Genomic DNA, 72,089 nt, shown 5'->3' on the forward strand with positions numbered 1-72,089 from the left:
TTGGACCTTGCCTGACTCTGGAATCGATTGTTTCAGAATCCTTCTTTGAAGAGCTCTTTAGGCTAGTAGAATTGGCCTCTGATTCGTTGACTGTTTTCGATCTCTTTGCTCATGTCGACAGAGTGGAGGCGGCTGGTTGTCTAGATAGGGTAACAGATTTTCCACCTGTCTATTGGCTAGAAGCACCTGAAGGCGATTCTTTAAGGTTCTTCATTCTGACCAGGGTGTTGGCGACTATGAAAACAATATACACCCTGTTCGAGTTGAATGGTTCAGGTTCACCTATCGGAACCCCCAAATGCTCCAACAAACGACTTAATTGTGCAGCAAAGGTTATACTTTCCTTGTTCTCCTAGTTGGTATAGAAGTAGAGATTCTGAAATAATGTTAAAGCCCAGTTGACCTGGATCCCTTTTGAAATAGCGCACATATAATCAAATCGATCTTGACTATAGAGATTGAACGATCCAGCCTTCCCTTGAAGCGCTTTTGCCACAACATCATTTAGCAAAATGAACTGTGGTTTAAGGACTTTCTTACTTCCATTCAGTCAAATCGCCGAGCCATCGGCAGATAAAACCTTCTTCATTTCTTCCATTACTTCTAATGACAGATGCCTGTTGAAAGTATGACCCTCCGACGGAAGTTCAAAGAACTCTGCGTAAGATGCTTCATCGAAAGAGATTTCCGTACCGTTAACAGTTGTTATAATGGAATCACCCACCATTGTTGCAGTTTGAAAGAACTCCCGAACTTTATTCTCATGAAAGATGAACGGACCGCCAAGATATTTTTCGAGACCGGAATACTCGAGGGTTCTGAACATATCGACCACCTCTTGCTGATCGAAAGAATAAATCGATGGGAAATCAACCTGCAAAGTACAGTGACACAACGTGATTCTCTTATTTCCCATTTTTAATAGAATATGAACAAACACAAGATTAACACAGATTTTTGAGAGAGAAAGGCAAAGAAATCTAGGGTTCTTGGAAATTTTAAGTGAGAAAAAGCTTTCAATCTCATGCAAGAATGTCCTTATATAGACTATCAAGAGTCATATAGGATAACCGTCGTTTTTCCTAGGGGTATGGCCCATCATTTAAAATTAGACATCCTTTCCAAAGAGTCATCATTATAATGAGGGTATATCAGTCATTCTCTTTTAACTTGAAAGAAATGTGTCTTCATGTTATTATGAGATGACTATTTTAATGTTTGAGCGGGAAAATCAGATATCTCCTCACGTGGACAGCTGTCCTTGATCAGTCTAATGAGCACGTAGTTAGACGTTTTTCTTACTGCACATATCTATAAAAATAAACGTCTATTAGACGCATGAGTCCATTAGATGCATACGTCTAATTACGTATCTTAAAATATACGTCTAATGTCTATTAGACGTGTACGTCTAATTACGCATGAACACCACGTATTAGACGTGTGTTTGGTTAGACGTGAGCATCTTCTTACTCATGACGTAAAAATGTCTAACGTCTATTAGATGTGTGCGTCTAACCGCGCATGTTTTAAACCACAACATATAGACTTAGATGTATAGATTGTGAGCAAAAATACGTCTAAGTACAGACCTCTTCCTTTTAGACAACCTTGTCTAATAGACCGATTAAGACCATCCGTTTGAGAGTATCTTTACTTTCAAAGTAATTTTTCCCTCTCATTTTGTGCATGTACAAAAATGAATAACCAAATGTTTTGAGATCCTTCAGACCAAAAGTATTTTAATACAAAAACATAGAAAAACATTTATTCTTCTGGAATGGCAACAGTCATTGTTGATCCTCTGAAATGTATACTCAAAAGAGTATTCTCCATGCTTCCTTCATGTAGTCCTCCTGCATCACCTACATAAGAAACTATTTACAAACTTGGTATCCATATTCAATTGGGTCCTCGATCAATTAGTCCCTTAGGAATCCATATTTGACACATTCTAATGGATTTCCCATGTTGAATTGTGATTAATGCGTATGATTTTGATTTAGCAGACGACTTTCTGCCAGCCACTGATCCCTTAGCTTTTGAATAAGACATTCTTTTAAAACTCCTTGACTTTGAGTCATGTTTTAGATTGCCAGACTTGCTAGTTGCTTCTAATTTATTCTTTAGCCAGCTAATAGTCGGCAGAACATAAATAATTTCATTCTTAAAAGCTATTTCTTCACGAATGGGATCAAATTCACTGTCAGTTAGACCACCTTTAACAAAACTTATTGTCTTAAGCTTGTCATTTGCTGAGTTTGACTTTTTTCAAGACATGTTAGGGTCATTGCCATCAAATCCTAGACCGGATCTAGATTCAACATGTCTTAACATGCTGATCTGATATTTGACATCTTCTCTAGACCTTGTCCATGCACTGACAACATAGTTTAACCTCTTGTTTTCAGTTGAAATAGTTTGAATCTGTTCTTTCAGCATCTCATTCTCAGATGAGATCTCTGTAACTTTATTTTCAAAAACATTTGATTCAAGAGTTTGAGGTAAAAATGGTTGAGATACTTCAGGTGATGATTTAGTTTCATTTAGGGATTTTGCTAGCTTTCTGTACTCAATGACCATGTCATTTAGTGCAGCTACCAGTTGTTCCCTTGAAAATCTTTCAGAAGAGAAGTCAAATACCTCAGTTTCCTGAGTTTGTTCTTCATCTTCTCTTGCCATGAATCAAGTCACTTCTTCGTCATCACTATCACTGGATGAGAAGTAAGAGTCACAAATGCTTCTTCTGTTCTTTCCATCTCCTTCCATAAGAGCCTTAAGCTCCTTTTCATCATCCTTCTTATCTTCAAGCTTAGGTTTCCTGTACTCCGATTGGTAATGACCTGCAATACCACATTTATAACATTTAACATTAGCCTTTGATTTCTTATTATCATTTTAATTTGAAGAGCTTGAGTTAGGCTTGCTCTTCTTCATGAAGTCGCCAAACTTCTTCACGAAGAGAGACATGGCATCGCTGCTCAGTTTCTGTGCCGCCATCTTCACATCAGTAGCTACAGGTGGATCTTCAGCAGTCACCAGAGCTTTGACAATGATAATGGATGTGGATTGATCTTTTTCAATCCTACAGTTCAGCTTGAACTCATAAGCCTTGAGATCAACAAACAGGTCGAAGAGAGAGATCTTGTTGAGATCTTTGGATTCCCTCATAACCATCGTCTTTATGTCTCATTCGGAAGAGCACGCATGACCTTAATAGCAAGCTCCCTGTTGCTATAGGTCTTGCCAAGGATAGATAAGGAGGAGACAATCTTGCTGAATCTGGTATCAAACTCGTTTATTGTTTCACCAGGGTGCATCTTGAAACTGTCAAACTGTTGAGTAGCAACCATGATCTTGTTTTCCTTGGTTTTCTCGTTGCCCTCACATAGTTGGGTGAGTCTGTCCCAGACCTCTTTAGCAGTATCGCATTCGATAATGTAGTTGAACATGCTATCATCGAGAGATCTGTACAAAACATTAAAAGCCATGTTGTTAAGGTTGTTCTTCCTCTTTTCTTCACTGGTCCATTCGGATTTCTCCTTGTCGATCTTGATGGGACCATCTGTGATAACACTCCACATATCGTCATGAAAAGAAGAGAGATGAGCACGAACTCTTTTCTTCCATACGATGTAGTTTTCTCGAGAGAAAGTTGGAATGGAGGTTGCACTGACATCTTTGGTTATGGTATCATTCTTCAGGAAAAGCTTGAGAATAGAAACAGAGCTCTGATACCAATTGATAGGATCGGCTTTATCAATAGAGACGGGGGTCTGGCGATTGATGAAGGCTTAAGAAAAAAGGTTTGAAAGAAATCTTGTTAGGGATTTAATTCACTTTCTATTCTACGCAAACCCTTGTAAACACTTAAAACATAATCAAGTGCGGAAATGTTTACTTGGGTTTGAAGTTTAAGATCAAGAATGAGAAGATGACAGAAATGAACAACACAGCAGTTTGTTTATGGATGTTCGGAGTAAACTCTCCTACGTCAGACATTCTTCCAACCACCGGAAGGATTCACTATAATATTCTTTGAATCAAATACAGTTTGCACGAATAGCTCACTGTTGAACAGAACAGACTCTATTCAACTTACAATATGATGAAGAATATCACTCAGTTAAAACGATGATTTGATTCTAACTCTCTCTTGATAAACACATAGTAAAGCAAGAAAGCAGCTAACGGTTTCAATAATCTGAGTATCAAAATGATCGATTGATTGTACAGCTTGCTCACTCAAAGTTTTGATTGTTCGTCTGTTGTCCTTGAGATTCTTTAAATAAGGAACAGGTACCAACGGTCGAATCTTCATAATGATACGTGGCGAGCTTCCATTGGAACGCCTCCATAGTACACAACAGACTCTGAATACAAGGATCGTGGTTGTACACAACAGGTAGTGCGCCGAATATTCTTCAGAAATGTACCTGCAAAACAAGTAGTGTGAAGGATATTTGTTTACGTGCCATTGGTTGATTGGTTGTAGCTGGTTGTCATACAGATCTTCACTAGAAAGTGGAGCAGGAGTAGCGTACAGCTAAAGCACGTGGGTAGGCGGGTGCTAGCTTCAAGCAACTGCTTAAACAAGGCATTAGACGTATTTCAATTAGACGACCTCGTCTAATGAAATCAGACGTCCCCGTCTAATAATAGAATCCATTAGACCAGGTGGTCTAATGGGATTAGACTTCACATCTAATTACAATCACTTCAGACTAATCTGAAGGAGTTAGACTGCACATCTAACTTTCACCAGTTAGACTGCACGTCTAACTTTCACATTCCATTAGATTGAACGTCTAATTACGGTTCCACTTCAGACTAGTCTGAAGGAGTTAGACTGCACGTCTAACCTTCACTAGTTAGATTTGCACGTGTAAATTTTTCCATTAGACTGCACGTCTAACTCCACGAGTTAGATTACACATCTAATTACGAATCCCTTCAGACTAATCTGAAGGAGTTAGACTGCACGTCTAACCTTCACCAGTTAGACTGCACGTCTAACTCTTTCCATTAGACTGCACGTTTAACTCCATGAGTTAGACTGCACGTCTAACTTTCACTTTTCATTAGACTGCACGTCTAACTCCACGAGTTAGACTGCACGTCTAATTACACTAGTTAGACTGCACGTCTAACACCGCTTAGTTAGACTACACGTCTAACTTCGCTAGTTAGACTGCACATCTAACTTTCTCCAGTTAGACTGCACGTCTAACACCGCTTAGTTAGACTACACGTCTAACTTCGCTTAGTTAGACTACACGTCTAACTTCGTGCATTTAAATCCAAAATCTTTCTAATGAACCTCATTAGAACCAAGTCTAATAAAGCCTGATTTCGATACACCTGCATCAAAATCAATTAGACGCAGAGATAATCCATTCATCATTAAAATTACTATAGTCAAACTTATTTTAACACTTAGTCAAAATAATTTGACCCAACACATGTTAAAGAATACCTAGTGTGCTCAAAAATTAGTATAAGTCTTTTGTGTTATATATTAGACTAGGATTGTCAAGAGATTTATTCAGATTCGAAAATGAAAGAATTTTTTTCCGAAATCCATAGTTACGTTGATTGGAAGAACAACCTAGGAAGACACTACCCGATCGTGTTTTCTCGGCCAACCAACCAAGAAAACAAGGGTTTGACCTTGTTTCTAAGTCAGGTCGACCGAGAAAGCAAGTTTTGAACAAGGGATCTCCCCTCGCCATGTGGCTCTACGCTCAAGCCTTGGACCGAACACACCTTCTTTGTTAACATTTACCTCGCTTAATAATAAGTCTTCGCCATTTACTAGAAATTAAAAGAAAATGTGTCTATGGTCCAGACCAGCTGAACTAGAGCTCCACATGTGTCTAGATCAGAACACCTACCCGTGCCATGACCCGAGCTCAGGCCTGCATCCAAACTGACCCGCCAACAAGACTAATGGCCTATTTGTCTTTCTAGTTTTACCCAAAAAATATTATTGCTAACAAAAACAAAAACAAATATATAAGGGTATGTTTGGATTTTATTTCTTTATGTAAGCTAACAATTTATTTCTTTTATACATACTACTTTCGAGCATCGCTACTCGCCTATAAGTACTAACAATGTTTGTAATATTTTAGGTTTAGGACCATGACAATAACATTGACGCATGTTTTTAAGAAGAAATTGATACCAAAATTAGACACATGCATAGTTTATGATGAAATAAATAAATAAGGTGTAAAATAATATTTTTTAATTGCCAAAATTTAAAATAAATATCAAATTATGTGACGGGCACGTACGACATAATATTGATACTCTTTCTCACGTGTAACAAACACTGAAACAAGAAAGAATCTCTAAAAATGCGTTTGAGCACACAAGCTATTTTTCTTTTCTAATTTCTCGAGAAGTAATTAGGTGTCGACTCTACAAAATTAAAATTAGTCTAAATCGATAATTTTATGAGTACTATAGTCACGTCTATAATTTTAGTTCATTGTCTCACTCGAGACTCGAGAAAAATTTAAGTTATGGGACACGATTATATAGTTTAAAAAAACTCTTTTTAAAAGAGTCAATTTTTGGCGTTAGAAGAGTCAGCTAACCACCCCGATTATAAATATGGATCACAATAAAATGAGATGTAATCAACATATTCCTTCTTTTTACCTCAACTTTTTATCCACCAAAATAAAAATGATGTGATTTAGATATACATTTTCTCGAGTTTGGATATTGTTTAGAATTTATTTGATGATAAATTATTTGAGATTTGTATTGCTTTTTAAACAATTATATAGTTTACAAAAAAAATTAAGTTTTTAATCAATTAAATTGTTATATTTAAATTTTATAAAAGAATATAAAAATATTTTAATTGATAAATTAAATAGTTAAATAAATAAAAGAAAAGACGGTTATATTTAAACTTATATTTGGTAAAAGTAAATTCACCTACAATTATATATTTAAATAAGTCCTATAAATCAACACTCAGATGGTAGGCCATTGGTTTTGAAACAAGTCATTTTGTCGGGTGAGTTTGGACTAGATGAGAAATAAAGAAAATGTCAGACATTAATCATTGTTTTCTCTTAATTTTTTATTTCCTTTTTCATGTTATTTGATTTTCTCCATAAACGTTACGTACCAACTAGAAACATGTTTGTTTTGATTTGGGATAAACTATACAACTTTATATTTATTTTATTAGAAAAAGGTCAAATATTTTTTTTATTAATCCATTAAATCGCATAAACACAATCAAATATTAAACTCATAAGAAAAACAAAAAAACTTTACTATTTAAAGTCCAATCCTTATTTAATGTATCATTTTCTTTCAATTAATTAAACACATTTATAATAAAATAAATATTTGCTCCATTCAAATATTCCTAATCATTCAAGCACATCACACCATTTTTATCACATCCAAACCAACATTAGTCGGTTTGAAACACATAAATCAATAAAAAAAAATACTTAATTTTTAAACATATACTTCCAAAACAATATATCATACAAAAAGAAATTATGACATTCCTATCTTTTGTAAAAAATAAATACAAATTTATCTCTTTTCGAATTTTACTATAATTCTCCTTATATCATTTAATCATCAAAATCACTTTTCGAAATGCGTAAATTTTGAAAAAATACTTAATTAAAAAAAATATATGTACAAACATTCTGTAAATATCAGTTCATTTATAAACGTGAAAATTAATTAAAAATAAAATAATATTTCAAAATAAGATAAGGTCAATTTATGACAATTTATGACCAAATTTTGAATTACTAATAATTTATGACCAATTTATAAAATAATACTTCAAATTCTGATATTTAATGAACTATTCAAATTGAATTTCAACTAACAATTCAACCTTAAGTTATTGCATGACCTTATATAAATTATAAAAAATAAATTAATATTCATAGCCTTCTCTACCTCCAGATCAATTTATTTGAATATAGGATCAATTAGTTGTTAATTTGTATACTCGTATACAATTTTTTACAAAATAAAAATACTCTAAGCAAAAAAGTAAAAAATAAAAACTTTTTCATAATAAAAGTGATGATAATAAGTTAAGTAACATTTATTTCTTAGGTGTAGAGCTGTCTGTGCCTAGTAAGATCTCAATGCTCTTGGGTAGCCAAATCTTTAGAAACAATTTTTTTTCTTCATTTTTTTAGTGTAAAAAATCTTATTTAAAAAATCAGAAATTTCAGATTGAGCACTTTAGTTAGACGTCGTGAGAATAAATCCGAATCATTAAAAAATATATTTTAAATATTTGGTGAGAATCACAAATAAAAACAAATCAAGGTTTGTTTTTGGTCGCATTAAAATAGGCAAATCAATTGGTAGCTATTGGAATCAAACAACAGTTGAAAGACAACACCTGATTTTACACTGACAAAGAGACAAGTGCTTGCTGTCATCTTATTGGAAATCATTAACCTCTCACATGCTTTAACAATGGAATTATCCACTAAGGTTAGGTTCTATTTGTTTTTTTTTTAAATTATTTAAAATTAATTTTTCAATCAATTACTTATTAACCATCACATCACTTATTTTATTAAACAAAATACTAAAATATTCTTTATTTAAAATTATTATTTTTATTTTATTCATATATATCAATACGCTTCAAATCTTTTTACCAAAAATAATCATCACCTCCTTAAAATCATCACCAATCATTATTTTTTATTTTTTTTAAATCCATTAAGCACGATTTATTTGTTTTATTTACAAATATATAAGTTTACTTTAAACTAAAATGCCAATAATTTATAATTGTGTAATGAGTTATTATTAATAAATTTTAATGGATAAATTAAAACAAATAAATTACTATAAACTAAATCAAACTAGTTCATGTTTAGGAAACTTATTTGGATTAATTACTTAAAAAATAAATTGTTTGAAAACTGTAATTTATAATAATCAGTTATGTTGATAAAGTGCTAGAGAAAAATATATTCATAGTAAAATACTTAGTTTTGTAGTTGTGGCTTATTTTTCTTTTCAAAGTTAAATTAAGAAACCTTTCAAAGGTTGGTTTCAGTTCAATGATATGATCAATGAAAATAGATGTTTTAAATAAGAAGTTAATAACGGTAAACCTTTTTTTTACGACTATATTACCTTATTTAGTATATTATTTTACTATTTAGTCAAGTTGTATTTTTATATTTTAATGTAAATATGCTTTACAAAATCAGATTTAATATTATTTTAACTAATTTGTTTTTTTTAATAAATTACTTATTATTAATTTAAATAAGGAGATAAATATAATTTTTTTTATAGAATTAAATGTTAATTAATATAAAAAATTTAAAAGAATTAAAATTATAGTGAAAGAAAGCAATGATTTTATAATATTTATAAAGTGAACTAAAGATTTTGTAACCATAAGGTATTAAATAGAATAAGTCGAAAAATCAATCAAACTGTAAAAAATAAATTCTCTACTAAATATTCTAAAGGTTTACAAAGGCTTAAATGCCAAAAAATAAAAAGTTAGACTCCGTAATAACCCACTATTTACGTATATCATAAATAAAAAAAAAAAAAAAAAAAGTGAGAATCCATAAAAATAATGTAAGAATACCCATAAAAGGGTCTTTAATTGAAAGAGCTTTCATCAACTCTTTATTAAAAAAAAAAAAAAAAAAAAAACTTCGAGTGTGGGAAGAGGATTTACTGTCGGATGTCCCAGGATGTCCCAAAGGTTGAACCATCCTTCAAAATTAATGTATTTTCTACATAAAAAATGTATGTGAACTTCACAAAAAATTTAAAATACACTAATTTTGAAAGATAACCCAACCTTTGTTGCATTTGGAACAACAGATCCTCACCCCAAATGTGACTTGATAAATGATCACCAAAACAATTGAAATGTATAAATAGCAAAAAAATCTCACCAACAACCGTAAATATTATTCAGATTATAAAAATTATAAATGCAAAATCCAATTTGCTAAACAAGATGTAGCAACTAAAATCAGATTGGTAAAAAGAAAAATAAGACATTCTCCAATGCTATGATGTATTGGGGACAGCTAAATAAATAGTCACATGACTTCTTTCCTTCTTCGACAAAAGGTCGCAAGAAGCAAATGGTTTTTTCTAGCGAAATTCTTTCAAGAACCCTAAATATCATTATTATTTTCTTTTCCCTTTTCTCCCAAGGAAATACAGATATTATAGGTCAACAAGACCACACAACAATAACAACTTTGCACAATCAGGTAATTATTTCATCGATGGGGAAAAACAGGTGCAGTGCTTAAGATTCAAGGTTTGGAATTCGAGATAATCTTTCGATTTCTTTAATAATCATCTCCTTTTCCTCTTCAAATTGGTCATCGTCATTACCTGCAAAATCACCAAGGACATAAATAATCCACTACAATGAGAAAAAGAAAGAAATGAATGAAGAGGTTACCTTTTCCACCAGACAGATTTTGAAGCAGGGCCACTAACTTTTCATGGTTCTTTGCCAGAATAATTTTTATATCTCTAGGCTTGTGTGGGTTGGCAACAAAAACCTACAAATGAAATTACCAACCATATAAAATATCAAATGCAATTCTACTACTCTATAATCAATCACATGAGATTATATTATTATTAAGTACAATAATTATGTTGGTGGATTACCATTAGTAACTAGATATGTATTTATTATTTCATGTTTAACACTTATAAATATTGTTACTCTTATTTTCTAGATACGACATTATTGATAATCAGTTTGATTGGATTTTATTGGCTTCTCACCTCAATTTAGATATCAATTGAACCCTAAGAATTGGTGTCTATCATTAAACTTTGAATCTCAAAATATGGCATTCAAATATATGCATGCTATGAATGATCAATCTCTGAGAATACATATTATCATTATTTTCCTCATTTTTCCATCAAAACAGAAAATTCAGCACCTTAAAAATATGGAAAGCAGAAATCTGGATGTTCTTGCTTGAATCCTGCAAAGAAAAACCGACATCAAAAGAAGAATCTTCCAAGAGCTTTCAGTCAGATCTATTATATGAGCAGAAAATGCAATACTGAGAAATTAGAGGACTTGATAACTAACAGAACAGAAAGAAAAAAAACTCCTTGGAAAGTGAATACCAATGTTGATCAATCAAGTAGGTCCGAATAAATATGTAAAAGTGCTGCTTTCTTGAGTAATCAATTTTTATGTTTATTTTTATACCAGTTAATTGACATTTTGCATAAGAAACATGAATTTCTACTAGATATGCAATAAATGATTCCAACATTAAATTTCAATATTGGCTTCAGTAGGCTTTTGTAATTTATTTGGTATTACTCCTAAAGTAATTAATCACAAAAATGTGGAACTAAGTTCCTGTGTCAAAGAAAAAAATATCACAAATGCATGTCCGGTAGTGTCCAACATTCAAGTCCATTGTAGTGATTTCCTTATCTGTTTTTTCCAGTATTGTCATATGGCCAGCCTGTTCTGGAAAACCAAATGGATAGGCTAATACTTGAGAAAGAAAATATTAGCACCTTTAGTAAAGTCATCATAACTTTAAGGTACCGAACTTCTACAATGTACCGCTTCATTATCTGAGAGTTTGGAGCCTCTAAGAGAAACTCCGAGAGAAGCTACAAACAAAACCATTGTTAGTGAAGAGAACCTGATTCCTAAGGCAGTGATAAGATTTATCAAATAGTGTGGCAGCTAACCTTCAAAGACTGTCTTCTTGTGACATAATTGGATGAGGCAAGGAGTATTTCATAGCTTTCAAAGAACTGAAATAACAGTCATTAGTCAGACGATACCAAGAACAAAGAGACCATTTGGGAGAATTAGGAAATCGAGTATGATATTTTATATTTTTCACAACCACGATCTCATTAGAAAATCGCCAAACTTAAAATTGAAAGTGATATTATTTTTTACAAGATTTTTCTAGATCAATATCAGATTAGATCAGGATCCAAATTATAGTATGATTTTTGCTGATTCATTTGGTATGCAATTAAAAATTTTTGATCGACATCTAAAAGTTTTTGCTTCATTTGGTATTGAGATTTTTTTTACAATAATCAGGATGTTTTTTGGATCATGATCAAATTATTTTTATATCGTAACATGATTTTTCACAAACATAATAAGTGTCAATTTTTCTGATCATGATAAATGTGAAAAAAAAAAGTTGATAACAAAACAGACCACAATGTCAAGCTACTGGTATAACGGGGACCATATAAGTGGTCATCCACAAATGAAAGGGATGACGAAAAAAACCTCCTCATAATGAACAGACAGGAACTGAGACACGGCAGTTTCATGTTTTGTCAGCAAATCCTGGAAACGTACAAATAGCTCAAGTAAGTAGTCTCAAGTAAGTGGCTATAAGAAATAGAAGAAAAACTAACAAGGATTATGAAATCATGGATCTAACCTTAAAAGTAGAAAAAGCATCACTTGCAACATCAAAATTAGGCAGTTCCACATATTTGAAGAACAGCATAAAACTTGGAGACTCCAATATATATCTGAAAAAAAATTAAAACTGTGAAACTTGGAGCTTACAGAACAGATCCATCTAAAATAAGTAAGGACCAAAAAAGTGAATGGACAATATACAGCTGCAACAAATATAAAAGTCACAAATTCTACTAGTATCTCATCATCCAATTTTTTAAGGTAACCATGAGGGTGAATCAATATTCGCAAAGAAGGAAATATGTATTGATGCACAATAACAATTGAAGCTTTCTTCCTTGGGCTCATTCTAGGCAAATTGTTTAGAGGTTCTTCTCTCATCCTTAGGACACTTGTCCTTTCTTTTACAATTGGATTGTGATTTGCATGTAAGGAAGTTGCTTAAGCAAAGTCACATTTTGCAACATTTCATTTGTACAAGCTTTAACTTTTCTAAAAGAAAGAAAGAAAAGAAATTAAGCTTTCATCAGTATACACCTCTATATCTATAATGATATTCTTTATATATCAAATTAAGGGAAACTCTTAGTAACCATGGGACTAAACATCTAATGACCGTACTATATAAACATAGAAGGCACGCTTTTTATCTAATGAGACTCCTATATAATTTTTACGATCCAGTTAATAGGAAATAGAAAGAAAGAAAAAAAAGCACCACATCGGATCCCAAAAGAAGCCACATCAAGAATTTTCATCTGAATTTGAAACTCACAGCTAGTCATATGTGACTTGTTTGATGTGGTTAATATCCCCATCATCAATCACTTCCATAAAACGATTTCATCAACTAAATATACCCTTACTTTATTCTCTATAACATTTTAAAATATAAAATGCTATAGGATTTTCATCAAACTAGAATTTCTTTCAAACCAGATTAATTGGAAATAAACCCCTATCCAACAAGCTTGTGATCTTCAGCTGAATGAATTTAAACAGCTAATATTCTTCTCATTATTGTTGAATTCAAGTGAAATGAAAATCAATGGCTACAAGTATAAAATACGAAATACAAAAAGTTACATCTTACTTGGCCAAAGACGCCACTTTGATGCATTCTCTCAACATATTTCCACTATTTATCGCGATTTCCTTGTTATCATAGCTGTACCAAGAAAACAATTGCACTCTAAATTAATAAAGCATTAACACACAGAGTTCTGTTAAAACAAGAAACCTTTTGATAATAATGAATTTGAACATGGAAGCATTTAAAATAGAGAATCTTTCAAACAGTGATTTTTAACCCACTGGTACTCCAATCTTTATCTTCCAATTTCTCAAATGTTTGGGATTGGAGGAACGGGGCAAGGATAAAATGCCCTGATCACATCAAACAAGTGATGAAATGTTGTGGACGATAGAGATGATGCTTGAAGTAGAGGATTATTCTGGTATCTTTGGTGAGATTCGATCCATTTCATATAATCTTACATGCTTTGATGGAATTTTGGAGAGAAAAGTTTTTCTATATAGCTATATGTATTCAAGGTAGATCTGGTCGACGGTTACAACAAATTGTTGAACCGCTCGATGTCACTGTTACGTTTGCTTTATAGCTTCTTCAATCGTTACGGAACTGAGAGGCTGCCAACAAACGCACCAAATAAATCCGTGAGAGCTCAACCACATAGATCACAACTCGATGGGTTCCTTGAAAACTTGTTGTAAAGCATCCTAGAAATATTGAGGTGGGGGGAGTCCATATGCTCAACCTACTATTTGAGGCACATGAGAATGACTCCCAAGAACATGTTAGAGTTCAAACTCTTGGGTTTAAAAAGCCCAATAAATAAATCTTAGACGGAATTTTTAGAACAATTCATAATTCCATTCAATAATATTAAGTTATAACTTAAATATGTTTTTAAAATGGTCTAACCCTAAACTCGAAAGGTAACTACTATTCTACTCATTTGAAAAGAAAAATACTATCCTAATAAATAATAAACTAGAAAGGTAACTACTACCACAATAAATTGGAAAGATACTACTATTATAATAACTAACTAAATAACTAACAATAATTAAATATAATAACTCTAATACTATTCGTTGTCGGCCACTTGTCATGTGATTGGCCATTCGAAAACCTAGTCTTCCTTCCTTCTGTCAATACTTCCCCGTAAAAAACACTCACCTCAAGTGTTGGAAAGAAAAACACAATCTTTCTTGATCAAAGATAATTTTGAAAATTCCCTTCGTCTTTGTGCATCATCGTCCAAAAAAAGAAAGAAGAATTAGTCAAAATATCTGGTTAATCTCTCGTCTTCCACAAAATGAAGCTTTTCCAACAATTTGCTCAAATGTATGAGAAACATCTATATAATCTGGACAATTTAGCACAAAAGAACTTGGTTGCTCTTTTGCTTTCCATGTGAATTGGTGAGCTCTTGGACATGTTGTAATGGTCAAAAAAGATGATCAGAAGTTTGTCAATAACTGTAGTGACTCCAACGAAATCAATAATAGTAACAAGAATAGGGTTTGGTTCTATCTCTAAGTAGTCATCTTGTGGAATAATACAAGAATCTGGAGCCAACAATTTATTTGATTCAACACATGCATCTTCATCTCGGGCATCCTCCTATACGTCAAAACTAGCTCTTATTGCTTTAGTATCAAACTTGATTTCGTCCATTAGCTGTTCCACGTTACCAAGAATAGTATGTATATGTGAAGTCCATTGTGCTAATGAAATCGTTGATGGACCAACCTTTTTAATTCAGTTCTAGAACTAACTTAATCCCCTCTTCTAGCCTAATGGCAATAAAAGGTGGATATCCTAAGCCTCCTTAAGAGGTCCTGGGTTCGAGCCCGTCAGGCGGCAAGTTCTGGGTTCGAGCCCGTCAGGCGGCAAGTTCTGCGCCTGTTTAAATGTGTTTGCGGGCTATGTGCTTAACCCCCTTGTGGCCACATTTTTTAGAACTAACCTAATAAACAATAAATTGGAAAGGTAACTGCTACTAAAATAAGTTGGAAAGATAAATACTCTTTTAATAACTAAAAGGTGACTACTACCATAATATAAACGAAGGGAATTTTTAAAATTGTTTTTGATCGAGGAAGATGGTGTTTTCATTCAACACTCCAGATCAAGTAATTTTGATTGGGGGTGTATTGATACATAAGGAAGACTAGGGGTTCAAAAGGCCAATCACACGACAATAAATGACTGACAAATTAATAGCATTAGGGTTATTATATTTAATTATTTTGAAAAAAATTATAGTTTTTTATTAAAGTGTAAACTTTTCATTATTGAGAAAATTGTTGTGAATGTGAGAAGCATTCAAAAGAAACAAAAAGAACATGAAAAACAAATGGAACACAATTACAGAAAATTAGATTTCAATAAACTCAAAGAAGTCGCATCCGTTGCATATTCTTTTCTTCTTGATAGTTGCGAGATGAAGAAGAATGAAGTCTTTGATCTTAGCAATGCCATTCTTTTTCCCTTGAAAGATTCTACGATTTCTTTCTTTCCAAATAGACCACCACATAATCGGGACAATTGGCTTCTAACTTGAACCAATATTGTTTGGAGTGCTTCGGTCATTCCATTTTTTCCAACATTCCTCCACAGTTAATGGCATCTCCCATTGAACCATTAAAGATTAAGGAGATTTTGGATAAGGGACCAAATTTCCTTTGCCATATAACAATGCAAGAGAAGATGGTTGACTGTCTCCTCGGAACTTTCACAAATAACACATCTATTTGTCAAATGAAATCCCTTATTCTTGAGTTTGTCTTGTGTAAGGATGTCACCGTGAATGACCTCCCATGCGAAGAACGAGATTCTCGACGGTAACTTGATTTTCAATAAGTCCTTCCAAGGGAAAGAAGATGGACTGATGTTGAGGGAAGTGTAATATGACTAATCTCGAATTTTGGAGAGCCGATGAGATTTAAGGAGTCGTGGATCAACGGATCAATAGTAACTTCAGAGAGAAGACCTCTAAGTAAGTCAGCACTCAGACTATCGATCGTTGAGAGACGAGATGGAATCCTTCAAGTGCTTTGATCGCCGGATGAAGTGTATAAATCTGCAATCTTGGGCCGACGACACCCTTTGTACTAGACTAACCCTAAACTAGAAAGGTAACTACTATCAAACTAATTTGGAAATATTAAGACTATCCTAATAAACTAGAAATGCAATTACTACTAGCAAAGATGAATACTATAATAAGAACTAATTAAAATAAATAACATTAAATATTATTAACTAGTCTCTTTTTCGTATCAAAACCGTCGGAACCGGGTATTGAGCTTGCATCACATTTAAAACACACAACACTGCTTTTCTTCGACCCTTCACGTTAACACTGAGAATAAGACACGGGAGGTGCCATAATCGGGACTTTGCAGTGCACTAAGAGGATGAAGCTCTACACATGATGTGGAGGATACATCCATCAACGATGATGCGGACATTTACTGGACATGGGAGAGAGAGGATGTGAGTATGGATATTGTTGAAAACAACTATCAACAACCCCTACTACTCATTCAGCCTCTACGATCCATTTACGGATTTACGGACATGAGGTTGATGACGATAGGGTGGAGAGATATATGGATGAGAACCTAAGTAGCACTATACTCTGGGAAGAAAAAATTGGAGTATCCGAAACCGATAAGATACGGCAAAACGGGTATCGTACACGGCAAAATAGGTATCGTTGACTTTTTGCAGGGTTGACCAATCCGATACGGTTTGGATACGACTTGGATACGTTTTGGTGGAATTTTCAAAAAATAAAAATTCAAAAATCAAACTAAAATTATTAAAATTTGAGAGACTAAACTAAATTACAAAATTAACCCTTCTTTCCCCTAATACTTTACTATTTCTCTTACCCCTTACTCTTTGCCTTCATTTTTTTTCTTACTGCTTTACTATCTTTTTTTACTGCCTTTTCCCCCAACTACCCAAGCTCGACAGCCGTCGAGTTTCTATCACTATTTATATTAATATTAAATTTATTTAAATATTATATATATAATATTTTTATAGTTAGTTTTTGTAATTAACGTATCCTAATTGTATTGCATCCTATATTTTCAAAATTTTCCATATCGCCGTATCCGTATCGTATTTGATACGATATCCGTATCCGTGCAACTTAGATGTGAACACTAGTGATGTAACTTTGCAACTTGAATGGAAGAGACGAATGCACACTGAAGGGAAGTTCATTCCAGTGAGAAGCTTTAAGACGGCTTAAAATGGAATGATGGTGAGGAATGCACACTGAAGGGAAGTTCATTCCAGTGAGAAGCTTTATGACGGCTTAAAATGGAATGATGGTGAGGAAGCCATAAGAAGAGTTGAAAACTCTTTGTGAACACTACCGGGGTGAAGAAATATCCAAATAAAAAATACATTGGTACCCATTAGCATGCCTATTTGGTTGGATCAAATAAACATCCAAATGTTTGATTCAAAAACAAGTAAAAGAAGCAAACCATAGTGGGGAAAAACAAGTAAAAGAAGCAAACCATAGTGGGTCTTATATAGCATGAGCTAAAAGGATAGTATCAATGTGCACAAAACAATGTATTGGTTTTGAAGTTGGGTTCCTTTCCAGCTAACAAGTATGATATGGATAGATTTTAAACGAAATAACAAGAAATCTTACCAGGCAACAAGAAAGTCTAACAAATCTATATGGTTTTCCAAGTATTCCACACAGCAACAAGTTGAGTCAACCTTTTGCTTCAACAGTATGGACCAACAATGAACTAAATCTTTTCTAGCCTGTATTCAATTAAAAACATTACTTGACATGTAGAAGTAACTTTTTAAGCTAAAAGGAACCTAAAGGATGACAACAGAGAAAAGGGAGAGAGATTACCTCCCATCCTAGCGTAGGTAGTTCCTGAACAAAGAGTGTAAGAACATCTTCTTTACATATTTCTAGTGCAAGCTGAGAAACCTGATCCATGTTTGGTTCAATCTCCCCATCTCCAGAAAGCATAATTCTCATTGTGACAAAGTTCTTTTCAACTTCTTCCAAAGCCTGTGAAGATGCAACGCAAATCCAATTAAACTAACATTTTTTTCCTGAAAAGGTGATTATCAATTAACCGTGTAGCTATCAATCTATAAGCTATTGAACCTATGATAATTGGAATTTATGAATCTTCTGTGTACATATATTACATGAGTCTTCAGTTGACATGTGGGTAAATAAAGCATGATGGTTCCAAACTTCCAACTTCCAAAGTAATCATTTTGTTACATTTAAAAATCTTCATTTCTAATCATCCTTTTATGTTGAGCTGTATATGAACAGCTCACCGCTTCATCTTCTACAATTGTTTCCTCTACATTGAACTTGCATTGATATGTCTTCTCTTAGATCTCAACATTTAGATGTCGTATATATTTGTTTTTAAAAGGAGAATTTTTCATTAACTATGGCAATGTTGCATATACCGGAGAGGAAACTGAAACCAGATTAAATACAAATCATGACATGCATTACCATGAATTAACTCCTCGAAACAAAAAAGATGTAAAAGAAGCATCAAAACATAGAAAATGAAGTCAAATATCTATCAATCGGTCCAGTCCAAGAAGCTCAAAGTTCAAGGTCAATGTTAGTAAAAGTACTTAGATTGACTTGAAGGAGAAAATGTCGTATAGATCATTGTATCGTTGGTAAAAGCACAAGGTGTCTAGGCTGTTAGTGAAACAGTTGCAAATTTCTAACTTACTGACAATTTACATTGCTACTACTCATATGGCAGGAGGGATTCTGTAAGCACCATATTGTTTGAAGCAATCATTCGTTTTTGACTTTGAGTTGTTTAAGATGATTAGATCTATATTTTTTTTGCCAGAATTATAAAAATACGAACTCAATTTGGAAGAAACAAGGGGTTTCTTTGACAGACGGTTGATTGAACTAATAGAGTAGATATGGCTTCCCTTACATGTGTTCATATTCAACATGTCTTCCATTACTCATGTACCTGAACCTATGAAATAAATCTAAAGCAATTATAATATTGCTAGCATACAAATCCTTGTTGTTGCACTTGATCTAAAGTTTCCTAATATTAAATTCCAGATTTTAAACATATGCACATCCTTCCGTTCTATAGAGACAAACATCTCCTTATCAAAACCACCAAAATAGTAAAGAGGTTGTCAGTTTTGGGGTAGTTTTTGAGATTGAAATTTACTTATAAATATTAAATAAAACTGAAAAGAACAAAGATGACTAGTATTATTTGACAACTAATATCATAATGAAACAAGTTTGGGGTCAAAATAACATATTTGATCAAAGTGACTTTTTGAGAGAAGTTTAATACACAGAAAACAAGTCCGAAGAACAGGGAGAGAAAGCAAGCTAAAACTATGAGGAACGTATAAAAGGACAAGTTTTACAAGATAATTTGAAGGATCAAGTAAAGTTAATACAAACATATACATTTAGTAGTAGCAATTGTTGATCGGAATTCATCCATTTGTTTTGTTTTCCATTAAAGAATATAAATAAGAATGCTAATTAATTAGCATATATAATTCAAAATATCAACAGAATCCACACTCATGTTAAAGATGATACATGGCACCACATTGGATTCAACTAGTATTTCAATAGAAAAAAATATGCAAACAACATTACACATGAAGTTAAATAATTGCTAGCAGTTCTGAAAAGGATCCTGAAACCCAATACTTGAAACCAACCATTAACAAAGAAGAGGATAGAAATGGGAGTTCAAGCAAATAGAATTTCAATAAAATTACAGTAAAATTAAATATAAGCAACAGAAAATAAATGTATTGCTAAGAAGAAAGGAGCTAACGGGAATTTACAAATTCTATGACACCTTTAGGCTTTAGCAATAAAAGGATCATTCAATTGAGATAAGAAACCAACCAAACTCATTAACAAATAGGTAAAATTTGCTCGGGGCGAAGGTCATTAATAGAAACATAATTGAGCACAAAATGAAGTCATCCAAGTTGATCAAACTCAGAATTCCCACTGATGCAATGTTATTGAATTCTCTAAAAAGATACATACGTATCTAGAGGGTTAGAAAAGGGATTTAAAGAAGATACCTTTTCTAGGGCTTTAACTTCTGCGACAGTTTTGGAATCGAGGGCCGTGAGGCTTTCTTTGATTGCTTTTGCAAGGTCTTGTGGAGTTTTAGGCTTCGAGGGCTTGAAGAATGAGAACGACATTATCAATCAACCTGAATTGTAGCCAGAAAAACATAAAGACCTTCAGACCACTTTCTACACAGCCTCACAACAAATCGCAAGATAAATCAATAGGACATTCAATTACCATCAGTTTTTCTTATGCTATCCCATCCTCATGGAATATTAAAAAAAATGATCTCAAACAGAAACGAAACAGAGTAAAAGAGATACTAGACTGAGATCTCAACCGAAGATATAACTTATCGAGCTGATCAATAATCGAGACAGATAAATCGGAATTGAAATCTGAATATCAGTTGTATTACGAATTAACAAACGATTAAGACTTGATTACATGGACTCAAAGAAATACCCGATGATTGAAGACTCTCTTCACCGGAGGTCCGATCTGATCTCTTATTTGCTCGGTCCGATCAAAATCAAAAACCTAACTCCAGACTTCAGCCCCTAAATCTTCTCCTCTCAAAAAATCAAAACCACTTCTTAGCGTTATTTCTTCAGTCTCCGTTGGGAAATTCCGTTAGAGCTCCTCGTCTTCAAGATCGCACGGGATGAAAACGACGTGAACTTCGACTCTGGTCCCCTGCGCCTGTGAATTCTGCCCTTTCATTTTGATCATCCGGTTTCTGTTTCTTCTTTCTTAATTAACAACTAACATTGGCCCTTCAAAATATCTCATTGATCCAAATTAACCCTCCAGCTTTTTTTATTTTTCCTTATCTTTAAACTTATTGGACTTGAGCGGTTTAGTTGGTTCATTCATATATTTGTATAAGTTTTTTTTAATATTAAGAAAATTTGTTAAAGTATAAGAAATATAGTGTTCACCCTTGGAGAATTAAATAGGCTTAATAATTAGTATTTAATTGGACTGGTTTCATGTATTATTTATAAATGGAACAGTAGTTAATGGCCTTTTTGAAATAATCCATTCTAAGTATTATGGGACAATTGCTCACGTATAAAATGACTTTAATAAGCATGTAACTATTAAAATAGAAAAAATATATCATTTAGATTTGAACAATTTATTTAGAGACGTAAGAACTAATAAAAGTAACTATAAAATTAGTTTATTTAGTCTCTAAATAAAATTATTATTTTTTAAAAATTTATATATTTATTAATTAAATATTATTTTTTCTATTTTTTTTTATTTATTAATTATTTAATCAACTTTTTCTTATTTATTAATTTATCTCCTTTTATTCTTTTTCTTTCTTTTATTTTTTTTCTTTGTAATATTCTTTAGAATTTTTTTTATTTTATTTAATATAAACAAAAATAAAATTAATAATCTTTTATTTACTTTTTATTCAGATTTATAATAATAGTAAATAAAATCATATAGTTATTATTTTTATAATCTTGATTATTACTCTTTTGGTGGTGTTGAATAGATTAATATATATTATTATCCAAATTTAATAGTTTTTTATTTGCTGAAAGGATAAGTCATTGTATTATTTAAGTATTAGTTTTTTAAAAAGAACAAACAATTTTAAAATAATCAATGTAATATAGGAAGAACACAAAAATAATAGAAATAGACTTATGAAGAAAAGTAAATAAATAAAGATAAATTAATTAATAAATAAATAAAAATATAGAGAAATTGATAATTAATTAATAAAATTATAGAGAAAAAAATATTTATTTAATAAATATATACATTTAAAAAAAATAACTTTGTTTATTAATAAAGACTAAATATGCCAATTTTTTATAATATATGTTTAAATGAACTTTTATTAGTTCGTACGACTAACATTAACTGTATAAATATAATCATCTAAATGAGCTTTTTTTTTCCATTAAAATAACTTATTTTGTTTCAATTTAAGGTTGCTTACAATTTGATGAATTATTCGATTAATCCAAACCAAACACCCTTAAAATTCAATTAAAATCTCTAAAGAGGCTAGTACAGGTTAAGATGTAAACGAGTCAAGTTACTCGTGAGACTCAAAGTAGCTCCACCTGATCTCAATTTGACCGTGCTCGAATCGAAAACAAGCTCGACCTTTACATTTTTTGTTCGAGTAGCTCGCTTTTATTAATATTATTAACATATATATTATAATATATCCTTCATATAAAAATATATAAAATAATATATATAAAAAATAAAATAAAAAATATAAACATTTCTCCTAGAATTACCGAAACTCTCCATCTTTCTCTTGGTGAACATCTTTATTCAATTTCATCAAAGGGCGATAAATTGTCGATATTTTTGATATATCGAAAATACCGTATCACAAAATATCAAAAATATTGATTTTTGAGTATATCGAAAAAAATGATAAATTATGTATCGATATTGAAATTATTGATACTATAAATATATGAGATTTTTAAAATTTAGATATATTGTGTTAGATTAAGTTAAATAAAGAAAAAGGAAATTAATTAAAAACAATTAATTAATTAATTAATTAAGGAAAATGCGTTGAACTTAGGTGAATAAGTTTAATCAATACGACATAGTTTTAATGATATGTTCTAAACAAAACTAAGTTGTATAAATTGTCTATGCGCAGGTACGTCTGAAGAAGCGCGAGAAAACGTTTTGCTTCAACAGACGTTTTAGTCTGAAGAAGCGCAAGAAGATGTCTTGCTTCAACAGACGTCTCACTTCAACAGACGCTCTGGTCTGAAGAAGTGCGCGAGTAGACGTCTCACTTCAACAGACGCTCTGGTCTGAAGAGGTGCGTGAGCAGACGTCTCACTTCAACAGACGCTTTGGTCTGAAGAAGTGCGCGAGCAGACGTCTCATTTCAAGAGACGTTCTGGTCTGAAGAAGTGCGCGAGCATACATCTCTCTTCAATAGACGCTCTGGTCTAAAGAAGTGCGCGAACATATGTCTCACTTCAACAGACGCTCTGGTCTGAAGAAGTGCGCGAGCAGACGTTTCACTTCAACAGACACTCTAGTCTGAAGAGGTGCGCGAGCAGACGTCTCACTTCAACAAACGCTCTAGTCTAAAGAAGTGCGCGAGTAAACGTATCACTTCAGTAGATGCTCTGGTTTGAAGAAGTGTGTGTTAAGATCGGTGTAATCAATAGAGATGGGGTCTAACTATTGATAACAATTTCTGTAAACGGTTTGATAGAAATCCTGTTAGGGATTAGTATCACTTTCTATTCTTCACAAACCCTTGCAAACTCTTGAAGCGATTCAAGTGCGGAACTGTGTTGCTCAGGTTTGAGGCTATGAACCAATGAGAGAAGGAAAGACAGAATGTAAATAACACAGCAATTTGTTTATGGATGTTCGGAGAAAACTCTCTTACGTCACCCCTTCTTCCACAGTTGGAAGGATTTCACTATACTTCTTTGAATCAAATACAGTTTACTGGCTAGTTAAATGTTGAAAAAAACATGCTCTATTCAACTTACAATATGATTAAGAGTATTTCTCAGCTAGACAAATTTTGATTCTCTCTTGAACTTGAAGATGTACAAATCAGTAAGTGCAAGAGTATGAGATTGATAGTAGATAAGGCTGGTAAGCTCGTTGTAAGGCGTGTACAAACTTGTTGTACCTCGACCGTTGTCCTTGAGGATCTATATATAGAATCATGACACCAACGGTCAAATCTTCTAGATGGACACGTGGCAAGCGCCCATTGGAAAATCTCCATAGTACAAGAGTACAACAAGCTCTGTGCACAAGGATCGTGGTCGTACCGAACTAGTAGTGCGCTAAATATTCTTCTGGAACTGTCCTTTACTAAACAAGTAGTGGGAGGAATATTCGCGTACGTGGCGTTCATTCATTGGATACAAATAGCTGGCGTACCGGTCTGCACAAATGAGTGGAGCAAAAGTAGCGTACAACTAGTTGATCGTGGTTAGACGTATGCTAACATCAAATAGCTGCTAAAGCGAGGTATTAGACGTGCTCCATTAAACACCAAGTCTAATGGAGTTAGACTGCATGTCTAACTACGTCTGTTAGACTGCACGTCTAATTACGTAATTGTTAGAGTGCACGTCTAACTACGCATCTGTTAGATTGCACGTCTAACTACGTATCTGTTAGACTGCATGTCTAACTACGTCTGTTAAACTACCCGTCTAACTACGTATCTGTTATACTACATGTCTAACTACGCATTTGTTAGACTGCACGTTTAACTACGTATTTGTTAGACTGCACGTCTAACTACGTATCTATTAGACTACACGTCTAACTACGTATATGTTAGATTGCACGTCTAACTACGCATCTGTTAGACTACACGTCTAACTACATATCTGTTAGACTACACGTCTAACTACGCATCTATTAGACTACACGTCTAACTACGTCTGTTAGACTACACATTTAACTACGTATCTGTTAGACTGCACGTCTAACTACGTATCTATTAGACTACACGTCTAACTACGTATCTGTTAGACTGCACGTCTAACTAAGTATCTATTAGACTACACGTCTAACTACATATTTGTTAGACCGCACGTCTAACTACGCATCTGTTAGACTGCACGTTTAACTACGTATTTGTTAGACTGCACATCTAACTACGTCTGTTAGACTGCACGTCTAACTACGTATATGTTAGACTGCACGTCTAACTACGTATTTGTTAGACTACACGTCTAACTACGCATCTGTTAGATTGCACGTCTAACTACGCATTTGTTAGACTGCATGTCTAACTACGTCTGTTAGACTGCACGTCTTACTACGTCTGTCAGACTGCACGTCTAACTACGTATCTGTTAGACTGCACGTCTAACTATGCATCTATTAGACTGCATGTCTAACTACGTATCTGTTAGATTGCACGTCTAACTACGTATAATGTCTGTTTTAGTTCATGTCTAATTTAAAATATTTTTGTTGCACCTGCACAAAAACAATTAGACGACTTAGCTTCATTCTTAATCAAAGTTTTACTAATACATCATTAAAATAACGTTAGTCAAACTAATTTAACCCAACAATATACGAGTAGACACTTTGCTTCAGCAGTCGTATGAAGAAGCACGAGCAGACGCCTTACTTTAGAAGCCGTCTAAAGAAGTGTTCGCTTATCTACTCTTTTCATCAGCATAGAGAACAGTCAATTTCGTTATCAGTCGTCTGCCAAATCAGCTTTATACGCTTAACTGTCAAGTACTCAACTATTTCTTTAGCCCGCGTTGTACCTTTTGGTACACCACGTTCTACCGAATATTTGTAGTACAATCTAGTACACCACGATCCAACAGATATATTCTTATGTATGTTCCTGTACACATGGCGTACGTCTAACAAAAAGCTGACACGTATCCAAGAGAAAGATTCGACTATTGCTACTCTTCAATATAAAAGGTGATCCAAGTATAACGACGAGTTCTTTTTGACGCTCTTGACTCTTGATCTTTGAGCTCGCTTCCTTGAACAATCGAACGAATTAAGAATTGATAAGTGTTGTGATTACTCTCGCTTTAAGATCATTCTGTAATTCATTTATTGTTTTACCTAAGTGTATTTTCAGTACTGTAAGTTGAACATGACGTTGTCTGTTCAACAGAGTGTTAGCTAGGAGTTCAGAAATAGACAAATGTTAAATCATGTGTTTCTGACTGAGTTTGTGTAGTTTCTATACGAATTAAAGTTTTCTAGTAAAAAACCTTATGGAAACAGAAGAAGGGGTGACATATGAGTTTTATCTCCAAACATCCATAAAACTTCTTGTGTTATTTCATTTATGCATCTTCCAATCGTATATTGCCGCTTCAAATCGAGCAAGCATTTCCGGACATTAATCCGTTCAAGAGGTTGCGAAGATTTGTGAAGAATTGAAACATATTTTCATCTCTAACAAGATTAAAATCGAATTAAAGTTATAATTAACATAACAATACTCAACCCCCACTATTATTGTTGTACCTAATCCTAACGAGTGGTATTAGAGCCAAGTTTTCTATTCTCAAGTAAAGCAGATATCAAAACAATGTCTATCCAAAGCAAAATCCCTATGTTCTCGAAGGAAGACAACATGTGGTATGTCATCACCGATGGTCCAATGAAAATCATGAAGGCCAGTACAACCACTACATTAACGACGGTGCTCCTGAGATGAAGGAGAAACCAAGATCTGAAGTGTTGAAGAGAAGAGGAAGGCCAACCTCGATAATATGGCCAAAGAAATTCTTTACAAGATGCTGGACAAGAATATGTTCAGCAAGATCAAGTCATTCTCATCTACCAATGAAATTTGGGAGAAGCTGACTCAATTTTGTGAGGGCAACGACCAAACCAAAGAAAACAAGCTGATGGTTGCCACGCAGAAGTTTGATAGTATCAAGATGCGTCCTGAAGAGACAATGACTGAGTTTGATGAAAGACTCGGTAACATTGTCATTGAACTCTCCACTTTGGGAAAGAAATACAACAATAGAGAGGTTGCAATCAAAGTTATGAGAGCTTTGCCCGGAGAATGGGACATAAAGACGATGGCGATGAGGGAGTCCAAAGATCTCAACAAGCTTAAGCTGCATGACCTGTTCGCCGATTTAAAAGCCTATGAGTTTAAAATAAACTCGATGAATGAAGAAGAGCCATCCTCATTCGTCTCAACTAAGGCGTTGATGAATGTTGAAGAGCCACCTGACGCGACTGCTGCGAAGTCTACTGAGCAGATCAGTAGTAATTTTATGGTCCTCTTCGTCAAGAAATTTGGCAAATTTATGAAGAAGACTCATTCTAACTCAAACTTTTCAAATTATAACAACTCTAAGAGTGATTATAAAGCTAACTTGAAGTGTTTTAACTGTGATAAACTAGGTCACTTCAAGTAATAATGCAGAAAGCAAAAGAGGGATGATAAGAAGTCTCATGATAAGAAGAACATGAAGGAACAAAAAGCTCTCCTAGTTGAGGAAAGCAAAGGCAAGTGGGCAGATAGTGATTCATACGACATCTCTTCAAGCGAGAGTGAGGATGTAGGCATTAAATGCTTCATGGATAACGATGATGAGGTATTTGACTTCTCCTCAAACGAGTTCACAAGAGATGACTTAACCACTGTACTCAATGCTATGGTCATTGAGTACAAGAAGCTATCAGACTCTTTTAATGAACTAAATTTGAAAAATAAATCTAATAGAACTTCTTCATCTCAAACCATTAAATCGGAAGCTTTTGAAAACAAATTAACTGAGTTATCATCTGAGAATAAGAAGCTCAAGGAAACTATTCAAACTCTTTTTACTGAAAACTAGAGGTTAAACTACGTGATTAGTTCTTGGACGAAATTTAGGGATGCCGTCAGACAGTTGATCAGTTAGTTAAGGCCTACCGGATGCAAAACTGGTTTAGTATTTGATAGTGGCAACCTAGATAAGTTCAACAAAAAGTTGAACCTAGTAAAATGCGAGCTTAAGCACATAAACTTTGTCAAGGGACATTTAACTGAAAGTAGAATTAATCATGACTGTGATGATTTAACTCTAAAAGATGAGATTAAATATGTTAAGCCAACTTTAAGCTAGCCTAAGCCCAAGAAGAAGGAAGCCAGCAAGTCTGACAATCAAAAACTTGATAGAAAGTCAAGAAGTTCTTCTCAAAACTCATCTTCTAAAGTCAAAAGATCAACTACAGGGAGAAAGAAGTTTGTCAAACCTAAATCATTTGATTTTATTGACTACACAAAGCGGAAGATCCATAAAGATAACTCAAATATGGATCCTCAAGAGACTGATTAACCAAAGACCCAAGTGAATATGGGTACCAAAGCTGTAAATATATTTATTTATAGGTAAATCAGGTCAGTTGCTTGGAGGAATCTATTTGGTATCTAGACAGTGGCTCCTCCAAACACGTGATAGGTGACAAACGACTTATGATTGACGTAACAAAATGCACAAGACCTAAGATCACGTTTGGTGATAACAACAAACGTAAAATTGTGGGTAAGGGTAAGATTATCCATGGTAACCTTATTGTTAACAATGTGTTGCTGGTAGAAAATCTATGTTATAACTTTATCAGTATTAGTCAAATGTATGATAATGGCTATACTGTAGATTTTCAAAAACATGCTTATCTTGTTAAGGATCAGTAGGGTAACACTCTGCTGATAGAAAGTAGAATAGGAAATTCTTATAAGATGAACTGAAAAAATAAAATGTTTGATCCTTTATGCATGATAGCCAAGAATGATCAAAACTGGTTATGGCGTAAAAGATTAAACCATCTTAATTTTAAAACCATTAACAACATCTGTTCAAAAATTTTGTTTTTGGGATACCTAAATTGAAGTTTTCTAAAGACAATGTCTACACTGCTTGTGAGATGGGAAAACATGTCAGATCAACTTTTAAAAACAAAGGGAATATCCAATTCGACAGGTGTAAGGAATTATTGCACATGGATCTGTTTAGTCCAATACCAGTCTCTAGTTTAGGAGGAATTAGATATATCATTGTCATAAATGATGATTATTCTAGATTTAATTGAGTTATATTCTTGGTTTCTAATCATCAAACTACTGAAAATTTGATTAAGATCCTTAGAAGACTTCAAAATAAAAAATCTTTAAGTGTCATAAAGGTAAGAAGTGATAGAGGAACGAAGTTCACCAACAGACATCTGTCTTCTTTCCTTTAGGAATACAGTAATAGACACGAGTTGTCTAGTGCTAGGACTTCACAGAAAAATGGTGTTGCTGAAAGGAGGAATAAAATACTAAAAGAAGCAACGAGATCTATGCTATCTGATTTTGGTGTTTCTCAAAATATTTGGGTAGAAGTCATTAACACAGCATGCTATACTCAAAATAAGTCAATGATTAATAAATATTTTAATAAAACACCTTAAGAAATCTTTTATGGTAAAGTTCCTAAAATTTCATATTTTAGAATATTTGGATGTAAGTGTTTTATTCATAACAATAGGAAAAATCATCTGATTGCTTTTGATGATAAATCAAATGTTGGAACTATGTTAGGCTATTCTTCAGTTAGTAAAGCATATAAAGTGTTTAATAAACAAACTTTAACTATTGAAAAATTTACCCATATTGTTTTTGATGAACCTGTTGAAAATAATTCTAACGAAATCATTGAAGTTGTTAATAGATTGGAAGTTGTTAATCTTCAATCTAATAGCAATGATGAAGTTCCAATAAACAGAAATAGAACGTCTGATTAGACGATTGATCTGGTTGATATTCAACCAGACGACTAGACTATAAGTCAGCAAACTGCTGACAGTCCGATGTCGCGGAGCCAACTGACTTCTAACTCTCTGGGACCGGACTTCAAATAGAACATAAATCATTCACCTAAACAAATAATATATAATCCTAATGCACCTCTTAGAACAAGAAAATAATTAATGGATGAATTTGCAAACTCTACTTTTATCTCTCAAATTGAGCCTAAGAAAAATCAATGAAGCATTGTTTGATCCGGATTGGATCAATGTTATGCAAGAGGATTTAAATCAGTTTGAAATAAATAAAGTTTGTCATCTAATTTCAAGATCGAATGATCAATCGGTTATTGGAACTAGATGGGTTTTTAGAAACAAGCATAGTAAAGATGTGTAGTTGTGAGAAACAAAGCCCAATTTGTAGCTCAAGGATATAGACATGAGGAAGGAATTGACTTTAAGGAGTCATTCGCCCATGTAGCTAGACTTGAAGCTATCAGAATCTTCCTAGTTTATGCATATTTTAAAACTTTAAAGTTTATCAAATGGATGTTAAAAGTGTTTTTCTTAATGGTCTTTTGAATGAGGATATTTATGTTGAACAACCTCCTAGTTTTCAAAATCATTCTCTACCTAATCATATTTTTAAATTGGATAAAGCTTTATATGGTCTTAATCAAGCTCTTAGAGATTGGTATGATACTTTGACTAACTTTCTGTTTGAGAATGATTATATTATTGGCACAGTAGATAAAACACTCTTTAGATTTGTTAAAGATTTACATATATTTTTTGTTCAAATTTATGTGGATGACATCATATTTGAGTCAACTAACCCCAAATTATGTGAGAAATTCTTTAAGTTGATGCAGGACAAATTTGAGATGACAATGATGGGTGAGATGATGTTCTTCCTTGGTCTTCAAGTTCGTCAACTTGAAGATGACATCTTTATCAATCAAGTGAAGTATACTGGGGAGTTGTTGAAGAAATTCGAAATGAAAAGTTACTCAGCTACCTCAACACTCATGAACTCATCTAGCAAGCTGGATAAGGATGAAGATGGTCAGTCTATCGACATCACATCCTATCGAGGAATCATCGGTTCATTGTTATATCTAACAACCAACTGGCCAAACATCTTGTTTATTATCGGCGTTTGTGGAAGATTCCAGACTAATCCTAAACAATCTCATTATATTTCTACTAAGCGTATTTTGAAATATTTAATGGGAACTCAAAATGTCAGACTATAGTATCAGAAGGATTCCTTAGTTATTTTAATTTAGACTATGCAGGTTATAAAATTGATCAGAATAGCACTAGTGGAACTTGTCAGCTCCTTGGTGATCGTCTGATCTCATGGTTTAGCAAGAAGAAAAGGTCTATCGCCACGTCTACAGTAGAAGCATAATATCTTGTCGTAGGCAGCTGTTGTGCTCAATTGTTTTGGGTCCAACAACAGTTGAGAGACTTTGGCATCCAGGCAGACGAGTCTCTGATCTTTTGCGACAACACCAGCACTATCGCGATAATATATAATCCAGTGTTGCACTCTCAGGAGACGGATATAGACATCCGTCATCATTTCATCTGGGATCATGTTGCTCAGAAACATGTTCGGCTAGAATATGTGCCAACGGATCAATAAGTGGCCGACATCTTCACGAAGTCACTCCCTGAGACTAAGTTTTTTTACTTTAGAAATATTTTGGGTCTTTTAGATCTAAATTAATTTAATTTAGTATGAACAAATTGAGAGAGAAATTGTTGATAAGCTGATATGTTAGACGTGTTAAGACAGATGCCTCAATTCGTGCTGAACAAAATAGTTGTTTGACGATATTATGTATCAGACGGGTTGTGCTTAAGCAACTTGCAATTTAAGCATAATCAAATATTAAGATGTTAGGCAGACGTTTGCTGAAACAACTGTTGTTATAAGTCAACAGACGCCTTCTGAACAGACGTCTTACTTAGCTTAAATGCAAGGTATGCGGACAGCACAGACAGACGTCTGTCCACAAGTGCTCTTCAAACGTCTCGTCTCAAGCCGAGTGGGACAACTGTCTTAATGTTATCACTGCGCTGTCATTTTAATTTTACCCTCAGATAGTAAACGGTCACATTTCAAAATACTTGTAGGGAAAATATTTATGAGATAAGATAAATATCTTATAAATATCTTCAAGAACGAATATCATGAAGACACGTGTCTTTCATGATTAAAAATGTGATATACAGGCGTGACGACCCATTACCACACGCACATTTTCTTTTAATGATGTCTTTTATGTTAATCATGTCTTTTGTTAATGATGTATTTTAAGACACGTGTCAGTTAGATTCTATAAAAGGGTGTCGTGCACGCCTAAGATGTCTCACCTTCCATAAATCAATTGACCAGGATGAAGACCACTTTGCTCAGGAACAACTTCGACCTCCACAATGAAACAAGGTCAATAATGGGTATGTTCAGCCTTCAGTTGCTCGAAATATCTAAATCCCTCAAGATAGAAGAAGCTAAGAGAATCGAAGATACTAACGCAGTCGCTCAACGCTTCCAAGCTGAATAAGATGCTATTGCTGAAGCTACTAAAGCTGCTAACCTCGCTCTTAATAATGTTAAAAATGGGGAAGGTAGCAATCGAGGGGGAACTTGTGGTCGGGGCACTCGTTCCAGGAGGAAGTCAGACCGTGGAGGTGGCCGAGGTGCAAGTCGAGGAAGAAAAAGTAGATGGCAAAATATTCTCTTCGGTGAAAGAAAAAACAATTAGAATGAAGGCTGAAGCTTCAAGAATTAAAAGGGGGATCTCAAACCTTACATATTTTATATGTTTCATATTTATATAAATATATTTATTACCTTTTAATCTCGTGTTTTGAACTCAATTTTAACTTAGTTTTAACATCATCAAAAAGGGGGAAATTGTTAGATTAAGTTAAATAAAGAAAAAGGAAAATTAATTAAAAGAGAAATAATTAATTAAAGAAAAATGTATTTAAACTTAGGTGAATAAGTTTAATCAATCCAACATAGTTTTAATGATGTGTTCTGAACAAAACTAAGTTGTGTAAATTGTCTATGCATAGGTACGTCTGAAGTGACGAGCAGATGTTTCACTTCAATAGACGCTCTAGTCTGAAGAAATGCGCGAATAGACGTCTCACTTTAAAAAACGTTCTGGTCTAAAGAAGTACGCGAGCATACGTCTCACTTCAATAGACGCTCTGGTCAAAAAAGGTGCGCGAGCAGACATCTCACTTCAATAGACGCTCAGGTCTAAAATAGTGTGCGAGCAAACGTCTCATTTCAATAGATGCTCTGGTTTGAAGAAGTGTGCGAGTAGACGCTTTGCTTCAGCAGCCGTATAAAGAAGCACGAGCAGACGTCTTGCTTCAGCAACCGTCTGAAGAAGCATTCGTTTATCTACTCTTCTCATTAGCATAGCGAACAGTCGAGTTTGTTATCAGTCGTCTGCCAAGTCAGCTTTATATGCTTAACTGCCAAGTACTCAACTATTTCTTTAGCCCGCATTGTACCTTTTAGTACACCACGTTCTACCGAATATTTTGTAATACAATCTGGTACGCCACGATCCATCGAATATATTCTTATGTATGTTCATGTACACATGGCGTGCGTCTAACGGAAATATGACACGTATACAAGAAAAAGATTCGATTGTTGTTACTCTTCAATATAAAAGGTGATCCAAGTACAACGACGAGTTCTTTCTTGTCGCTCTTGACTCTTGATCTTTGAGCTCGCTTCCTTGAACAATTGCACGAATTAAGAACAGATAAGCGTTCTGATTACTCTCACTCTAAGATCAATGTGTAATTCATTTATTTTTTTATCTGAGTGTATTTTCAGTACTGTAAGTTGAAAAAGGCGTTGTTTGGTTAACAGAGTGTTAGCTTGGAGTTCGGAAACAGTCAACTGTTAAGTCCTGTATTTCTAAATATATTGATTACCTTTTAATCTCGTGTTCTGAACTCAATTTTAACTTAGTTTTAACATCATCAAAAAGGGGAAATTGTTAGATTAAGTTAAATAAAGAAAAAAGAAAATTAATTAAAAGAGAAATAATTAATTAAGGGAAAATGCGATTAAACTTAGGTGAATAAGTTTAATCAATACGACATAGTTTTAATGACGTGTTCTGAACAAAACTAAGTTGTGTAAATTGTCTATGCGAAGGTACGTCTGAAGTGGCGAGCAAACGTCTCACTTCAATAGACGCTTTAATCTGAAAAAGTGCGCGAGAAGATGTCTCACTTCAACATATGCTCTGGTCTGAAGAAGTGCGCAAGTAGACGTCTCACTTCAACAAACGCTTTGGTCTAAAAAGGTGCGCGAGAAGACGTCTTACTTTAAAAGACGCTCTAGTCTAAAGAAATGTGCGAGCAAACGTCTCACTTCAGCATATACTCTGGTTTGAAGAAGTGTGCGAGTAGACGCTTTGCTTAATCAGCCGTATGAAGAAGCACAAGTAGACGCCTTGCTTCAGCAGCCGTATGAAGAAGCGTCCGCTTATCTACTCTTCTAATCAGTATAGCGAACAATCGAGTTTATTATTAGTCGTCTTCCATATCATCTTTATACGCTTAACTGTCAAGTACTCAACTATTCATGTAGCCCACATTGTACCTTTTAGTACACCACGTTCTAACGAATATCCTGTAGTACAATCCGGTACGCCACGATCCAACGGATATATTCTTATGTACGTTTATGTACACATGGCATACGTCTAATGGAAAGCTGAAACGTATCCAAGGGAAAGATTCAACCGTTGCTATTCTTCAATATAAAAAGTGATCCAAGTACAACGATGAGTTCTTTCTTGATGCTCTAGACTCTTGATCTCTGAGCCCGCTTCCTTGAACAATCGCACAAATTAAGAATTGATAAGCGTTGTGATTACTCTCGCTCTAAGATCATTCTGTAATTCATTTATTGTTTTACATGAGTGTATTTTTAGTATTGTAAGTTGAACAGGACATTGTCCGTTCAACAGAGTGTTAACTAGGAGTTCAAAAATAGTCAGCTGTTAATTCTTGTGTTTTTAAATATATTGATTACCTTTTAATCTCGTGTTCTGAACTCAATTTTAACTTAGTTTTAACATCATAAAAAAGGGGAAATTGTTGAATTAAGTTAAATAAATAAAAAAGGAAAATTAATTAAAAGAGAAATAATTAATTAAGGAAAAATGTGTTTAAACTTAGGTGAATAAGTTTAATCAATACAACATAGTTTTAATGATGTGTTTTAAACAAAACTAAGTTGTGTAAATTGTCTATGTGTAGGTACGTCTGAAGTGACGAGCAAATGTTTCACTTCAATAAATGCTCTAGTCAGAAGAAGTGCATGAGCAGACGTCTCACTTTAACAGACGCTCTGGTCTGAAGAAGTGCGCGAGCAGACGTCTCACTTGAACATACGCTCTGGTTTGAAGAGGTGCGCGAGCAGACGTCTCACTTCAACAGACGCTCTAGTCTAAAGAAGTGCGCGAACAAACGTCTCACTTCAGTAGATGCTCTGGTTTGAAGAAGTGTGCGAGTAGACGCTTTGCTTTAGTAGCCGTATGAAGAAGCGCGAGAAGACGCCTTGCTTTAGCATCCGTTTAAAAAAGCGTCCGCTTATCTACTCTTCTCATCAACATAACGAACAATTTTTTTCGTTATTAGTCGTCTGTCAAGTTAGCTTTATACGCTTAACTGCCAAGTACTCAACTATTCCTTTAGCCCGCGTTGTACCTTTTAGTACACCACGTTCTACTGAATATTTGTAGTACAATCTGGTACACCACGATCCAACGAATATATTCTTATGTACGTTCCTGTACACATGGCGTACGTATAACGGAAAGCTGACACGTATCCAAGAGAAAGATTCGACTGTTGCTACTCTTCAATATAAAAGGTGATCCAAGTACAATGACGAGTTCTTTCTTGACGCTCTTGACTCTTGATCTTTGAGCTCGCTTCCTTGAACAATCGCACGAATTAAGAATTGATAAGCGTTGTGATTACTCTCGCCCTAAGATCATTCTGCAGTTCATTTATTGTTTTACTTGAGTGTATTTTTAGTACTGTAAGTTGAATAGGACGTTGTTTGTTCAACAGAGTGTTAGCTAGAAGTTTAGAAACAATCAGTTGTTAAGTCCTGTGTTTCTGACTGGTTTGTGTAGTTGCTATATTAATCAAAGTCTTTTAGTGAAAAACTTTCTGGAATCAAAAGAAGGGGTGATGCAGGGGTTTTATCTCCAAACATCCATAAAACTCCTTGTGTTATTTCATTTCTGCATCTTCCAATTGTATATATGCCGCTTCAAATCGAGCAAGCATTTCCGCACTTGAATCCATTCAAGAGAGCTTACAAAGATTTGTGAAGAATAAAAACATATTTTTGTCTCTGATATGATTACAATCGAATTGAAAGTTATAATTAACACAACAATACTCAACCTCCTACTATTGTTGTATCCGATCCTAACATATCTGTATATAATATATACCAAAATAATATTTATAAATTAAATATATTTATATATATATATATTATACTTACATATAATTAAGTTTTAATTTTCATTTTAATTTTAAGAATTAAATTCACGAAATCAATATAAAATTTTCTTCAGCAAATTTAAACGACCATTATTGAATCACCCAAGTTTAATAAATTTATTTCTTTCTCAAAAACATATTTGAAAGCTCAATTATAAATTATATGTATCTATTTTTTTCTAACTTTAATAAATTTATTTAATTTTCTAAACATATTTTATGTTAATTTAATAATAAAAATATAATTTTTGAAAATCAAATCAAAATATAATTAAATTTTAATATTATTCGTTATTAACAATATAATATTGAAATCGTACTGAAATTGCGGTATAGTCAATATTCTATATGATTGGTATGTTGTTCGAATTGTCAACAAACCGAATTCAAGTATAAATTTTGATAATCAACTGAGTTCGAGTATACATAATTCAAATCGAGTAGAGTGCTATATTACTCAGTTCAACTCGTTTACACCTACTAACTTCAAATTTTAGTGAAATATAACTATTCATTTAGGATGTGTTTGATGAGGGGGAATTGAAATTGGAATTGGCCTTGGAATTCTAATTCCAATTCCATGAGAATTGGCATTGAATTACAATTCAATTCCTATGTTTGGAAAAATTATAGAATTGTAATTCAATTCTAATTCCTATGTTTGGGAAAATGATAGAATTGTAATTAAATTCTAATTTTTATGTTCGAAAAATAAAATATCGGTTCAAAATATTAACTTTTTAAATATGTTTTCACGTTTTTTGCACGTTTAACACGTTTTTGACATGTTTAACACATTTTTACACATTTTTGGCACGTTTAAACACGTTTTTGACATGTTTAACACATTTCACACTTAAAACATATTTTCACACGTTTAACATGTTTTTCACATTTTTGGTATGCTTAACACATTTTTGACACGTTTTCACACGTTTTTCACGTTTAACACGTTTTTTACATTTAACACGTTTTTCACACGTTAAACATGTTTTTCACGTTTTTGGCACGTTAAACACATTTTTGGCTGTCTAACACGTTTTTTACACGTTTTACACATTTTTGACACGTTTAACATGTTTTTCATGTTTTGGCACGTTTAACATGTTTTTCATGCTTTGGCATGTTTAACATGTTTTTCACATTTTCACACGTTTTTTACACGTTTTCACATGTTTTAACATGTTTTTCACGTTTTTCACATGTTTTAACACATACTTCACGTTTTATACATGTTTTTCACGGTTTTCACACGTTTTTCACGGTTTTCACACGTTTTCACGGTTTTCACACGTTTTAACAAGTTTAACACGTTTTTCACGTTTTTCAACCGTTTTCAAGTTTTTCACACATTTTTCATGTTTTTCACACGTTTTAACAAGTTTAACACGTTTTCACACATTTTTCACACAATATAACAAGTTTAACATGTTTTTCACGTTTAATACGTTTTTCACACGTTTAACATGTTTTTTTTTACGTTTTTCACACGTTTAACTCGTTTTTGGCATGTCTAACACGTTTTATACATTTTTGACACGTTCAACACGTTTTTTCACGTTTTGGCACATTTAACACATTTTACACGTTTTTCACGTTTTTCACGTTTAACACGTTTTTCACATTTAACAAGTTCTTCACACGTTAAAATGTTTTTCACATTTTTGGCACGTTAAACACATTTTTGGCATGTCTAACACGTTTTGCAGATTAATCCCATTTCATTTCAATCAATACCAATTACCAAATATATATATATAGAAAAATGGAAATTGAAAAAAAGTATGAATTCCTTACCTGTAAATGTATATATCTTTGCTGTGAAGTTTCTTCTTGCATAGATTACACAAACGTGGGAAATCAGACGCCGGTTGAGAATCATCGGAATATCTCGCTGGAGAAATGTCAAATATGCTATAGAAAACAAATTTCTTTTCCGATGATTTGGGTTTCTTCTTCTTCTGTTCAATCCCATCGTAGTAAACTCTTGTGCTGCATAGATTGTTTGGTCCATTACAACGAGTAACGTAAGTGTACTCTTCATCTTCTTCATCATCATCTTCATCATCATCTTCATCTTCTTCTTCCTCCGATGAAGATGAAGAAGATGAATAGTCAAAATGAGAAGTTGTCATTTTTTTATTTGGGTTTGTTGTAAAATAGTTTTTATTAACTGGGATTGGATCAGATCGCCATATGTTTTGAAGAAACAGAGGTTTTGTTGCCAGAATCTGGCCGGATTTGTCTAGGGCGGCGACAATTCCTAAACCGACGCCATGTAAATCGTAATTCTTCTTCATGGGTAGGCGTTTTGTAGGTTGGATTTTCATGTCCAAAGGACTCCTAGGGCTAGTGGGCATAGGTTTTTGAGTCGCCCGAGTGAGATAATATTGTATCGTGTCGTTCCGTACAAATATCGTGTTGAATCGTGTCGGTTCGTATTTAGCTAACCCATTGCCCATCTCTAGGCGAGAGCGAAGCTGGTTGGAATCCTATACTTTTTTAGTTTTATTATTATTTTGAATCCTATACTTATACTTACACCCTTAGACCTCAGACTTTCAAAATTAATGACTTCAAATTCCATTTGTAGTTGAAGCTTCTTAATAAATAGATATACTTAATCTCTCATGTTCTCACTTTCAAACAGAAAAAGAAAAGAACATGAGGGGGTATTAACAACGTGTAGGTAGTAGGCAGAATATTAGGGTGTGTTTGATGAGGGGGAATTGGAATTGGGTTTGGGTTTTTTTGATATATTAAACCCAAATATTCTCCCTACTGCCTAGTACTTTCAAATTGCATGTTTCTCTCTATAATTAATAAACCCAAACCCTAATATTCTACCTACTGCCTACACGTTGTTAATACGTTTAACATGTTTTTCACACGTTTTGATAGGTTTAAAATATGTTAAACGTGTCAAAAATGTAAAAACGTGTTAAACATATCAAAAATGTGTTAAACGTGCCAAATAAGTGAAAACTTGTTAAACGTGCGAAAACGTGTTAAACGTTTCAAAAACATAAAAAACATGTGAAACGTGTCAACAACGTGTTTAATGTGTTAAAAACATTTTAAACGTATTAAAAGCGTTTTAAACGTGTTAAACGTTCCAAACATGTGAAAAACTTGTTAAACGTGCCAAAACGTGAAAACATGTTAAACGTGTCAAAAATAAGGTAAATGTGTCAAAAGTGTAAAAAATGTGTTAAAGGTGTCAAAAACGTGAAAACGTGTTAAACGTGTCAAAAACGAAAAAATGTGAAAACGTGTTAAACGTGTCAAAAACGAAAAAAAAACGTGTTAAATGGTAAAAAAACATGAAAACGTGTTAAACGTGTCAAAATGAGGTAAATGCGTCAAAAACGTAAAAAAATGTGTCAAATATGTCAAAAACGTAAACAAATGTGTTAAATGTGTAAAAAACGTAAAAAAACGTGTTATATTTGTCAAAACCGTGAAAACATGATAAACGTGTCAAAAACATGTTAAATATGTGAAAAACTTGTTAAACGTGCCAAAATGTGCCAAAATATAAAAAACATGAAAACTTGTCAAAAACGTGTTAAACGTTCCAAATATGTGAAAAACTTGGTAAACGTGTCAAAACGTGAAAAATGTGTTATACGTATTAAACGTGTCAAAAATGTGGTAAACGTGTCAAAAACGTAAACAAATGTGTTAAATGTGTCAAAAACATGAAAACATGTTAAACGTATCAAAAACGCAAAAAAACGTGTTAAATGTGTTAAAAACGTGAAAACGTGTTAAACATGTCAAAAACGTGTTAAATATGTGAAAAACTTGTTAAACGTGTCAAAACATACAAAATGTGTCGGAATGTAAACAAATGTATTAAATGTGTCAAAACGTGTTAAACGTGTCAAAAACGTGTTAAACGTGCCAAAAACGGGTTAAACGTGTCAAAAACGTGTTAAACGTGTTAAAACGTGAAAATAATGTTAAACGTGTTAAAAACGTGTTAAACATGTTAAAAATGTGAAAATCATGTTAAACGTGTCAAAAACGTGTTCAACGTGTCAAGGACGTGTTAAACGTGTCAAGGACGTGAAAAACGTGTTAAATGTGTCAAAAACATGTTAAACGTGTCAAGGACGTGAAAAACGTGTTAAATGTGTTAAACGTGTCAAAAACGTGTTAAACGTGTCAAAAGCGTGTTAAACGTGTTAAAAACGTGAAAATCATGTTAAACGTGTCAAAAACGTGTTTAACATGTCAAGGACGTGTTAAACGTGTCATGGACGTGAAAAACGTGTTAAATGTGTCAAAAACGTGTTAAACGTGTCAAGGACGTGAAAAAACGTGTTAAATGTGTCAAATATGTTAAAAACATGTTAAACGTGTTAAACGTGTTAAAAACGTGAAAATCATGTTAAACGTGTCAAAAACGTATTTAACATGTCAAGGACGTGTTAAACGTGTCAAGGACGTGAAAAACGTGTTAAATGTGTCAAAAACGTGTTAAACGTGTCAAGGACGTGAAAAACGTATTAAATGTGTCAAAATGTGTCAAAAACGTGTTAAACGTGTCAAAATATGAAAATATATTAAACGTGTGAAAAACGTGTTAAAAACATGTTAAACGTGTTTAATGTGTGAAAAACGTGTTAAACATGTCAAAAACATGAAAAATATGTTAATTTGGAATTACAATTCCGACCTAAAAATATTGGAATTGAAAACTATCAAATTACACTATATTAATATCCATTGGAATTCTAATTCCAATTCCAATTCTTAATATTAAAGTGTCTAACAAACATAAGAATTGGAATTGGACCCTCCAATTCCAATTCCAATGCCAATTCCAGGGTTATCAAACATACCCTTAAGGTTTTTTACTAAGTTACCTAAAATAGATGCACATAATTATTATATTTTATTGATAATGATTGGAAATTGCATAAAAGGTGTTAAATTTTCATCATATATCAAGTCATAAGGGTCAAAATATTGGAATAACTATCGAATTGTGATTGGTTGATTGGGGTTTAGGCAATGTGTTTATTGTTATAGTTGATAATGCAAGTTCTAATGATGTTGCAATAGAATATTTGAAAAAAAATATGCTAGTTGGGAGACTTTGTGTTTTACAAGGCAAATGGTTGCATGTTAGATGTATTGCCCATATCATAAATTTAATTATGCAAGATGACTTAAAAGAGTTAATGACTCCGTTGAAAGATGTAGGCAACAATTAAAAATGTGATGCAATCACCATTTAGACTGAAAATTTTTATGAGATTTTCAGATTTAAAAAAATGTGATTGCAACAAATTATTTTGTTCGGATATCCCAACAAGATGAAATTCTACTTATTTGATGTTGAGTGTGGGGTTAATGTATGAGAAAGCTTATGAGAGGTTATTTTTGAAGGATGGTTATTATAGAGATGATCTTGTAGAACATGGTCCTGGGGTTCCAACTAGTTACGATTGAAAATATGTTAAAAGTCTCTTTATTTTCTTTCGAAATTTTTATCTTTTTACTTTAAAGGTTTCTGGTTCAAAATATATTACTGTCAGTACATACTTGGATGATATTTTTGGGATTTATGGAGTATTGAAAGAATACTTGTCACATGAAGATGATGACTTTAGACATGTGACAGTAAATATGAAGAAAAAAATTGATAAATATTTGGAGAATATAGAGAAGTTTAAATGCTGGTTTTCATTGCTTGTGCATTTGATCCTAGGCACAAATTTAACTATTGTAAAATTATTTTTTGCAATATGTATGGTGAAGAGGAAAGTAAGAAGATTACTGAAATTGTGAAGAGTGTATGAACTATTTATTGATTATAATAGAATTCATTCCAGAACTATTGGATCTTCATCTTCCATTTTAGTTTCTGAATCTGTTTTGATTGCTCCGAGTTCTTTTGATGTTGGTAATTATGTTAATCCTATGATAAAAATGAGACAAATTTTTTTGACTGAATTAAAAAGGAGAAAGACATCAAGTGGTGTAACTAAGGATACTAAATTAGAGTTGGAAAGATATTTGATTAGGGATTATGAAAATGATAAATGTATACTTGAGAATTCATCCTTTAGTCTTTTGGATTGGTGGAAGAAAAAGAGTCCAACATTTCCTGTATTGTCATTACTTGCTCGTGATATTTTAGTTATTCCAGTTTCTACGATTGTTTCGGAGTTAGTCTTTAGTACCGGAAAAAGAATTCTTGATGCATTTAGTTCTTTAACTCCTAAAATTGTACAAGCATCGAAATGCGATCAACATTGGATTCGTTATTGTGAATCTCCAATAAACATGGAATAAAACATGGAGGAGCTTGAAAATTTTGAGTAAAAGAATTTTTTATTATCTCTTATTTAATTATTAATAAGTTGTATATATATATTTTGAATTTATTGCAGAATTTAAATAATCGATATCGGAGTCCACTATGGTTGATATTTATTGAAACATCTAAATTCTGGTGGCCTAAGAATGATGATGTGATGATCTACGGCTGTCTGATATTTTATTTAATAATGTATGTAATTTGTTTTTATGTTAGTTTAATTGTTTTTGATAATTTAATTGAAAAAAATAAAATTTGTTTTAATTATAATTATTCGAATTCAAGATTCGACAATAAATAATAAAAAATTGAAACCAAAAAAATCGAATTCGAGCTAAAAAATTGAATTAGGATTCGGTTTGTTTTTAATACAATTTATTCGAATTCGGTTCGATTTTTAAATTGACTAAAAAAAATTGAAGAACCCGAACTGATGAACACCCCTAATTATGATATCTATTTTAACCATACTTTTGAGTAAAAATTTAAATGATAACCCGAAATCAAATCTAATTAATACCAACAAATTAAACCTGAACCACAAATTCAATTCTCTTAATCATAAATCTTGAATTAATTTGTTCAAAATTTTGAATCAATTTGTTCATGTAGAAGGTAACAAAAGAATAGATTTTTATTAACTTTTGCAAAATTCTATTACCAATCTTTACCCACATTCATAATTCGATTTTTAATAAATCCAACTAATAGAATTCTCATTAATAATACAAATTAGAAAATCATAAACCAAAACCCACAAATTCCATTCTCTTAATTTGAAATTATGAATAAAAAGAGATTTTCATATCTGCCAATGGGAAAATACATGTTCAAAATTATTTTGCACAACAAACTAAAACCCTTTGTTAAGAGAAATAATTTAGATAAAAAAAATCATGCCTTTAAACTTCTTGATCACTTCTTCTCCTTCCTGCTGTTCTTCGTTCTCCTTTCATTACATTCCTTCAATGCTTGAACATCTGTAAGCATATCATCAAGTTAATTAGAATCATTACATATACATTCATTTATCAGAGTAAGACAGAGATCGATGCATACCACTCTGACAAGATTTCCAATTTCTGTTTGATTTAACAAGACAGTCCTGTAAATTATCATGAAATTAGACAAGACTTGTAATTTGGAATTCAAACAGCAACTTGAGAGCATATATATACATACCTGTAAGGACAGGTATAAGGAAGAACACTGCTCGAGCTGCTTCACGTTCTCATCTTCCTCGTCCGCATCATCGGCGTGGACACTTGGTGGCGGCGTTTGCGCCGGGGATTTATCAGCTGCCATTATTAGGGTTTCGCGATGATGAGTTAAGTCTTTGAAGTTTTGGTAATAAGAGAAAATGTATGAGAAAAGATCCTGAATTCTCGATGGAAACACAATTAGGCTCTTACATTTTAAAACAATAAAATTAATACAAGAATTTATATAAATTTAGAGAAATGATTGTGATGGAATTTTTGAGAGATGGAATCAGTGGTGCAATTAACAAATTTCTTTTCTTTTTCTTCTTACCCTTTATCATTTTTCAGCCCCGTCATCTTTTCTATTCCATCTTTAAAATTCTCTTTTATATCACTCCTCAAAAATTTAATCTTTCCGAGCAGACCTCGAGTTTTGGGCTGTCCAGTTTTCGGTAGAAAAAAACTTGATATTTTTTTTTGCCCTAAGTTGAGTTAAAAATAATTAATAAAAAATAGTTTTTTGGTGAGATTTAAACCCATAACAAGATAAAAATTATAATTTTTTTTTTATCTAAAACTACTAAACTACAATATTCAATATATTCAAATAAATTGGTTGCCGGTGGAGTGGGCTTGTCCCAGGGCCAACCCTGGGTGACATCAACGTTCATGAATGATAAATTATAAATTGAATCGTTGAATCTGAAAAATTAGTGCTATTATATAGTTTTGTATAGATTAAGTTTACAAATGGAAGATAAATGTGCTTGAACCACTGACATTTGTTACAGGTAAACCACCGCCTCTCACATCCCCATTTTGAAGACTCACAGAAATACGGTGCCACAATCAATTCGGCGTACAATAATATGTTGAACGACTTCAACAAGCCTGATTAAGTTTAGATTTATTAAATTAAAAAAAAAATGTATTCTGATCGAATAAATATGTTTCGGGACAGAAAGATTCGAACATTCGAATAGCGGGATTAAAACCGTTTGCCTTAATCTCGCGATTATATATAAATATATTTTTTAAACCGAATAGAACGAGAATAATAGTGAAAAAATCTAAAACGAATTGCTAGGTTAATCTAACTTAATGCATTGACATAAAATAAAATTAAGGCCTATGGAATAACTCTTTGTGCGTGTTTAAACCCTTTATTGGGCACACTTCTCCACTCAGCAGCCTCAGCTACCATTGACCGCCTCCGTTGGACGTCGATTGAGAAATATTGTGTAGATCGGTCCAACATTTGTATGAATCTCGTAAAATGAAGCATCAAGGGTGGTATATGAAGGTTGCTGCAATTTCGGCCTTCATCGGAGGTTCTATGGAGTTTTTCATGATCAAAACCGGTTTTTGTGTGAGAATCTTCCTTTCTCCATCTACTCTAATTCATTTCTTTTTATCTCTTTCAGGACGAATGGGTATTATTAATTAGGGCAAGAACTACTCTTTCATTTACTTTGTCATGTTTCCATTTTTTCTCTCTCGATTTTCTGTTAAATTTTGATGTGGGTATGGATTCTGTTTGCATTGTTTAGTTCCAAAAATCGAATTTTAAACAATGAAACCGATTGGACTCGATGAACTGCTCTTGTTGTATGATAATGGGGAACTGCCTAGAAATAAGTATTGTCTTTAGATTAGTAGTATTAGAGGACTTATATTGTTCTTGAGTTTTTTCTCACTATCATAATACATGATTTTTTTAGTGACAACTTCTTTGCTTAACTTGTTTTGAATGGGAATTCTAAGTTAAAATTTCAACATTCTTTTTGTTTTAGAGTACATTTGCAGTACAGATTCCAATTGTTACCCTAAATGGCTTATTAGCTAGCTTAACCAGATGCAGCAATATAGAATGATAAACATTTTGATGAAGGACCCTTCTTTGCTGCAGATGAAAAAGTAACAGTTTTGGAATCAGAGAAGAAAAGTTGGGAAAATTCAGAGGAAGCTCAGGCGATGCGAGACGCCCTTAATCCTTGGAGGAACCGTGAAGCACAACAAGAGAATGAGTCTTAAATGTTCATTTGTTAGTGAAGGTATGGCAACTGCTTTCAGTTGATCATAAATAAGATCCAGATTATAAACTTTGTTTTAAATTGCAGACATAGCTTTGAATTTTCTGTGAAGAATAGGTGTTGTTTGGTGTTCAATTTGGAAGCAAATTCACCCCAAGTCTTACCAAATTGCTGAAAACCTTATAATGTGTTTGTCTTCTCTAGTTAGGTTCTTGATTCTCTGTTCTCTTTGAACCAAATTGTTGTTTAATGTCAGCCATTTCACTTATAACTTTTGTCAAGATGATGTTGTTAGATCTCAAATTTCTTTGAACATTTCTTTTATGAAGAACACAACTTTTGTACCCATAAATATTATATATATTCAAGATCCATATTGTTGGTATGAATTCCAAATTCAATCCTGTTTTTTGCATGGCGACACAGCAATATGCACTATTGATGATGACAATCTAGCTATACGTCATCGATCCCCAATTTCACGGAAAAATGTTTTGGTTTTAACTTTGACATACTGTCAAACTTATTATCTACTATTTAGTTGTGCATGTTTTCATGCCACTCATACCCGGCTTGGTTATTTGAGCATGGCTTTGATCATGGACAAATTACATTGTGCCAAAACCAAGATACACTTAATTGTCAATCTCAAAAGATTGTCTACCTTAAAAAGAATAATCAGTATAACTTCGACAAGAGGCTTAGAGTTTCATGGCTATTGTGGAAGACAAGAGACTAACACTTTAGGGCCTAGCGGTGTAAGCAAAACTGAACCGATGAAAAACTGAGTTATGAGCGGTTCATAATTTCCTGTACGTACCGAGCTTGACCGGTTCGGTTGACGGTTTAAATGCATATTATATATATATATATATAAATATTTTGACGTCTTTTATTATTCTTTCTAGCTGAGTGATAAAGGATAAATCTAATATATTATTGATTAAGGGATCATATTTTTCTTTTATTTCTTATACTCATTTTGTTTTAATATTATATTTTTTTAAGTTAAAATAATTGTTTTATGTATTAGTGATTTAGAAATAAATTCACATAATTTATTTAAATTTTATTTACAAGAATTTTCATCATTTAAATTTTTATTTTTTAGTTTATTATGCCTCTGTTTGGTTGTAAGTATAACACTGTAGGTATAGGATAATAATATGTATAGTAAATTTAATTGGTTGTTTAGTTGCTAATTACGTATCTACAGTATTTATATATCTAATACAAATTATACCCTAAACTCGGTATACTCAGTATAATATTGTAACGGATAGAAGTAGTAAGTATAAACTTTACTAATTTTTTCTTTCCTTAATTAACCTTACATATAAAATAAAAAATTCTAACATACCCTTCATTTTTCATCTATCATTTTATCTCTCTTCATTCCTAATTCATTTCTTCTTCTTTAACCAATTTCAAGATCAACCGAAGGAGCTTAGTTTATCCTTACTTTTACAGAATAAGATACTAGGAGTTAAAATGATACTTTGTAGTTGGACAATGTCGTAAGGGCGATAATAATCTTCTTGAAGATGAAGCGGTTGCTGTCTTTTGCCTTAAATTATTAACTACAGTCACTGAATAACCGCGACAAAATTATGTTTTTTTGGCAGTGTGTTTTTGAACTCATAGCTAATATTGTCCATCAACTTCAATGCCCTATTCTTTGATGGAAAGGCTGTTTTTGAGCTACTGAAAATATGTCATCGACTGCTTCCTTTTAAGGAAGATCTAACTGACGAGATTTTCCTAAGTCACTGTAAGTTAAATTGAAGCTCAATGCCAATGTGTATTGTGAACAGATAATCCAGGAAGTTATGCAACTGGTGAAAACAAATGTAATTCAGGTCAAATCTAATGTATGGTGAAAACAAATGTAATTCAGGTCAAATCTAATGTATGTTGGTGAACGATAACTTCCCTCGTCTCCATCACTGCACAAGATTTGTAGATCGGTTTGTCAGATCTTCAGTTCTGATGGGAGGCTCAGTTTTCTATCTAGCAAAATTATGTGGTGCTTCTGAAGATATGGTTTAGGAATAGTGGAGATGTGGTTGATGCTGTTGCAGGGGTGAGGAAAGTATATTTGGACCAAAGAAAACAAGTTAGAAACCATGCTATATTAATGTCGTATATGAGCTTGATCGGAGCAGACGCGATTACTCTCCATATGGTGGATGTGTTTTGATTTGGTGATATTTAAAGTTCTAGAAGATTTGTTAGAAATTGTGGAAGAACAGTTACGTAGAATTCTTTCATTGCCTGTGAAGTTAATATCTAAAGTATTGTTGCATTCCTGAAGGATTTGTGGATGAAATTGAGAGAAAGTAGATATGGGAGAAGTTATTGGAATTGATTAAGGGGAGAAATTGAAGAAATTAGTTCAGGATGTTCTGAAAACATTCTTATGGAAATGAAGTCTTGGGGAATACTTGCATCACCCAGACTGCAATCACCCTTTGTGGTAGTTAACTTGGTTGAAGAAGATAGATCTAATATTCCAAAATAACCCGTGTTTTCTGGTAATAAATTGAAGGGTTAAAGCATATGAAAACAAGTTAAGTATAATATCAAATATTGTTTTTGGTTTCATTTGGTGAGATTACTGCACCTTATCATTTTAATGAAAAATTTCATCAAGTTGAATTTTAAGTACATAAAAGTGTACATAAAATATTTGGATCTTAATTTTAAAAGTTTTATAAAATGGCTTATACAAATATATAAAGTTTGGGTTAGCAGGAAATTTTATTTTGGGAAAAATCATGACCATATCTTATATTAAAGATAATCAAATTTGATTTGTATTAATTTTTTTTGTTCTTCCATTCTTTTTGAATTTATATTGAGTCTAAACTAAAAACATTTTTATTTATTAATATTGGAATACGATAAATCGATCCATACTTATAGGATAGGTAATATATTAGAAAATTTCACATTATACAATAATCAAATCATCAAAATTCTTCATATAATAATAATAATAATAAAAAATGTAATAATAATAAAACAAATATATAATCATATAACATTATTATTAATTTTAAAATATTTATATGATAAATAAATATAATTTTTATTAATTTAAATAATATTTTATTAATTTAAATATAATTAATAATAAAAACTAAAATAAAATAAATATAAAATAATAATTAAAATAATTTATATAAATGTAAAGGTAAAATAGTCTTTTATTATTATTTTTTTTATTTTTTTATACCACTAACCAAACAAAAAATTATAAATCATATACAATTTATACCCCATTTCTATATTCAACCAAACACATATAACCTATATAATTTATAAATCTTAATATCCCATTTAACTTATACCTCCTTATAACTTATACTTATATAATTAGTATTATATATTACGTTATTTAGTTTATTGCATTATATATATTCAGTTATTTTTTCATTATTTAATTTATTGTATTATATATATGTGTTAATTCTTCCTAAATTAAATTGATCAAACTACCGAACTCATATTGTATTCAACCAAATCAAACTACCGAACTGATCTTGTATTCAACCAAATCAAAACATTAGGATGAATTTTTTTGACGAAAGAATCATTTGAAACATTTATTATTCATCTTATACTTATGAATGTTACTTATTTTGGTTGACATTTTTTTAAATTCCATCCAGTCTTTTTTGTGACCAAAATTTAGAGGGTCAAATTCAAGACTAGCCATTTAAAATCGATGATTTAATGGTCAAATGAGTTAGGTTGGTAAATAAAACATTTTTTTTCATTCTCTTTTTTCTCACATTTTTTTTCAACTAATCATGTCACTTCATTTTCTCTTTCATTTACCCGATGTAAATCTAAATTATGATTTGCCATAAAAGATTAAATAAATAAAAAAGGACAAAGTTTGGTAGCAAGAATCAAATTTTAACAATAGCTTAAGAACTTGTTTATGATTTCTCTTTGAAGGGATGAATAATGCAGAGTTGTGGGTAGAAAAAATAAGGATAAAACAATTTCTTGTCTCATATTATATTATATCTATCCATACACCATACCTTTCCTTTGAAACCACATATTTTTCTTTGGACAAAAAATAGCCCCACATTTTTTTGTTTTTGATCCATACTTGAAAATGAACCGCAAAAACAAGGCTTATCTCTTACATTATTTTTTTTTTAAAATTTTGTTATTTTTAATGAATTTTGTAATAATATTTTTTATTTAGAAATTTAATATAATTTTATATTATCACTTATTTAATAATAAGTTTTTAATGATAATCAATTTAAAATAATACTTATTTTATAACCACATTATTATGGTGAGACATTAAATATATATATATATAATAATAATAATTTGAAATAACATGTATTTTAATATTTTATTAGTTATTTATTTTTAGTAATAGGGGTTTTATTAAACTCTAACCATTTTGAGACTAATTTATTTTAAAATAAACTGAGTTCTTAAAAGAGAAAGTCTATTTCTAAATAAATGAACTGTTTTAAGTTATGATTGGTGAAATAATATATCACAATGAAAATACAATAAATAAATATTGATTTGTATTTTTGTAAGAAAGTATAACAATTTAATAAGAGAAAAAAAGAAAAAAAAACCGAGAAAGTGGGTGGAAAGAGAGAAAGAGGTGGAGAGAGATGTTGGCGAATGAATCGACGGCGGCGAATGGTCCGCCAAATTTTGAGCTTCCCGAGGAGGTTCTTGAGATTCTTCCCTCCGATCCCTTTGAGCAACTCGATATAGCTCGTAAGATCACCTCCATCGCTCTCTCCTCCCGCGTCTCCTCCCTTGAATCCGAGGCCGCAGCTCTTCGTGCCAATCTCGCCGAGAAGGACGACATCATCGCTGACCTCAACCAACATATCAACTCCCTTGAAGACTCTTTCTCTGATACCTCCCAAAAGCTCTCCCACATCGAACAAGAAAAGGTTCAATTTTTACTCCCTCATCCGCCTCTGCTCCATAATTCCATTTCGGGGGTGTTGACTGTTGATTGTTGACCCCCATTTGCTTCGACTCAACTTAGTCATAATTCCAACTTTTAAGTAGGAGAAATTTGATATTTGTATATCTGTGGGTTCAGGAGAGCTTATTGAAGGAGAACGCAGTGCTGTCAAACCAAGTAAAGAAGCTCAACAGAGATGTCTCCAAGGTATTTCGTAAACATTGGGGGTTTGAAGGCTTCTTTTAGTCTTAATGCAATTGTGAACCTAACCATTATGAATCCAAGATTCTTTCAAAATGATTTAAGTTTTTTGGTAGTCCAAAATTGGAATATTTTTTTTTATATTTAGGATTTTGTTGTGATAATGTTATATATATACAGATGGACCTAGTTGTGTTTTTCTGCTATTAGTAGCTTTTAATCATCTAGTCATAGTGTATCCTTGCCATGCTGGCTTCAATCTTATCCTCGTCACGCCACATAAGTAAACACTAGAGAATATTAGGATTAAAGAAATGGACACCACTTAATGGAAAAGAACCGTGTATGTTTTGCACCCGCTTCAAGTCATAACGACGAATCGGGTTAAATAGCTTCTTTCTTGAGCTATTGGGTCGGAAAGAATTATTGTGATGCTCCGTTTCTAAGATTTGCTTTTGGAGACTCAAAGCAAATGAGTTTAAAATGGAAAAGGTTTTGGAATGTACTAATCCCATTCCCATATAAGGTATCATTGCATTTAGGACTTATCTTTCATAAAAGCGATAAATGTGGAACTTGCTCCACAAAGAACTGTATTCAATTAGCAATTAGATTCCCTATTTGTTATAGTGATGGAATGCATGTAATGTTTGTGCTTTATTTTAGATTTTTATTTTCATTTTAGTTACTCTAGTCTAGCTTGTATTCTTGAAATCGCATTTCGTGGTATTTCAATTTATAAAAGCATTAACTTCAAGCAATATTAAAGAGTTACATTCATTAGTTAGTGTCGTACCTAATTGTGAATTAGCAAGAGTGGGATCTAGGTCGGACTTGTGGACTCATGTTGAATGTGTTTGTTGTCTAGTGTAGTCACAAAGTTGACAAAATGGATAGAGTGCTAGAGAGGTATGTGTAGGGTTTTGTTGTTCCTCGAGTTGTAATTCGAGAAAAGAGGTGTGGAAGATGACGGTGTTGAGTAGGGTTTGGGAGTGTGCTCTCCTAAGCATAGTATGACTTGTTTGTTCGAAGAATGTCACATCCATGGTGTGGTATCTTTTTGTGACTTGGCGTAAGTGATAATTGTGAAAATGAGAGCAAGGTCGGACCCAAGGTAAAGACCAGCAAGGCCTCTGGCATTGGGGCAGCCCCCTTCATCCCAAGAGCAGCCCCACACGGGCCACACCCCCATTTTACTAGAACTATTATGTCTTTATATAAAATAAGTATAGAAAACATTTGTAGCTCAGCGAATAGAATTTTTGTTGCCTAAGTAGAAGGTCATAGCTCATAGGGTAAATCCCTATTTTGTGTATTTATTTTATTTTATTTTATTATACATATATTTTTCTTTGTCACCTGGTCAATTGAGATTGAACTAGGGCAGCTCAATCCTCCCCGCATGAGAAAGCAGGTTACCTCCAGAATATGTTTATTTGTGTTTGAGATTACGGGTGAGTAACCTAACTGCCCTACCCCAACAGAAAAAACATTTGATCCATCAGATAGGCCAAGATTCTTGATAGAACACAAACCAATATACTAGATTCGGATTGATATTCAACCAAATAACTTAACCAACTCGGTCTATGGAAATCTGCTTTGGAGGTCGTGCTAGCTTCTTACATGAATAAACTATGATTTAAAAAAAAGTTAAATATATATATATATATATATATATATATATATATATGCCCATAATTAGCATATCTTCTACAGAAGTCTTGCTCAACAATTGTATGAGTAAAGATTAGATTATGATTATTGTTACTAGTGTATAATCTTGGTTGGTTGTGTGCAGTTGGAAATCTTCAAGAAGACCCTTATGCAATCACTTCAAGAGGATGATGAAAATCCCGTAAGTTGTGTTTGCTTCCTTTCCTTCTTCAATAATAACAATGTATCAATCAATGAATATGACCAAATCTTCTCTATACTATATCCCCATTACAGAGACCAGCCCAAGTTGTGGCATCAGATCTTGCAAGTCAAGCAACCTTGTCATCTTCCAAACAATTTGCTGGAGGTAGTCGTCATTGACAATATAAACTATCTTCTATTTTTACAATTGTCACTTACCCTTTTTCTTGTTCAATCATTCTCAGAAGATGAAGTTACGTTTCCACCATCATCAAAACCTTCACCAGTAGGAAACTCTAATATTGAGGAAACCGAGACAGATGGTATACATGCATGCAACTTCATCATCACGAATTCTATTATTCTCGAAGATTCAAATTTTCTCTCTTATTTATATAAAAAAACGTCTTTTCAGAAGCTTCAAGACCACCTCGTATATCACAAAGCCTGTTGTTGGCGTCACAAACAAACACACCTCGGCTTACTCCTCCCGGTTCTCCTCCCAGTCTGTCAGCATCAGTATCTCCATCAAGAACACCTAAGCCATTGTCTCCAAGGCGCCATTCTATTTCCTTTGCCACCAATAGAGGCATGTACGAAGACAGGAGTTCCATGTTTTCATCTGTGCCTTCAAGCCAACATAGTTCAATGGGAAGCTTCGATGCTGGTTCACAGCCTGGTAAGCTTTAAAGAATGAGTTAACCCATAAATAAATCCTGAAATCTTTCCTTACAATGAGTTAACCATAATTTTTTTCCTTTCTAAACAACAATTTTTGACAAAAAAAGTTTCCTTTTAATCTTTCACTCACATAGTCCATTTTTGCTCATTGTACATTTTTTATTTATTTCATAAATGCCTATTTAGGAAAAGAATGTTTTGTTTCAGTTTTTAAGTTCAATAGGTTTTGGCCAAGAGTAAAATGGTTCAATCAACAAATCTGTTCTAATCAGCAAAAATGGTGCTATGTAGAATGTAGTTGTGAGTTTGACCAGAAAAAATCCAGTAAAACTATCGTTTAAAAAGAGTTTATATCAAATTTTATTCATACTTGAAATGACTTGTATTAAAAACAATAGTTTAAGGGTATGTTTCAAAATTAGCAAATTCTGTGAGGACTTATTTATGAGTTTACTATTCAAGAAAGAAATGTGAAGATAAGATTGCTATTGTAAGAAAGTAATATACTTTTGAAATGACCATTTCTTTATGCCTCTTTAATCACATTTAACTTGATTTTATTAAAATGACCATGGTTATGGTTTTCTTTTTTCTTATATGTTTTAGGACGAACTCGAATTGATGGGAAAGAGTTCTTCCGCCAAGTCAGGTAAAAGCAGGCTAAAGTTTTTGTTAACAATTGAAAACCTATTTCATCTCGTTTTCATCTGTTGTGTGAGGATCCGGAAAAGATCCTTTTTTGAAATGGGTGTATCTCAACTTAGTCTGTTGCAGATCCAGATAGATACACATAAAAAGGCGTGCAATTACTTTAAGGGCTCAAAACTTTTGGCAATTACAAATTTCATGGTAGTCAGTTGGATGTTGTGCAATTTTATTTTGTGAGAGAAGTGACTTACTGTCCTTTCATTAAAAATGTCCTAAAGTAGGAAAACGATCTAATCGTTTTCATTGGGCAAAATAAACATTGCCTTAACATGTTGCGCAATTTTTGGTGTATCCCAATTGCACCTTTCATACCACCAAAAGTATCTGGATCTGTATTGATTTATGGTTGGTCTAGATACAAAAGTGTTTGACAAAACAACTGGATTGTGTAAGATTGATGTTTCCCAAATCCCAACCAACCTTTAACTTTCATAATTGTTACTATCAATTATTTTACTCCTTTGTTTCGGAACACTTATAATACAAGCAATTGTATTGTTGCAATCGCAGGAGCCGATTATCTTATGAACAATTTGGGTCATTCCTAGCGAATGTGAAGGAGTTGAATGCCCACAAGCAAACAAAAGAGGTATGTTTATCTTCATCTTCATCTATCTCTTTATTTTCTATTACTAGTGTAACTTTATGGTGAAATTAATGTCTAAACTTAGGAGACACTAAGGAAAGCTGAAGAGATATTTGGACCCGAAAATAAGGACCTCTACACCGTATTCGAGGGTTTGATCATTCGTAATGTTCATTGACTATTATTAAGCAAATTGTTTATTTTCTCATGTGATTCTTTATGTAAATTATTGTACCATGCATTTGATTAAATAAACATGTCTATGTATGTACCATTTGCGGAATAATATAAATGTGATGGTATTTCATTCCTGAATTTATTAAAGAAACAATGAAATGAAATGTAATAATTAGTTTCTTTCATATTCCACATCCAAGAATTGCAACTTCAAAGTATATGTACATTGAATGATAATAATAAGAAGGAATCTGTTAGTTAAATATGGATGTGCCTGTGTGTTGATAAAACAAAGTTTAAACAAAGCATCCTCGTGATAAACTCTTGGGTATAATTCTGTAATTGTGAACTTTGAATACACCCTCAAGCTCTTTGTAACTTGTTTATGATAAAACAAAGTTATCATCTTGTGCATATTAAAACTATGAAAACAGTTAAATATGTTTGGCATGTTCGTCTGAAAATTGTTTGTTTGTATCGCGAATCTTAGGTCAGGAAATCGGAAATACGGTCGCTAGGGTTGTTTGAGAACAGTTCGCTTGGGTCGTGATTTCTCTTGGTCATCAATTGCTTTTGGTCGTTGGGCTGTGAAATAGGGTCACTAGTCTACGGTCATTCTTGGTCGTAGGTTATTAATTTTTTTTTGGAAAAACAGTTTAATGCCATTTCATTAAAAAAACCAAAAATAAGAAAAAAAAAGGGGAAAAGATTGAGTTTAGTTGAGTTGTTTGTATTTTTTATTTTCTGCATTATCCAGTTCTTCTGTTAAGATGAGGAGAAATAATAAGTCAAAGAAGTGCATGACTTCGTAAAAATCGATTTAAGCAAGAAAACGATAGATGAAATAGAACAAAAACAGAGCTCTCAGAAGATTAAGGAAAAGTGCAGAATGAAAGTTTGAAGTATGAAATAAAAAATGATGGAATATGGAAGGTCGAATACAACGAAAGGGCAAATCTCCACGGACTCAAGAATCAAATTACGAAATTGTTGTTCTAAATAAAGAAATGAAAGATTGTGCCCAGTAAAAAAATACAGCAAATTACTGTCCAACTCAATATTCACCATCTTCAAGATTAGAACCTACTAAAATATGAGGAAAAGAAGATAGTTAGATGGTCTATCGAAACAAGATGAAGCTTATGAAGTGCCCAAAAACCAAGACCTACACTATTAGAAGTGATTTCAGATGGAAAGTTAATAAAGTTTGGAAGAAAAATGCAGGACAAAAAACTGAAGATCAAGAGAAATATAAAGACAAAACTTACATGGGAGATTTTAAACCAAAAGTTGAGATTCTTAAATCTCTTCTGAGCTTAAATTACTTGCTGAAGTGGAGGAAAAATGCATTAAAAAATGAGAAAATGTAGTTGTTGGAAACTACATAGGTATGAATCGTGCACTAAGGATGCTTTTTCTAAAGCAATGAGAGCATACGAGACTGAAAATGTATCAACAAATATCCATGATCTCTATTTCTTGAAATTCAAGTAGGGAACAAACTGGAAAATATTATGAAGCTAGGACACACATATGTTGGGTCAAACTATATGAAGCTGGAAAAATGGTCCGAATGTATGAACCTACTCAACAAACCGAAGGAAACATCCCAAATTTGGTTCAAACTAAAGAACATTCTAGCTCATATGTATAATGCAGAAGCACTTAGCCACTTCATTAGTCTCTTGGGGAAACTATTGTATATGGACCCAATAATAGATAAAAACAAACACATCACATATGCTAGGATAAATATTGAAGTGCATCCTAGAAGTATTTTATCAACAAAGATTATAATAGTTGACAGAAGAGGCAAATCCACATACATGGATATTACACATGAATGAAGACCAAACAGATGTGCGTTCTGCAATACTTTTGAACATTCTAGTAATAAATGTGCAAAAACAATTGAAGAATAACATGAAAAGCTAAAAATTCTGGAACAAAATGAGAAAACTGAAACTGAAAAATCAAGAAATCAGAATAAAAAAGCTAAAGATGGAGATGCAAATGATGTGAATGATGAAGAATCGAAGGAAAGGAAAAATGAAGAATCAGAGAACGAAGAAGAAGAAGAATCAGAGGATGAAAAAGAAAAAGAATCAGAGGAAAAAAAGGGGAAGAATCAGAAAATCAAAATAAAGGAAAATCAGAGAAAGGAAGTGATAAGAATGTAGTGGAGGAAGGCGAAGAGGAAACTAAGGTTGTTGATTCTCAAACACGTAAAACTGAAGTAAAGAAAATCAATGACAAAAGCCTTAAAATCCTGAAGAAAATATCTTTGATCATATTAGTCCGAGTTCATACAAAGGAAGAATAAACAATGTGATCAAACATGCATCATTATCTGCTATTATCTGCTTCAATTCATTCTCCCTTCATAAAGACCGAGAGAGGAAGGGGACGTGAAAAAGACAATATGGTCAAAAAGGCGGACATGGAGACAACACATGTTGTGATAGATAGATTGTAGTATTTTTTCATTATAATATGTATTTGTAATGTGGTTTGACTGCTACCATTTAAAAACTTTTAGGTCGTTTTTTGTCATCTTACAATCAAAATTAGGATTTGTCTAGTTTTGATTATTAACTCTCCTACTTTTTGGGCTTTTTAATGAAATTGTGTTAAACCGTTTTAAAAAAAACTATGAAAACAAGTTAGATACAACTATATTGATTTCCTCAATGGAACCTTTCAATTCCTACATTCTTACTAACCTTACAATTATAGAGCTTTCTAGTGAGAGACTCTCATTTACTAAGGGTTGAACATGATGAAGAATCACATCCAATGCATCATTCTGAAGGAAATATCTCCTTTAATTTAATGTGCAATGACTAAACCTGGATAGGACAATTAACGATAATAATTTAATTTGATTATGTTAGGAGTCGTAGTGCTTTGCTAGAAGCCAACTACGATTAATGGGGTTAAACCCATAGCTATTAATTGGGTCTTATGAGGTCACACACTTAGAGTTGACAGAATAGATTAATGAGAATGAAATCCAATTATTAATAATATATTATATATTATTAATAATTAGAAATAATATTTTATTTATGAAATAAAATAATTAAACATGGTAAATTGATTATGGAAACATGATAGAAATAATATTTTATTTATAAAATAAAATAATTAACCAAAATAAATTGATTATGAAAACACGATATATCAAATTAATTATGAATATAATGATTTGAAATAAATTTTATTTGGAAAATAAAACTTATGATGAATATTAATTGCAAAAATGAAAGAATGCCAAAAGATGGTCTTTTGGTTTTCTTTTGCCATGACTCTCTACTTTAACAACTTAAATAGGGATATGGGAGAGAGAGAAGCGGTAATCGAAAACCTCATTCTTTTCCCATAAACAATTAAATTACTTCTGTTGTTCTTTCGTCCTAGCAGTTGAAGTCAATTGAATCTTGACGAGCTCGTGTGGACCAACTAGAGGAGCAACACGTGGGGCTCTCATCCTTTATACCACAAGATATACTGAATTCACGCATCAAAGCTATCACCTTTTCGATAATGATTTTAATCGCTAAATGCATGAACATCCTGAATAGATGTTAAAATAGAATCTTATTTTCCGCAACATACATCTAATGAATTTCAACAATGGTATCAGAGCGAGGTTTTCGCATAAACCGATTGAATAAATTAATCGTTAATTTTGATGCAATATTTTTCTGAAGATCTTGTTAGTCTTCTAGTTTGCTAGAAAATTTTATATGAACAAACGTAAAATTAAAATAAATATTTTAAGATTAGATAATATAAATATTTGAATAAAATAAATATAATTTATTTTACTATTTCTTAATAGTTAAGAAATATTAAAGATTACAATAAATGTGATTTATGTTACTATTTCTTAAGAGTTAAGAAATATTAATGATTAAAATAAATATAATTTATTTAATACATTTATTTTGGGGCAATTGTTTTACAATTTATTTTATAATTAGATTATAATATATAATTTTAATTCAATTTATGAACTTTAAGTTCAAGGATGGAGATCCATGAAAGATTTTTTTTAATAAAAGACAACAAAACATTAGTTCCTAAAGAATATTTGGGCAATGCCTTTCCGTGTCATAACCCATGCAGTTATGGTTTTTTGGTTGAATGGGTTTCGCAAAAGTGATGGTGTACTTCCTCAACCTTATACTCATGAGGGTGAATCTATACGGGGATTCATAAACCTTAATACGGTTGTACCCAACAAGAGACCAAAAGAATGTTTTGGATCTTGAGGCATGGAGATGATTCTAATATTATATGTGAATTATCAACCAAGAATTATAAAGAAATGTTTATAATTAGTAAATTATTACTTACCTTAAACACACAAGTCCTAAGGAAGTGCAAAAGTACGTTGGGCTTGTATGTGATGGGATTTTGGAATCATTTTATTCATAAAGAACAATTATAACTTGAATAAAATGCGCAATCGTATATATTAAATTGTTTAATCATAGATATTTATATATTTTTTGACTAATTTGCATATCTATCACATAATGTAGATAATGACAAACGATAATTTTAAGTTCTCTCTACGCTCAATTGTTGAGAAAAACAAGCTCAATGGAACGAACTTCCTTGATTGGGAAAGGAATCTGAGAATCATTCTCAGGTCTGAGGGACGTGAGGATGCCCTTGCAACCCCTATCCCGATGGTGACAGAAACCTCATCTGATGAGGAGAAGGCAAACACAATTCGGTTGAAAAACGAAGCATTTCTTGTCACTTTCTTAATACTTGTCGCAATGGAACTTGAATTGCAAAAGATGTTTTTGAATTCTGTTACCTATACCATCATAAGTGAAATGAAAACACTGTTTCAAGATCAGGCAAGGATAGAACGATATGAGATTCACAAGGCTATACTTGATAGCAAGCTTGTGAAGGGAAAACTTGCGAGTCCTCATGTAATTAGTCTTACTGGACTATTCAAGAGGATGGAAAATTTGGGGACCCCATATGACTAAGAGTTGGCCATTGATATTGTTCTTAGATCCTTACATGATGGTTTTGCACCATTCAGAATGCAATACCATATGAATGGTTTATAGCATGATTTGAATGAGCTCCATAACTTGCTTAAAAATGCTGAAGGCAATATGATTGTTGATAAGAGGAAGGAATTTCTGAATGTCAACAATGGGAAGGGTTGTAAGAAGGTGGCCAAGAAAAGGAATAATAACTAAGGGAAATACAAACAAGTTGTTATACCCAATGGTGGTGGGAAGCTAAGAGTAGCCTCTGATCATGATTGTTTTTTCTGCAAAGCCAAGGGACACTGGAAAAGAAACTGTCCTAAGTACCTGGAAGAAAAGAAGAATGGGATTGTGAGTTTCGCTTCAGGTATTTATGTTATTGAAATTATGACAACCAATGTTCTCACATTAAATGATGGTCCCACTTGGGTATTTGATACTACATGTGGTGTTCATATTATTTCAAATGTGCAGGGACTAAGAAATTGAAGACAGGTGAAGAAAGGGGAGATAGACTTGCGTGTTAGAAATGGAGCAAATGTTGCTGCGCTTACCGTATGAGTTTAAAGTCTATCTTTACCTTCTGGTTTAGTATTTGAACTGAAAATTGTTATTATGTTCCTTGTATTACTAAGAACCTTATTTCGGTTGCTGTATTACATTCTGATGATTTTGAATTTAGCATTAAAAATGAGAGTTTTTTTTGTTTTTAAGAATGATATTTTCTATGCGACTGCTCAAATGAGTAATGGGATCTTAATTTTGGATCTCAAATTAGAATTATATAACATAAATAACAAAAGACAAAAGTTAAATAATTTGAGTGAAGCCTACCTATGGCATTGTCGATTGGGTCACATCGGTGTTAATCACATGAAGAAGCTCCATAAAGATGGACTTCTTAAAGACATGAATTATGAATCCATTGTTGCATGTGAATCGTGTATAATGGGCAAAATGAAAAGGTCACCTTTCAAAGAAAAGTTTGAAAGGGCTACTAAACTATTGGGCATAATACATACTGATATATGTGGACCGATGAACATAGAATCTAGAGGTGGCTATAGATACTTTATCACATTTATTGATGACATGAGTAGATATGGATATGTTTACCTCATGTCACATAAATCGGAGTCCTTTGAAAAATTCAAAGAATTTTAAAATGAAGTAGAGAGTCAATGTGACAAGAAAATAAAAGCACTTCGATCTGATCGTGGTGGTGAGTATTTGAGCCACGAATTTGATCATCATTTGAAAAACTGTGGTATTGTAACATAATTGTCAACCCCAGGAACACCACAACTTAATGGTGTGTCTGAAAGGAGAAACATGACTTTGTTAAACATGGTTCGATCAATGATGAATTTTGTTAATCTTCCGGTATCCTTCTGGGGATATGCCCTCACTACCTCTATACTAACACTAAACATGACTCCATCAAAAACTGTAGACAAAACTCCATATGAGATATGGACTGGAAAAGTTCCAAAGATATCTTTTTTGAAAATATGGGGATGCGAAGCTTATGTAAAACGTTTATAAACAAATAAACTTGCCCCAAAATCAAATAAATGTTTCTTTATAGGATTTCGAAAAGGGAGTTTTGGATATTACTTCTACAATCCAAATGAGCAAAAGGTTTTTGTTGCAAGGGATAATGTCTTTTTGGAAAGAGAGTTTCTTTCCAACAAGTCAAGTGGGAGAAATATTCATCTTGAAACAGTTCAAGATGATGAACAACAACAAAATCAACAAGAAGATGATTCTGATAATATCGATGATGATATGATTATTTTTGATGGCCTAGGGTCTCAGATCATCTAAGAACCAGAACAAGAGGATCTGCAAATTATTGTGGATCACATTCCGGATTCAGTTGTTGAACAAGTTGAACCCAATCGTAGATCGGAAAGGCCAAAGGTTATGTCAAGACGTTACAATGATTTTATCTTAAATGTAAGTCTTGATGTTCTTATGTTAGAACATAACGAGCCTTCTACCTATAATCAAGCATTGATGGGTCCAGACTCCAATAAATGGCTTGAAGCCATGAGGTCCGAAATGGATTAAATGTTTGAAAATGAAGTATGGGACTTGATAGATTTGCCAAATGGGGTTAAACCCATAGGAAGAAAATGGATTTTCAAACTTAAAAATGACAAAAATGGAAATGTATCTATTTACAAGGCAAGATTAGTTGCCAAAGGTTTTAGACAAATTCATGGTATTGACTATGATGAGACATTTTCACCAGTTGTTATGATTAGATCCATTAGGATAATCCTAGCTATTGCTGCATATTATGACTATGAGATATGACAAATGGATGTCAAAACAGCTTTTCTAAATGGTTTTATAGAAGAGGATGTGTACATGACACAACCTGTAGGTTTTGAAGATCCAAAACATGCTGGGAAAATATGCAAGCTTAAGAAGTCTATTTATGGACTTAAGTAAGCATCCAAGAGTTGGAACTTTTGATTTGATGAAAAGATCAAAGAATTTGAATTCATTAGATGCGAAGAAGATCCTTGTGTTTACAAGAAGTTCAGTGGGAGTAAAGTAGAATTCTTAGTTCTATATGTAGATGACATACTACTTATTGGGAATGACATTCTGATAGTAGTGTCCGTTAAAGAATGGCTAAAGAAATATTTCTTAATGAAAGACTTAGAAAATGCCGAATACATACTTGGAATCAAGATCTATAGAGATAGATCTTAAAAGATACTTGGATTAAGTGAAAGAACTTATATTGATAAGATTCTTGAAAGATTCAAGATACAAGATTCTAAGAAATGGTTTTTACCCATTCAACATGGTGTATATCTTAGCAAGACGTAATGTTCTAATACACCCGTTGAGGTTTAAAAAATGACTAAGATTCCATATACTTCTGCTATAGGATCTATCATGTATGCCATGATATGTACACATCCAGATGTTGCATATGCTTTGAGCATGTGTAGAAGATACCAATCAAATCCTGGAGAAGTACACTAAAGTGCAACTAAGAATATCCTGAAGTACTTAAGAAGGACCAAGGATGATTTCTTAGTATATAGGGGAGATGAGAAATTAATTGTACAAGGCTATACCAATGCGAGCTTTCAGACTGACCGAGATGGCTTTGAGTCACAATCGGGTTATGTCTTTATCCTTAATAGAGGAGCTGTGAGCTGGAAGAGCTCTAAGTAGGATACAATAGCAGATTCTACAATAGAAGCTAAGTACATTGCTGTTAGTGAAGCAACAAAGGAGGCCGTTTGGATAAGGAAGTTCCTTGATGAACTCGGTATTGTTCATAGCATTTCAAGGCCTATTGACATCTATTGTGACAAAAATGGTGCCATAGCCTAGGCAAAGGAACCGAGTTCGAGCTCCAAATCCAAACACGTTATGAGGAAATATCACCTTTTTCGCCACATCATCAATATGGGTGATATTAGGATGTGTAAGGTGCATACTGATAACAACATTGCAGATCCATCGACTAAACCTATGTCTAGACCCAAGCATGAAAGTCACACTAGGGCTAAGGGTCTCAAGCACTTTATAAGTGTACTAATTGAGAATGGCTTTGATTTTGCTTTTATACTAATTGAGCTTTTATAAGTGTTTGACACTAGTTCTATGTTTGACTTAATAATTTTATGATATATGATATTTAATTCTTATTTATATATTGTTCTAATCAATATTGAATAATATGTCCAAATAATTCATTATTAACAAATGAGATCACCTTAAGTGTTCTGGTGAATGAAACCTCATTAAGCGAAATGAAGTTTTGAATTATTAAAAGTCTATAGTTCGAAATCATCAAATGGACATAGATGATTTTATATATAACTATATTGTAAGTTGACTGATACTGCCAGGTTTCATGGGCTATAGGAATATGGAGGTGTCTAGTCATTTACATATATGTGTATGGAGGATACATGTAAGACATACCGTCTTAAGAATCTTCAAAATATGTAGAATTTTAAGTAAATCCATGTTTAGTAGATTCCTTAGACATGAGTATGTTATGGTCTCTCTTGATAATCGGTATTTCTTTGACACCGTTAAACACTTCCGTAAAAGGGAATTATAAAAACAGTTGTTGGGATTGCTAAAAATTGAGTGGGAGCGATAGTCATACAAGACTGGAGAAGTCCTCCTACTTCGTGTATAACATGATACATTGGAAAGGAATGGTGTCTCGGCCACTTGAAGGGTAAGAACTGAAAATGCATGGCCATGCTCAGATAGATGACTTGAATCATCCGTTTTATGGACAATTCGAACTCAAAATTCAAGAAACATATTTGATAAAGGATATGAATGTCACCATATCATGAAATAAGACATTAAGAGACAAAGGTATCTTATATTGCACACTTGTTTAAGGACAAGTGGGAGATTGAATGAAATATGTCCTTTAATTTAATGTGAAATGACTAAACCTGGATAGGACAATTAACGGTAATAATTTAATCCGATTATGTTAGGAGTCGTAATGCTTTGCTAGAAACCAACTACGATTAATGGGATTAAAACCATAACTATTGTAATTGGGTCCTATGAAGTCACACACTTAGAGTTGACAGAATAGATTAATGAGAATGAAATCCAATTATTAATAATATATTAGATATTTTTTTGGGAAAACGGTTTAACACCATTTCATTAAAAAGCCCAAAAGTGGGAGGGGTCAATAATCAAAACTAGACAAATCCTAGTTTTGATTGTAAGATGACAAACAAAAGACCCAAAAGTTTCTAAATGGTGGCAGTCAAATCACATTACAAAACACAGATTAAAATAAATAAAGACTACAATCTAGATATCACAACCTATGTTGTCTCCATATTCCCCTTTGACTATATTGCCTTCTTCCACGTCCCAATCTTCTCGTGTTCTTCATGAAGGGAGGTTTGAATTGAAGCAGATGATGATGTTTGTCTGCTCTTATTGTTTAATCTTCCTCTATATGAACTCGTACTAACATAGTAAAATGTATTCTTTTTCAGGATTTCAATGTTTTTGTCACTACTTTCCTCTACTTCAGTTTTCCGTGTTTGAGGATCAACAACCTTAGTTTCATTCTCCTCTGTTGTATCTTTGCTTTCCTCTTCTGCATCTTCCTCTACCTTACATTTAGGTTTATCTTCTTTAGAATCCCCTATTTCATCCATTTCCTTTCATTTCTCACTTCTCTCTTCTTGAGTTTGATATCCTTTTGTTCCTTCACCCAAATTTTGAACATCTTTCCCTTTGGCATTGCTTTCTTTTGCTGCTTGTTTTTCCACAACTGTTTCATTTATACTAGGAACCTTTTGTTGCTTGGCTTCTCCATTCTGCATTTGTTGTTCCTGGTTTGTTTTCTGGTTGACCATTAATTTAGGGCATCTCATTATCGAATGTTTAAAGGTATTACAGTTCACGCATGTGTACGGTCGCCATTCATAGTGTATGCCTATCTTGGTAGCATTTCCTTTTCGATCCACCACTGTAATTTCGTTGGGGAGAACGCTTCTGAGTTGAACTTCAACACTCATTCTAGCATATGTGAGATTTTTGTTTTCCTCAGTGATTTGGTCCATGTATAGCGGGTTTCCTAGAAGGCTAGCGAAATGGCTTAAAGCTTCCGTGTTGTACATGTGGGGAGGGATATTTCGCAACTTGAACCATATTTGCACTGTTTCTTTTGGAATACTGTTATAGCTCGTACCCTCATTCCATTTTTCGAGCTACATGCATTCTTTCCCCACGTGTGTCTGTCCCAACTCTAAAATTTTCTCAAGATTAGCTTCTTGATTGAATTTCAGGAAATACATGCCGTGACTGTTAGAGGTGACCTTCATTAGACCTTCTTTTCCCCATTGCTTCATGATTTCTTCCTTGGTGGCATCAAAAGTAGAAGATTCTTTCCCAATATAATTACCCACTATCACCTGTTCCAATGATCGAACGCATTTTTCTTCCACGTCTGATGGTAGCTTGAACTCAAAGGGATTTTCGAGTTTTTCCACCTTTACTTTGAATGCACCTAGGAAAATTTGTCCATTTTTTGGGATTTTGTTTTCACTTTCTTTTGCTAAGTTTTGACCCTGCTTTGTGTCTGGATTCTTCTTCAAGACTTGATCAACCTGACAATTTGGGTTCTTCTTTAGAGTATAAACCTTTGTCTTGGTACATTTTTCCAACTCTTTCATTGTGTTGACAGACCAGCTAACAATAATGTCATACTCCTCTTTTTTTAGAAGGTTCCAATCTTGGAGGTAGTGTAGGTTTACCTGAATAGTGATTTGATGAGCCCTTTCTTTGTTGAGAATCATTTCTCCATTCTTAGCTTGCATCAATATCCTTAAAATTTGGTTTCTCAGCCCTTTGAGGGTTGCCCTTTCATTAAAACCAACCCTCCATTTGCCTTTTGCATTCTCTTCGGTTTCCCATATTTCCCCTACTTTCTTGTTTACTGCATTATTCTGACATTTGTTTCCAACCCTGATTTCTTCCAGACCAACACTATTTTCCTTTTGTTCTTCTGTAATTTCCTTCTTTTTGTTGGTCGCCTCTGTTTTATTTTGTTTTCTTTTTTTCATCTGTGACTTACCAGTTTTATCGGATTGATTCTGATTCCCAAAAGAATCAGCAACAAATTCATTTGAAAAAGTTTGTTTATTTGGGCAATCAATATGTATTTCATTTTTGCTCTTATCTCCGTTAATATTCATCTTAACAAAATTATCGAATGCTATAGTGGAAGAAGGCATACATGGAACTTTTCCAGAGTTGATATTTATGCTCTTGCTCACGAATTCAGGAGTGTCATCTTTTCCTTCTTTAGCTAGAGTTACTTTGTTTTTATGAGATGTAATGGGGTATGTGCTCCTATTTCCTTCTTGTTGGTTATTAGCATCCTAGACTTTCTTTGGGTGAGTGGAGCAGGAATTTGATACATCAGGTGTTTGTTTAAGAGAATTGGTCAGGCTTGACTTTTGAGTCAAAGGTTGACAAAGAAGAAAGATTCCATATTGCATAAGCTTTCATGTTTCCTGATTCGAAATGGCAAAAGCAGATAGATTCAAACAATGGCGTTTATCGCGATGCGCTATTAGAACGGTTGAATGATCCAACTGGGGTTTCCGCGACACTAGCGATCGTTCCGTTCGTGGCGATTGTGTCGTTTGTGCCGATCTTGACTTCAATTGTGCGGTATTGACTGTGTTGCTCGTGCCACGGAAAATACAACGAAGCGCGATCTGTACGATTGAAACCCTAGTATCGCTTGCGAAATAGGGGATTCTGTGGTTATGTCGATCGTGCTATTTTTGCGAATTGTGCCGTTCGTGACGATCGTGCTGTTCGTGTCGATCGTGCCTAATATATTAGATATTATTAATAATTAGAAATAATATTTTATTTATGAAATAAAATAATTAACCATGGTAAATTGATTATGGAAACATGATAGAAATAATATTTTATTTATGAAATAAAATAATTAGCCATGGTAAATTGATTATGGAAACATGATATATCAAAGTAATTATGAATATAATGATTTGAAATAGATTTTATTTAGGAAATAAATCGTTTATAATGAATATTAATTGCAAAACGGAGGAATGCCAAAAGATGGTCTTTTGGTTTTCTTTTGCCATGACTCTCTAATTTAACAACTTAAATAGGGATATAGGAGAGAGAGAAGCGGTAATCGAAAACCTCATTCTTTTCCCATAAGCAATTAGATTGCTTCTGTTGTTCTTTCATCCTAGCAGTCGAAGTCAACTGAATCTTGATGAGCTCGTGTGGACCAACTAGAGGAGCAACACGTGGGGCTCTCATCCTTTATACTACAATATATACCGAATTCATGCATCAAAGGTATCACCTTTTCGATAATGCTTTTAATCGCTAATTGCATGAACATCCTGAATAGATGTTAAGATAGTATCTTATTTTCCGTAACATACATCTAATGAATTTCAACACATTCTACATTTTTAGATTGACTAACTTTCTTCTAGTTCCAAACTGCTTTCTAATTTCACTTCTCATAATTTCCCTTGGATATTCACACAAACTCTAAAACAAAGAGCATTTATGGTATTGTGTTATCTTAAACTATTATGGTTGATTAACTTCTGGAAAAAAATAAAGAAAAAAATGCCACTCTTCAAGGGGAAGATTGAGTTCTCGAGCAAGAAATAGATATCTCATAGCCACTTTGATTGTACAACACTTGTTTTATTGTGTTTCCAGAAGTCTTGCTGAAGAAAAAACTTGTTTTATTTGAAGGTATGATTATGGATTTCTTTTATTTTCCCTTTTACATCTTTTTGGAACAAATTTGGGAGGAATTTCAATTCCTTGTAGCAGATTAAAGAAATCAAAGCTTACCAAAATTTGGATAACTTGTTATATTCTAGTTGTTTTAAATGTAGTCTCACATTCCCTGTACTTGAGGAGTTAGTTTAAATATTATAAAATAAGAGGTTGATAATTGAATAAGCAAGGAAAAATAACTTATGTTCTTGGAGAGATTTAATCTATTTTTGTTTTATTGATATTGAAAGGCTGGAGTACATGCTTGACATGTATTTATAATAACTAACTGTAAGCACTAATAATTTATATATCAATTTATAAAATTAAAATAATTATTTTGATTTATTTTTAAATAGATAAAATCAAAATAATTAACTTCATGACTGAATCTCAAATAAAAAAAAATTAACTAGACTAATGATTATAACAATTAAAGCCTAACTAATTAAAGAAATGACCAGAATAAAAAAGTAAAATTATTTGGGATAAATGTTGTACGCATTTATCTTAAAATAATTTTAGAAAAATCAAAGAATTAAAATAAATAATTTTGGATGACATGAGATAACCATTTCATCCCCCAAAATTATTTATTTAACCATAAAATATAAAAAAATAAAATAAATTGGTAAAATATTTGTCATATTTATTTTAATATTTTATGTATTTTAAAAGATCAAAATTAAAGCCAAAAGGGAGAAAGAAGAATCAATTTCAAATAAATCCTTAAGGTTTTAAAGTAAAAATAAATTTGTAATCGGGTGTAGCCAAAATACATATTTATTTCTACAACCGAAACCACATCCATCGGATGGACACTAGAATCTCATTCAACGCCTAGGAAGCGCCCGTGTAGCCCGCTGTAGCCGAAGAAGTACGCGCCCGCATCACACCGGATCCAATAACGCGGACGTTAACGTCGTCCATCAAAATGCAACGGAATGACCGCATTTTGATGGACCGCTGACGAAATGCTCTGTGAATGCCAAATCGCGGCCGAAACGACGTCGTTTCAACCGCCACCTTCGTCTTCATCGCGATCGCTGGAGAGATAAAGATACACTCTCATCTTTGATTTCTTAAAGATGGAATACAACCCACGGTCAACCATTTTGGTCGATTCGAAGGTTGAAATAATCACCACACCACTATGATCATTTCTCTTACATCAATAGGAATGATTCATTCATATTTCAACAAGTGGCCGTAAGAGCAACCAAAACACCATTAATTTTTTTTTACTGATTCGATCCACTTGAAGCTTCCACTAACCTCGGACAACTATAAATAGCCCCTTTGAATCAATCCGAAGGAAAGCGATAAAATCTCAAGCCCTAAATCAAAAGTTTTCGAAAATCTTCCATTGAAGCTAAAAGCTTCTGATTTTTTCGAAAATTTGTATAAGGCTCTAAAGCTTGGACTGAGCATCATAAAAGCTTCTCTAAGGATCAACGAGTGTTCTCCAATCCTTAATAAGGTTCTAATCATCATCTAATTCATATTTACAGTTTGAATTTGAAATTTTTATATTTCAAATTGCATAAGCTTGTATGTTTGATGTTTATGGTGTTTTATGATTGGAAATTGATCATACGATCATTTATAAACTTTCTAGATAGGTTAAAAACAATCAATCAACCTAAAACAGAAACCCAAATTTCAATTTAAAAAATCAAAAAAAGTATTTGCTGTTTTTGTTAGGATCGGTGTTTACAATAGAGATAAGGGTCTGACTATTGTGAACAACTTATGAATTTCAATTTGGTTTTAACTCTGTTAAAAGTTAAAACCTGTTACTATTCTACGTAAATCTTCACAAACTCTTCAACAAGTTCAAGTGAGAAAGTGTTTGTTGGATTTGAAGTTTCAGATGAACGAATGTAAATGGAAGAAAGTAAAGAACACAAGGAGTTTTATGAATGTTCAGAGATAAAACTCCTACGTCACCCGTTCTTCTACAACCGGAAGGATATCCACTAGAATGCTTTGGTTGGTATAGAACACACTACACAAACCCAGTCAGAAACCATAAGGCTTAACAAGTTCCTGCTTCTGAACTTCTAGCTAACTCTCTATTGAACAAAATAATATTTGTTCAACTTACAATACTGAAATTTCAAAAAGAAAAGACAGTATATGAATTACAGTATAATCTGAACTAGACAATAAGTAATTTTCTCTTGAGCTTTTTAGAGAGATAAGATAATCAGATGGCAAGAGCAAATGTGTGAGCAAGTGAGTCCATTAATTAATCTTGCAACTAGTAATCGGTTGTTCGTCCATTGTCTTTGGGCTTCTATTTATAGTTTAAGTGCACCAATGGTCAAACATTCTTTGAGGACACGTGGCATGTGTCCGTTGGATGGCCGCCAATAGTACAAAGGCACAACAGACCGAGCATTGGGATCGTGGCCATACCAAACAGGTAGTGCGCCGAATATACTCTGATATACTATTGTACTGCATCGTGGGAAATTTGAATATTGGTGTACGTGGCAGTTGTTAATTCATTCAGATCAGCTGGCTTGTCAGATTATTGAAAACGATAACTACAGATGAGTTGAGTACGTAGTTAGACGGGTGCTTCCTTTAGATGGCTGTTAAAGCAAGACATTAGATGTTCTTCTTCAGACCGCATCTAAGAAGGAGTTAGAAGGCGTCTAACTATGCTTATTCTTCAGGCCGCATATAAGGAGTTAAACGATGTCTAACTACGCTTCTTCTTCAGACCGCGTCTAAGAAGGAGTTATACGGCGTTTAACTACGCTTCCCTTTAGACCATGTTTAAAGGAGTTAGACATTGTATAACTGTGCTTTCCTTTAGACCACGTCTTAAAGGAATTAGACCTCGTCTAACTACGCTTCCCTTTAGACCACGTCTAAAGGAGTTAGACTGCGTCTAACTGCGCTTCCCTTTAGACCACGTCTAAAGGTGTTAGACCTCGTCTAACTGCACTTCCCTTTAGACCACGTCTAAAGGAGTTAGACCGCGTCTAACTGCGCTTCCCTTTAGACCACGTCTAAAGGAGTTAAACCTCGTCTAACTACGCTTCCTTTGAGACCACGTCTAAAGGAGTTAGACCACGTCTAACTACGCTTCCCTTTAGACCACGTCTAAAGGAGTTAGACTGCATCTAACTGCGCTTCCCTTTAGACCACGTCTAACTGCGTTTCCCTTTAAACCACATTTAAAGGAGTTAGACCTTGTCTAACTACGCTTCATTTTAGACCATGTCTAAAGAAGTTAGACCTCGTCTCACTGCGCTTCCCTTTAGACCACATCTAAAGGAGTTAGACCTCGTCTAACTATGCTTCCCTTTAGACATCTATTTGCGCTTGCTTCAGACCATGTCTAAAGTAACATATCCTTAGATTTGTACCTGCACAACGATAAATAACCCAACTTAGTTTTGTTCAAACCATATTATCAAAATTATGTTGTTCATATTCTTTTACTTTAATTAATTCTTTCTTTCTTAATTAATTTTCTATTTTCTTTTTTAATTTATTAATTTTTTATTATCTTTGTTTTGAGATAT

The 72,089-nt window shown here is 33.0% G+C and overlaps 4 protein-coding genes across 6 annotated transcripts; 2 read left to right on the forward strand and 2 right to left on the reverse strand.

The window, feature by feature from the left end:
- Positions 1–9,943: 9,943 nt before the first annotated feature.
- On the reverse strand, positions 9,944–21,323 carry LOC124942318 (calcium-binding protein 39). Its single transcript, XM_047482796.1, has 12 exons — positions 21,067–21,323; positions 20,610–20,743; positions 18,382–18,546; positions 18,166–18,284; positions 13,548–13,622; positions 12,471–12,564; positions 12,314–12,373; positions 11,749–11,814; positions 11,569–11,667; positions 10,971–11,015; positions 10,472–10,574; positions 9,944–10,401 (listed from the first exon to the last, which is right to left on the reverse strand). The coding sequence occupies exons 2-12, from the start codon at positions 20,730–20,732 to the stop codon at positions 10,313–10,315; spliced, it is 1,038 nt and encodes a 345-aa protein (XP_047338752.1). The 5' UTR covers positions 20,733–20,743; positions 21,067–21,323; the 3' UTR covers positions 9,944–10,312.
- A 22,174-nt stretch (positions 21,324–43,497) lies between these two features.
- LOC124942923 (cytochrome c oxidase assembly factor 4 homolog, mitochondrial) lies at positions 43,498–44,147 on the reverse strand. The gene is made up of 3 exons (XM_047483495.1): positions 43,967–44,147; positions 43,844–43,889; positions 43,498–43,764 (listed from the first exon to the last, which is right to left on the reverse strand). Exons 1-3 carry the CDS (start codon positions 44,087–44,089, stop codon positions 43,700–43,702), a joined length of 234 nt encoding a protein of 77 aa, XP_047339451.1. The 5' UTR covers positions 44,090–44,147; the 3' UTR covers positions 43,498–43,699.
- A 999-nt stretch (positions 44,148–45,146) lies between these two features.
- Positions 45,147–46,336, forward strand: LOC124942632. Of its 2 annotated transcripts, XM_047483173.1 has the most exons (3): positions 45,147–45,353; positions 45,896–46,040; positions 46,107–46,336. In XM_047483173.1, exons 1-2 carry the CDS (start codon positions 45,263–45,265, stop codon positions 46,018–46,020), a joined length of 216 nt encoding a protein of 71 aa, XP_047339129.1. In that variant the 5' UTR covers positions 45,147–45,262; the 3' UTR covers positions 46,021–46,040; positions 46,107–46,336. The 2 variants fall into 2 exon arrangements, with proteins under 2 accessions (XP_047339129.1, XP_047339128.1); XM_047483172.1 differs by having other exon boundaries at positions 45,896–46,336.
- Positions 46,337–50,619: 4,283 nt separating this feature from the next.
- LOC124941880 (uncharacterized protein At4g15545) lies at positions 50,620–55,339 on the forward strand. Of its 2 annotated transcripts, none has more exons than XM_047482245.1 (9): positions 50,620–50,971; positions 51,127–51,195; positions 52,991–53,047; positions 53,143–53,215; positions 53,295–53,372; positions 53,465–53,728; positions 54,337–54,379; positions 54,949–55,027; positions 55,110–55,339. In XM_047482245.1, exons 1-9 carry the CDS (start codon positions 50,681–50,683, stop codon positions 55,200–55,202), a joined length of 1,047 nt encoding a protein of 348 aa, XP_047338201.1. In that variant the 5' UTR covers positions 50,620–50,680; the 3' UTR covers positions 55,203–55,339. The 2 variants fall into 2 exon arrangements, with proteins under 2 accessions (XP_047338201.1, XP_047338202.1); XM_047482246.1 differs by having other exon boundaries at positions 53,468–53,728.
- The last annotated feature ends 16,750 nt before the right edge of the window (positions 55,340–72,089 follow it).

The sequence above is a fragment of the Impatiens glandulifera genome, chromosome 6 (genome assembly GCF_907164915.1).
Source record: "Impatiens glandulifera chromosome 6, dImpGla2.1, whole genome shotgun sequence".
In the NCBI taxonomy this organism is placed as follows: domain Eukaryota; kingdom Viridiplantae; phylum Streptophyta; class Magnoliopsida; order Ericales; family Balsaminaceae; genus Impatiens; species Impatiens glandulifera.

Excerpts from the sequence above, each read along its gene's own strand:
- LOC124942632 (XM_047483172.1), top strand. The coding sequence starts at position 45,263 with ATGAAGCATCAAGGGTGGTATATGAAGGTTGCTGCAATTTCGGCCTTC. Across the intron at positions 45,354-45,895 it reads CATGATCAAAACCGGTTTTT|ATGAAAAAGTAACAGTTTTG; the intron begins GTGTGAGAATCT and ends TCTTTGCTGCAG.
- LOC124942923 (XM_047483495.1), bottom strand. The coding sequence starts at position 44,089 with ATGGCAGCTGATAAATCCCCGGCGCAAACGCCGCCACCAAGTGTCCAC. Across the intron at positions 43,890-43,966 it reads CCTTATACCTGTCCTTACAG|GACTGTCTTGTTAAATCAAA; the intron begins GTATGTATATAT and ends GATAATTTACAG. Across the intron at positions 43,765-43,843 it reads TTGGAAATCTTGTCAGAGTG|ATGTTCAAGCATTGAAGGAA; the intron begins GTATGCATCGAT and ends ATATGCTTACAG.
- LOC124941880 (XM_047482245.1), top strand. The coding sequence starts at position 50,681 with ATGTTGGCGAATGAATCGACGGCGGCGAATGGTCCGCCAAATTTTGAG. Across the intron at positions 53,216-53,294 it reads TTCCAAACAATTTGCTGGAG|AAGATGAAGTTACGTTTCCA; the intron begins GTAGTCGTCATT and ends AATCATTCTCAG. Across the intron at positions 54,380-54,948 it reads GAGTTCTTCCGCCAAGTCAG|GAGCCGATTATCTTATGAAC; the intron begins GTAAAAGCAGGC and ends TTGCAATCGCAG.
- LOC124942318 (XM_047482796.1), bottom strand. The coding sequence starts at position 20,732 with ATGTCGTTCTCATTCTTCAAGCCCTCGAAGCCTAAAACTCCACAAGAC. Across the intron at positions 12,374-12,470 it reads ATGCTTTTTCTACTTTTAAG|GATTTGCTGACAAAACATGA; the intron begins GTTAGATCCATG and ends GTACGTTTCCAG. Across the intron at positions 10,575-10,970 it reads CTGCTTTCCATATTTTTAAG|GTTTTTGTTGCCAACCCACA; the intron begins GTGCTGAATTTT and ends TTTCATTTGTAG.